The 72,089-nt window shown below is 43.7% G+C and overlaps 2 protein-coding genes across 2 annotated transcripts; both read left to right on the forward strand.

Annotated features, from left to right (window-relative positions):
• Nucleotides 1–4,952: 4,952 nt before the first annotated feature.
• Nucleotides 4,953–16,578, forward strand: LOC120942634 (oncomodulin-like). The gene is made up of 5 exons (XM_040355601.1): nucleotides 4,953–5,020; nucleotides 8,520–8,581; nucleotides 11,648–11,780; nucleotides 13,462–13,571; nucleotides 16,475–16,578. The coding sequence occupies exons 2-5, from the start codon at nucleotides 8,527–8,529 to the stop codon at nucleotides 16,510–16,512; spliced, it is 336 nt and encodes a 111-aa protein (XP_040211535.1). The 5' UTR covers nucleotides 4,953–5,020; nucleotides 8,520–8,526; the 3' UTR covers nucleotides 16,513–16,578.
• A 21,179-nt stretch (nucleotides 16,579–37,757) lies between these two features.
• On the forward strand, nucleotides 37,758–53,391 carry LOC120942635 (putative oncomodulin-2). The gene is made up of 5 exons (XM_040355602.1): nucleotides 37,758–37,843; nucleotides 39,874–39,941; nucleotides 46,366–46,498; nucleotides 48,673–48,782; nucleotides 53,127–53,391. The coding sequence occupies exons 2-5, from the start codon at nucleotides 39,881–39,883 to the stop codon at nucleotides 53,150–53,152; spliced, it is 330 nt and encodes a 109-aa protein (XP_040211536.1). The 5' UTR covers nucleotides 37,758–37,843; nucleotides 39,874–39,880; the 3' UTR covers nucleotides 53,153–53,391.
• Nucleotides 53,392–72,089: the final 18,698 nt, after the last annotated feature.

Raw genomic sequence — 72,089 nt, forward strand, 5'->3', positions numbered from 1 at the left:
GCCGAATGTACCCGAGTGTACTGCGCTCGGTATATTCGGCGGCGCAGTTCAAACTCAGCTCGGGAAGCGGGTATCGGCGTATATCGCGCACCTACGATTTTAAGGGCAAAAAAGTGTGCGGTATACGCCGATAAATACGGTAATACTTGTTAACTTGCTGCACATTTTCCCTGACGAGTTGTACACTTGCAGAGCACTTGAAACACAAGTTGTCAGGGTACTAGCTCCATCTCTGACAGATTCCCGCACATGCCCAGTAGAATGACATTTCGGCGCATGCCTGTGCGTGGTTTGCGCGCACGCATGCGCGGTACGGCAGCGCGCCGTGTGCGTGGAAGCGAGCACGTGCACGTATGCGGCAACCTTGGGGCCAATCAGAGGCCGGACATTCCTATTTAAACCAGCAGCCTTCCCTGAACAGGTTGCTGGTTTGTCTTCAGCTCCTATGTGTTTACCTGTTGCCGTACCTGCCTGTTTTGACCCGGAATTCCTGACGACTCTCCTCTCACCTGGAACCTCTGACCCTTTGGCTAACGTTACCTGGATTGCTGTTGTCTCCTGCCCCTTGACCTTGGCTTGCTCTCATGGACTCCCTCTGAACTCTCCTGCCCTTGACCCTCGGCTTGTGACTCGGATTTGCTCTCATCTCCTGTGGACCCTACCAGACTCACCTACCAGTTCCTGCCTGACCAACGCTTGTCTCCAGTCTTCTGCACCTGCCCTGCTTCTGTCAGCTGCACCAAGTCTTCCTGCCAGCTCCCGGCGCCGGTGCCTCCTTGTGCCGTCCCTCCTCTGTCCCAACTCCAGGGAGTGGTCTGCACAGGGTCGCAAAGGTGAGCCGCCCTCAGCATCTCGGTCTCGGTGAGTACAGGTTCTGACACAAGTTCTAGTCGACACTTTTCCAATTTTTAGCAAATTTATGTAACAAGTGTCTTGCAAGAGCAAAGTTGCAGCAGTGAGTCTACAGAAATAGCTCTGCAAGTCTAAAATACAAAAATTCAGCCACAGTGACTCCTGTGGTGGTATGACTATTGCAAAACGTAAGACCCCTTTCACATTGGGTCGATTTGCAGGCGCTTTAACACTAAAAATAGCGCATGCAAACCGACCTGAAACAGCCACTGCTGTCTCTAAAGTGTGAAAGCCTGAGGGCTCTCACACTGGAGCAGTGCGCTGGCAGGACGGTTAAAAAAGTCCTGCTAGCAGCATCTTTGGAGTGGTGTGTATACCACTCCTGCCCAATCAATGGGCATTTTAACCCTTTTTAACCCTTTCTCGGCCTCTAGTGGGGCGCCGCATAATTGATGGTAAATCTGACAGACGCGAGTAGAGGAGAGCCGATCGGCGGCTCTCCTGACAGGGGGGGTTCGTGCTGATTGTTTATCAGCACAGCCCCCCCTCGGTTGCCAACACTGGACCACCAGGGAGTGCCCCCCCAAAATGATGCCCAGCAATGCCATCAGTGCCACCCCTCAGTGTCCATCAGTGCCACCCAGTGTCCATCAGTGCCACCTCTTAGTGCCCATCTATGCCCAGTGCCCACCTACAGTATCAGTGCCCATCTGTGCCACCCATAAGTACCCATCAGTGCCGCCCATAAGTGCCACCCATGAGTGCCCATCAGTGCCGCCTATGAGTGCCCATCAGTGCCGCCTATGAGTGCCCATCAGTGCCACCTATGAGTGCCCATCAGTGCAGCATACTAGCGCCGCCTATCAGTGCCCATCAGTGCCGCCTATCGGTGCCCATCAGTGCCACCTCATCAGTGCCCATCAGTGCCGCCATATCAGTGCCCATAATTGAAGAAGAAAACTTACTTATTTACAAAAAAAATTACAGAAAAAAATAAAAACTTAATTTTTTTAGTTGTTGCGCAATAAATAAAAATCGCAGAGGTGATCAAATACCACCAAAAGAAAGCTCTATTTGTGGAAACAAAATGATACACATTTCATTTGGGTACAGTGTAGCATGACCGCGCAATTGTCATTCAAGTTGCGACAGTGCTAAAAGCTGAAAATTGGCTTGGGCAGGAAGGTGCGTAAGTGCCTGGTATGGAAGTGGTTAAAGGGGGTTGCCATCCGGGCCCCTGGGTACTGCCTGTACCCCCCTGATGGGGGCCCTGTTTGCACTGGAAGAGCAGTATTTTGTACATACTGTACATGCCAAATTGACAGTTTTCGATTATAGGACATAATGTAAGCAATCGGTTCTTACCTACCCTGTTCTTTCGCCACTCTGAACCAGAGCTATAAGGAAGATGCTAGATGATACAACAAGGTAATAAAAGTATGCAAAACTGAATGGAGATTGCACTCAAGGGCTATCAAATATGTTGATTTGATCTTGTAACTATAAGCGTATTGCATATAATACTTATTAGTAAGTTTTTTTCCCTTCAAATTATTAAAGTGCTTATGACCTTCAACATTCCAGTGTGCTCTGGATTCCTTTTTACTTTCCTTTTTACTTTCTGACATGTGACTGTGCCTAGGTGTGAAATCAGCTATGGGGAGCCCAGAGTAAATTTGCCCTCTGCTTGCCTTTTTGGGCACAGTATCCAGAGTTTAGGGCTTTTAAGCCCTGTACACACGGCCCAGAATCTCGTCGGGAAAAAACGTTGTTTTTCCTGACGAGATTCTTGGCAAGAATCTCTTGCCGGCTGAGTGTACACACACTTCATTCAAAAGAACCGCCGTTCTTTTGAATGGCATGAACCCGGTGACGTCATCGACTACGACGAGCGTGCGCTCGTCACATTTGATGTCGTCGCCGCCATCTTGCTACACCCTACCTATGCCTTGGAAGCTACCACGTTTGCGCCAAAGTCATTTTGAGCATGCACGGGTTTCCACGGCAACAGGTAAGTATACAGATGCTCAGGTTTCTCGGAAGGAGAATCACGACGGGAAAATAGAGAGCAGGTTCTCTATTTTTCTCGTCTAGATTCTGTGCAGTTTTCTTGACGAGAAACCTCAAAGCCTCGTACACACTCACGGTTTACCCGGCAAGAAAGCTCTGCCAGCAGGTTTCTTGCCGAGAAAACCGTGCGTGTGTACGAGGCTTAAAGCCCCACTCTAGACAGCAGAAAAAAAAATTACCCTTAACGTGGGGCAACGGTTAAATGTTTGTTAGGTCTATGGATAGAGAAATAAGCTGCAATATTTACCTTATTCCTCATTCTAACAAGCTTCCATTACTTGACCAGTCCATCGACTAGTGTCGATGGACTGGTCCATCGACACTAACCGGTTAACCGGTTCAGATGTCATCGTGGACAATGTAGGTCCTATAGTGTACATGAGGATGAGAAGCGTCTGCATACAACCCAGAGCATCAGAAAGAAGAGAAGAGCACTGGCTGTGGGGGAGCAAAGAATAAGGTAAATATTACAGTTTCTTCATCGTCCCCTAGACTTAATAAGGATTCAACCCTTGCAGAGCAAGAGTTCCCACTGCACGGGTTGGCTTTTTTCAGCTTTAACCTCCCTGGCGGTATTCCTGAGTGTGGCTCGGGGTTAAATTTCCGTACCACTAGCGGTAAGTCCGAGCCAGACTCGGGATTACATTGCAGAATCCTGATACAGGTTACTTACCTTGTCCACAGGATCCTGCAATGTCCCCCCTGCTGTGTGTGTGGGCTGTGTCCTCCGCCCGATGTCCTGTGTGTCTGGCTCCGTTCCCTGCAAACGTTTCGGCGCATGGGGGTGGAGCCCAGCAGCACATTCAAAAACTGCAAAACTCATAACACATAGAGTACACTGTAATATAATGCCGCGTACACACCATCACTTTATGTGATGAAAAAAAAAGACATTTTTTGTGAAGTAAAAAAACGACGTTTTTGAAACTTCATTTTCAAAAACGACGTTGCCTACACGCCATCATTTTTTCAAAATGCTCTAGCAAAGCGAGGTTACGTTCAGCACTCTTTTCCATTGAAGCTCGCTACATAACTTGCTTCTGAGCATGCGCGGGTTTAAAAACTTCGTTTTAAACGTCGTTTTAGCTACACACAGTGATTTTTTGTGACACAAAAAACGACGTTTTGAAAAACGACACAAAAAATTGAAGCATGCTCGAGTTTTTTTTTTTGTCGTTTTTCAGAAGACATAAAACAACGTTTTCCCCACACACGGTCATTTAAAATGACGTTTTTAAAAATGTCGTTTTTTTTCATCACATTACAGATTACATTACTATATGAAATCATTTCACATCCATTTAGTCCCTAATGTTTTGTCCAGTACCCTGCATGCATTTTTCTATTATATATACTGTTCTTTCTGCCTGGAAACTGGACATTGTCCATGGCAACCAAAAAGCGTTTCTTTACGTCAAAAGTGGTTTTAGAACACTTGCAGAATTGAGCAATAGTGAATCGTGGGGAAATTAATTTTATTATTATTATTATTATATTATTATTATTATTATTTTTTATAATTATTTATAGTTATTTATTATATTATAATTATATTATAATTTTTGATTTTGTGTTTCAAACTTTATCATACCCAGGATATATACTAGACTCTTGTTTGGACAGATTTATGTGTGTGTTATTGCTGAGAATTACAGGCCTACAATATAAAACTCCAAATTTCTATGCAAAACAATTATACCACTTTGAGATGCAAAAATCTGACGTAATCATACCGCCAGGGTGGCTACATGCATTGTAAGGATTTTACCATTGTAATTGCAGATTCTGCTGGAAAAGACAGTATGCCAGTCACATGAGCAGGAAATCATTTTTTCTATATGACACTGTAATAAACTATCTTGATTTTGCAATTACATATTGTGAAAACTGGATTATAAAATCTAGCCAAAAGATAATCATAGCTGTGGTGTATGTAACATTTTTCATAATTATACACTATTTTTTGAGATTTCATAAATATTATTACACAATGTAGGAAAATTACAAGTACCATCACATATACAGTATATAAAGGATTATATGCCTGAGGTTTTTATCACATTGACTGAGCATCTTTTTGGATACAGGTAACAGTCTGGTATGTATTATTATTTTATTCAATTGAACCCTCTAAAATAATTTGCATGTGTATGATGCTTTGGATTCTATTTATTAGGCTACTTCAACATTTTTAGACTGATATTTATTTTTTATTTTTTGGGTGGGTTATATCAGATTTAAATAAATCTTTCTACCCTAGTTAATTTAAATTGTAAGGTAAAAACAACCAAACGATTAAAAAGTCCAGCATAATTAATAGTCAAGAAGAGTCAATGATTTCCCCAGCCAATGACTGGACAGTGAATGAGCAGCAGCACACTGATGAGGTAATTCCTGCACTCTTCCCTCCTCTTACTATGTTCTGGACATCACTGTGCAGAGTATTGGTGCCTTTGTGGATTCTAAGTGCTGCCAATCCCTCCCTCAATCTGCGTCCTTCTTTACAGAGAGTTATAACAGATAATATTAAGGATTAAATTCACACTATGCGGTCCATTTAACAGCATCTGCACAGCCATTATGAACAATCACATACATGTCTGATATGTTTATTTCCTATAAGCAGCAGCTCTATCTAGTGTTGTAATGTGGTATTTTCCTGATTGAGGATTTTCATTATGACCACTAGATGGAGCTGACAATCACAGGTAATATATTGAACACATTACGGGGCCTATTCATGACAGACGCACGAATGCTGAGACATTCACACAGCTAATTTAAAATAAAATAGACCCCCTATGTGTTGTGTACCTACTAGACCATAACATGTTATTGGGTTTTTAAAGCATGCTGCATTAAGACAGCCCATTCAGCCCTATGTATTGTGTATCTACTAGAACATAACATGTTATTGGGGTTTTAAAGCATGCTGCATTTAGGCAGCCCATTCAGTTTGAATTTGCTGGCAGCACACTTCAACACACGAAAAAACAAGAATATCGCAGCATGTGCATTGTGGTGCACTGCCAGCTACAGTAATAGTCAGTCGGAGTGCCATTCAAAATGAACGTAGTTTGTGCATTAATGTGTGTCACAGGATGTTTTACAATGCTTTAGTGTAATGCATCAGAACGAATGGACCCCGAGACATTTTATGGTGCTTAACCATGTTCTACATACAAATAGATTTAAAGCGGGGGTTCACCCGCGCCGCAGAGCGCCGCGAAGAGCCGAGATCTACTCCGGCTATCTTCGGGGAGCGTGACGTGCCATAGCCAGCCGTCAATCATCCTCCCTCTGGATAGGAACGCCCATTCCCCGCGGGGAGTCGGAATCTTATCTATACGATTGCACAGTGAGTATGGGGCTAAAAAAATAAATACAGGCATACTGTAGCTCGTGCTACTATGCCTAATTTAATGCTAAAATGTTGGTAATGAGGGTGAACCACCGATTTAAAAGAGAAGTAAGGGTTTGTTTGTTTTTTAGCCTTTTATACTTACCTAGGTGGATGCAGCATGGAACTGCTACAACCGAGCCACCGAACATCGCCGATGGCTCAGTTCTCACAGATCTCCTGCTCCCCTCCCCCCTGCTTATTAGAGCGTTGAGCTGTGGAGGGGCGGGGAGTGGCCATCTCAGTCTCTCAGCGACTCGCTGAAAGGCTAAGACGGCTATCAGTCCAGGCTCCTGGCTGCTCCAGACTTTATTGTTGGGATGACGCGGTGCCTGTACTGATATTGGTGACGTCAGCAGAGAGCGGACTTCAGATCTTTGTCTGCTGAAAATGGGTCATAGGAGTGCAAAACAAATTGTATTCCTGTGACCCATAGGAGAAGCCCAGCCAAATGATCTCAGGCTGGACTGCTCCTTTAAGGATTGATTACACCAAGTGTGTCGGGACTGCATTGGGCGTTTATTCCAGCGCAGTCCTTTCTCAAGACAAGGCAAAACACCTTGGGGCAGATTCACGTACAGCCGCGCAAAATTGTGCGGGCGTAAAGTATCTGATTTACGTTACGCCTCCGCAACTTACACGGGCAAGTGCTGTATTCTCAAAGCACTTGCTCCGTAAGTTGCGGCGGCGTAGCGTAAATCACCCGGCGGAATTCAAATTTGGTGGGTAGGGGGCGTGTATCATTTAAATCAAGCGTGTCCGCTCGCCGTGTCCCCTCGCGTGTCCCCTCGCCGAACGAACGGCGCATGCGCCGTTCGTAAAATATCCGAGTGTGCATTGCTCCAAATGACGTCGCAAGGACGTCATTGGTTTCGATGTGAACGTAAATGACGTCCAGCCCCATTCACGGACGACTTGCGCAAACGACGTAACTTTTTAAAATTTAGATGCGGGAACGGCGGCCATACTTAACATTGATGCGCCGCACTTATGCCACCATATAGCAGGGGCAACATTACGCCGGGAAAAGCCTAACGGAAACGTTGTAACTTTACTGCGTTGGCCGCGCGTACGTACGGGAATTTGCGTATCTAGCTAATTTGCATACTCAACGCGGAATTCGACGGAAACGCCACCTAGCGGTGAAAAAAAAAATACAGTTTAGATCCGATGGCGTAAGAGACTTCTAATGGATATCTATGCGTAACTGATTCTAAGAATCAGTCGCATAGATACGACGAGTCAGATTAGGACTTACGACGGCGTACATGGCGCTGCGCCGTCGTATGTCCTTTGTGAATCTGGGCCCTTGTCTTCTATAAGCCCAGCACTGCAGTTATCTTGCTGCATTGCACTGCACACCAGGTGCTGCATTCTAATGCAGCAGATGGTGTAAACACACTCTGAGGCCCCATACTCACGAGCAAACATGTCTGCTGAAACTGGCCCGCAGGCCAGTTTCAGCAGACATGTTTGGTCGTGTGTGGGCGCGAGCGGGCCGAATTCCAGCAAACATTTGCCCGCCGGGCCTTTTCCCAGCAGACAAATATTCCTGGACTTGTTTTAAAACAGTCCGCTGGAATTCAGCCCGCTCGGACATGTACGGTCGTCAGTACAGACCTACCGTACATGTCCAGGCGCCCGCCGTCCCTCGCATGCGTCGAATGACTTCGACGCATGCGTGGAAGCATTTTAAAGGCGGGCCGCCCACGTCGCCGCGTCATTGTCGCGGCGACACCGCGTCATCGACGCGGCGACACCGCGGACACGCCCCGCGTATTGTTTACGCGCGGACTTCTGTACGATGGTGTGTACAACCATCGTACAGAAGCCCTCTGGCAGACATGTATGGTGGAAACGGTCCGACGGACCGCTTTCACCATACATGTTTGTCCGTGTGTACCCGGCCTTAGTAGTTTATAACCTACTCTGTATAAGTAACTGGATTCAATTGTATCGTTAATATCTGCCTAGGGTATAACTTGATTTTTTGTCATATCATTTGGTCAAATTTTCCTACAATTCAAAAAATGAAAACAATATCTACAGTACAAAAAATGAAATACAGCCATTTAGATATATAACTTATAAAAACTGTACAACAAGCCTAGAGATACAGTTTAGCTATGTATACAAATAATAAAATTGTAACATAATTACATTAATTGACAATAACAGAAGTTTTTTCTGTTAACAGATACAGGATGAACAGTATACTAAGTGAAGAAAATATTAATGCTGCTTTGGCAGAATGTAAAGGTAAGGTGAAACTGACCCAATCACCTTGAGTGCCTGCATTTATCGTATTGCATGCACACTAACAAGGGCATATCATTTGTTAACAGTGCATGTACTAGGTGTAACATTTGTTGCGTATGTACAAAGTATACCGTATATAAACTGTTCTTAGATACAGATATAAATATATAGATATACAGTACTGTGCAAAAGTCTTAGGCAGATGTGAAAAAATGTTATAAGTGTCAACCCTTTGCCTTCAAAACACCATAAATTCTTCTAGGTACACTTGCACACAGTTTTTGAAGTAACTCGGCAGGTAGGTTGTTCCATATATCTTGGAGAACTAACCACATGGATGTAGGCTGCCTCAAATCCTTCCGTCTCTTCGTGTAATCCCAGACAGACTCGACGATGTTGAGATCAAGGCTCAGTGGGGAACAAACCATCACTTCCAGGGCCCCTTGTTCTTCTTTACACTGAACTTTGGGCCAGATTCACAAATGAGATACAACGGCGTTTCTCCTGATACGCCGTCATATCTCTGTTTCTATCTATGCGACTGATTCATAGAATCAGTTACGCATAGATATCCCTAAGATCCGACAGGTGTAATAGTTTTACACTGTCGGATCTTAGGATGCAATACCGCGGCCGCCGCTGGGGGGAGTTTGCGTCGTAAACCAGCATCGGGTATGCAAATTAGGAGTTACGGCCGATCGACGACGGTTTTTCGCTTTCGCTACGTCGTCCGTAGTCAAGTTTCCCGTCGCAAAGTTAGTCGTTTTTTTTGGTGCCCTAACTTTAGTCAGCAAGTGTATTGCTGTCTAAAGTATGGCCGCCGTTCCCGCGTCGAAATTCAAAATTTAACGTCGTTTGCGTAAGCCGTCCGGGAATATGGAAGTACGCTACGCGCGTCGCCGTTCAAAAAAATGACGTCACGGCGCGCAAAGCACGGCAGGAGTTAGGAAACGGAGCATGCGCAGTAGGTCCGGCGCAGGAGCGCGCCTAATTTAAATGGCACACGCCCATTTGAATTGGCCCGCCTTGCGCCGGAGGCCGCGGGCGTAGTTTTCATCGCAAGTGCTTGGTGAATCAGGCACTTGTGATAAAAAATTGCGGCGGTGTAACTTATCTAGTATACGTTACGAAACCGCGATTCTACGTGAATCTGGCCAATAGTTTTTAATGACATTGGCTGTGTGTTTGGGGTTGTTTTCTTGCCGCAGAATAAACTTGGGGCCACTCCCACACCTTTCTGATGGATAAATATCTGCCTGTGTTTCTCAGCATTAAAGCGGGAGTTCACCCATAAGACAATTTTTTCAATTTCAATTTTTTTGCTCGTTTTGTCTAGGGGAATCGGCTAGTTGTTTTAAAATATGAGCCGTACTTACCGTTTTCGAGATGCATCTTCTCCGCCGCTTCCGGGTATGGGTCTTCGGGACTGGGCGTTCCTTCTTGATTGACAGTCTTCCAAAAAGGCTTCCGACGGTCGCATCCATCGCGTCACTAGTAGCCGAAAGAAGCCGAACGTCGGTGCGGCTCTATACTGCGCCTGCGCACCGACGTTCGGCTTCTTTCGGAAAATCGTGACGCGATGGATGCGACCGTCGGAAGCCTCTCGGGAAAGACTGTCAATCAAAATAGGAACGCCCAGTCCCGCAGCCCATACCCGGAAGTGGCGGAGAAGATGCATCTCGTAAACGGTAAGTACGGCTCATATTTTAAAACAACTAGCCGATTCCCCTAGACAAAACGAGCATCCATCTAAGGGGAAAAAGTGTTATGTACGGGTGAACCCCCGCTTTAAGGACACCATTGATCCTGACCAGATCTGCCTCTGCTGAATGAAGCCTTGTGTTTGGAGGAGTTGGGGAGCTAGGCTTGAATGGGCCCTTGCATTGAAGATTCAACACAATCTGAATTGGCTCCTGTCAGATACAAGGAATATTTTGGATTAGTTTAAATAATTATACTTTAAGCACTGCACTGCTGAAATTTCATCCAACAAACTAACTTAGGGGTCTATTTATAAAAAAAAAAAATCTGTGTGATTGCCTCAAACATTTACACAGTCGTCACAAATAGTTAAAGGGGTTGTAAAGGAATTTTTTTTTCTCCCTAAATAGCTTCCTTTACCTTAGTTCATTCTTCCTTCACTTACCTCATCCTTCGATTTTGCTTTTAAATGTCCTTATTTCTTCTGAGAAATCCTCACTTCCTGTTCTTCTGTCTGTAACTCAACACCGTAATGCAAGGCTTTCTCCCTGGTGTGGAGAAAGCCTCTTGAGGAGGGAGGGGGCGAGCAGAAGGGTCGGGACACTCTCTACTTTGCAGATAGAGAAAGGAGCTGTGTGTTTGTGGGCGTCCTGACACTCCTGCTCGCCCCCTCCCCCCTCAAGAGGCTTTCTCCACACCAGGAAGAAAGCCTTGCAATACGGTGTGTAGTTACAGACAGAAGAACAGGCAGTGAGCAACGACAAAAAATGTTTTTGAACATGCTGCATTTTTTAATGTCGTTTTTTTAAATGTCGTGTGTGGGCTAAAAGTTATGAGAAGGGAGCGCTCGTTGTGGTAAAACTACCGTTCATAATGGAGTAAGCACATTCATCACGCTGTAATAGACAAAAAGGCACGAATCGTCTTTTACTAACAAGGAATCAGCTAAAAGCAGCCCAAAGGCGAATAGAACTTCCCCTTCAGAGTGCCGTTGTACTATAGACCAGTGTTAATTTTGACATTAAATTTCAATTTCGTTTTAGTCATACTCTTTTGACTAAAATGCCATTTTAGTTTTAGTCGTATTTTAGTTGACTAAAATAGTATTCATATAGTCGACGAAAATGTTTTCGTCAACGGAATTAACACTGGCCACAACACAGCATTTTCCTGAAATCAGGAAAAATACAGCATTATGGCCACCAGATGGAGCGGACGCTCATAGAATATAAATATATTACACACATCATGGTGAATATTTGTGTAAAATATGAATGGTTTATAATTAGACCCCGAAGCAATGAGTAATAATAATGAACATAAACAATATAACAAAATAATTATTGACTTTTACTTTTGCTTCAGAACCTGGCAGCTTTGATGTGGAGAAATTCTTCAATACATCTGGGATAACTAAATTGAAATCATCTGAACTACTTCGCATCTTTGAGAAGCTTGACGAGAATAGTGATAAGGGTCTGGATAAAGACGATGTTGAGTAAGTTAAAAAACTTGATCCATAAGAGGGATTTATTACCTGTGTGAGAACAGTTGACGCCCAAACAGGAGGTGTAAAGCTTAGTACACACCACTAGTTTTTTTCTTTCAACCCAGCGGGTTGAACAATAAAAAACTAGGGGTGTCCTGATACTGATACTAGTATCGGTGATGGGACCGATACCGAGCATTTGCACGGGTACTTTTACTCACACAAATGCTCCCGATGCCTTAGACCAGGGGTCTCCAAACTTTTCAAACAAAGGGCCAGTTTATTGTCCTTCAGACTTGAGGAGGGCCAGATTGTGACCAGCAGGGGCAGAAAATGTCACAGGCATGGCATGAGTGAGAATAAATGTGGCCTTAGCGTTGGTGGTCAATAGGAGTAGGAGTAGTGTCCCTATTAGTAAGAGGAATAGTGTCCTAGCATTGGTATCGTGGAAGAAATAGTGCCCCATTGTTGGTGTCAGTGGGATGAATAGTGCCCCAAGGGCCGGATAAAGGCTAGGAAAGGGCCACATCTAGCCCTCGGGCCGCAGTTTGGAGACTCCTGCTATAGACGATACCTGCGAGCGGAGACAGCGGGCGGAGCTGAGGGCGGCGTGTCGAGCTGTCAGGGAGTGCAGCGTTTAGGGCGACCGGAGCCGTCACATATGGTCACGGAAGTGATGCTCCCTGTTGACGTCAGCGACGCCCATCTTGGTACACCCTGCACTCGGCCACAGTATGCCAGCAGCGGACATCTTGTTACACCCAGCCCATATAGTGTGGACTGGGTGTAACAAGATGGCCGCTGCTGCTTTTAATGCGGCCGAATGCAATGAGTACCAGCATTGGCTTTGCAGGCAGCCGTCAGTGCCACCTGCCAGTGTCCCCCAACTGTCAGTGCCACCTGCCAGTGCCCACCGCCAGTGCCCGCCAGCTGTCAGTGCCACCTGCCAGTGCCCGCCAGCCATCAGTGCCACCTGCCAGTGACCGCCAGCCATCAGTGCCACCTGCCAGTGCCAGCCAGCCATCAGTGCCACCTGCCAGTGCCAGTCAGCCGTCAGTGCCACCTGCCAGTGGGGCACACGATTGATAACGCTGCCACAGTGAAGAACGGGGAAGCTGTGTTTGCACACAGCTTTCCCCGTTCTTCAGCTCCGGGGACCGATCGCGGGACTCCAGCGGCGATCGGGTCCGCGGGTCCCGCGGTCCAGGAGCTTCGGACCGGGTTGCTTAAGTGGTTAAGCATTCAGATGTAAAAAAAAAAACAAGTTTACCAATGCTTCAGGCCATCTATCAAGAATTGATTTGAGGGAGCTGTCCTATGGAATAAATAAGGGGGGATGGTCTCACTTTCCTTAGGAGATTGTTGACAAGATTTACAGGTAGCTTCTCCCAGTAGAGTACCACAAATGTCAGAGAATGTGACTGGGTCTGAGAAACAGTGAGTTTTTCCACTAATGGAGGTGCCACTTCAGCCAAAGTTCCACTTTAACAAACCAGGGCAAAAAGCAATGGTAATGTACAAATTTAAATAAACTGTACTTATCAACCCAACTTCACCTCTGCTTCACAAAATGCGGAATTTTTACTGGTGATTTTTCTCCTGACTAAAATAGGTGGACTTTTATAATACTGATAAGACTTACTAAAGGTGTCCAATTAATGAATTAACTAAAATGTTATGTTTTGCTTAGAAAATTTCTGCAGAGGTTCCAACTCGATGCCAGACTGTTGACTAAGCAAGAGACGTGCAGCTTCTTGTCTAAAGGTGATCCAGATAAAGATGGTAAAATTGGGGTCCAAGGTGAGTGAAACAATGCTAATCAGTATAAAAAGCTCAGTAGTCCCAGGAAGTCCAGAACCCATACATATGAAATGATTAGTTCCCAAACTGGATTTTCTATGACCATGAGGACAACTTCCCTGACCAGCAGATGTTGGAAAAATTAGTGACTGTTCCTGCTGGAATGAACATCATTTTCACCCTGGCATTAACCACTTACGTCCTGGACCATTTTGTAGCTAAAGGACCAGGCCACTTTTTGCGATTCGGCACTGCGTCGCTTTAACTGACAATTGCGCGGTTGTGCGAACTTAAATCTGTCCAAACAAGAGTCTAGAAGACATCCCGGGTATGATAAAGTTTGAAACACAAAATCATAAATTATAATATAATAAATAACTATAAATAATTACCGTATTTGCCGGCGTATAAGATGACTGGGCGTATAAAATGACCCCCTCATTTTCCAGGAAAAATGTTGGTTTTGGGATATACTCGCCATATAAGACTACCCCCTTCCTACTAGTCTTTCTGGAAGCTGAGGGGTAGCCAGAACCGCTGACAGAAACAGGCTTTTTTCAAATCTCACTGTGCCATTACATTACATTACATGCCTCACTGTGCCATTACATTACATGCCCCCACTGTGCCATCACTTGCCCCCACTGTGCCATCACTTGCCCCCACTGTGCCATCACTTGCCCCCTACTGTGCCATCACTTTCCCCCCACTGTGCCATCACTTGCCCCCACTATGCCATCACTTGCCCCCACTGTGCCATCACTTGCCCCCCACTGTGCCATCACTTTCCCCCCACTGTGCCATCACTTTCCCCCACTGTGCCAACAGTGCCATCACTCACGTTTTGCTGATTCCTTCTTCCAGGCCGGTGACAGTCTCCATCTGCTGCGAGCGTCCATGATTTGAAAGCCGTGCCTTCTCCTCAGACTGTCCTGTGATAGGCGGAACACAAATTTTCCCAGCAGCGCCTCTGTTCAGTGTTCCGCCTATCACGGACGTCCTCTTGTCCGAGGATGAGAAGGCATCTGTGATAGGAGGAACACAGAACAGAGGCGCTACTGGGAGGATTTGTGTTCCGCCTATAACAGGACACTCTGAGGAGAAGGAGCGGCTTTTAAATCATCGACGCTCGCAGCAGATGGAGACTTTCACCGGCGTATAAAACGACCCCCGACTTTGGATGCATTTTTTTGCATCCAAAAAGTCGTCTTATACGCCGGAAAATACGGTATAACAAATAATAATATAATAATAATAAAAAATTATTCAATAATGTAATCAAATCAAAAACACTGAAATTTGCTCATTTGCAGAATTGTCGCTGTCATTACTTTTAGTGTTATATGACAAATTTTCCCACAAAACGCTATCGCTCAATTCGGCAAGTGATTCAAATTTATTATCGCTGTTTTCTAGCTGCTCTAAAACCCTTAAAGGGACACTTTTTGGTTGCTATGGACAATCTCCATTTTCCAGGCAGAAAAAATTATATTTATAATATAAAAGTGCATGTAGGACACTGGACAGACCCCTGGGGACAAAGGGGGTGTGTAATTATTTTACACAGTACTGTAATCTGTAAGATTACAGTGTACTGTAATTATACTGTGTTTTTACTTTTTTGAATTTGGCGCCGATCTCCGCCCCTGTGCGTCGCAACGTCGTAGGGAACGGAGCTCGGCTGCACTCAGGCACTGTGTGAATCGAGTGAGGAGACAGCTTGAACACACAGCAAGGAGACATCGCAGGATCCAGGGGACAAGGTACTGTAAGTAACCATACCTGGATCCTGCAATGCGATCCCGAGTCTGGCTCGGGGTTACCGCTAATAGTACTGAAATTTTACCCCGAGCCAGACTCGCTCAGGAGGTTAAACTTCTCCACAACTTTAACCCTGACCTGTCGGGTGTTTTCCTTGGCCTTCATGATGCTGTTAGTTCACTAAGGTTCCTTAACAATCCTCTGAGGGCTTCACAGAACAACTGTATTTATACTGAGATTAAAGTGGAGGTCCGGCACATAATTTTATTTTTTAAAGTCAGCAGCTACAAATACGGCAGCTACTGACTTTTAAAATAAGGACACTTGCCTGTCCAGCGCACCCGCGATGTTGGCAACCGAGGCCAATCCGTCCCTTGGTCCTCGGATGCTGCCGCCGCCATCTTTGGTAAGGGAATCAGGAAGTGAAGCCTTGCGGCTTCACTTCCTGGTTCCCTACTGCGCATGGGCGACTCGCGCGCATGACACTCTACACCAGGGAGAAAGCCTTGCATTACTGCATTACAGAAGAACAGGAAGTGAGGATTTCTCAGAAGAAATAAGGACATTTAAAAGCAAAATCGAAGGATGACGTAAGTAAAGGAGGACTGCACTAACCTAAAGGAAGCTATTCAGGAAAAAAAATTGTACCTTTACAACCCCTTTAATGCCTTGTACACGATCGGAATTTCCGATGAAAAAAGTCAGACGGAATTTGTGTGGGCCCCATCTGACTTTTTTCCGTCGAAGTTTAGAAATAGAACATGTTTTATCTTTTCGGAAATTCCGATCGTCTGTGTGGAACTCTGACGGAGCAAAAAACACGCATGCTCAGAATCAAGTCGACGCATGCTCGGAAGCATTGAATTTCATTTTTCCCGGTTAGTCGTAGTGTTTTACGTCACCGCGTTTTGGGCGGTTGGAATTTAGTCTGACAGTGTGTATGCAAGACAGCTTGAACGGAGTTCCGACGGAAAATTCCATCGAATTTTAACCCATCGGAAATTGCGATCGTGTGTACAGGGCATTATACCATATTATCTATGGAGAAATGCATGGTTCCTTCTGGCCAACTTCACAACAAACTGGATTTTTTTTTAAGATGGTCATCACTTACTAATGAATTATTTTCTACTATTTTGCAGAATTCCAGGACTTGGTTTCAAAATGTGCAAGCAAGTGAAAGATTTATCAATGAGTTGAAAATACTAACGGATGAGCAGAAGGAAAATAAAGGAACATTGTAGTAGCAGTTTGTTTGATTTTCAGAGTTCACACACTCTTTTGGATGTGTAAAAATAAACAAAATACATGGCCACAATATTAAAAACAAAGGCCCAGATTCTCAGAAGAGATACAACGGCGTATCTCCAGATACGCCGTCGTATCTCTGCGTTGCGCGGTCGTAATTATGCGCCTCTAGGTGGCACTTCCGTCGAGTTCCGCGTCGAGTATGCAAATTAGCTAGATACGCAAATTCCCGAACGTACGCCCGGCCGACGCAGTAAAGTTACGCCGTTTACGTTAGGCTTTTCCCGGCGTATAGTTGCCCCTGCTATATGGTGGCATAAGTGCGGCGTAACAATGTTAAGTATGGCCGTCGTTCCCGCGTCGAAATTTGAAAAAGTTACGTCGTTTGCGTAAGTCGTCCGTGAATGGGGCTGGACGTCATTTACGCTCACGTCGAAACCAATGACGTCCTTGCGGCGTACTTTGGAGCAATGCACACTGGGAAATTCCACGGACGGTGCATGCGCCGTACCGCAAAAACGTCAATCACGTCGGGTCACAGTAGTTTTACATAAAACACGCCCCCCTGATCCAAATTTGAATTAGGCGGGCTTACGCCGGACGATTTACGCTACGCCGCCGCAACTTACGGAGCAAGTGCTTTGAGAATACAGCACTTGCCCGTCTAAGTTGCGGCGGCGTAATGTAAATCGGATACGTTACGCCGCCGCAGAGATACGCCGCTGGACAAGAATCTGGCCCAAAATGTGTCAGTTGCTTGTCTGCATGGGGGATGACGGACAGAGTTGGGGTTTTTGTAAGAGGGAGATGTTGATTGACTTCAATACCAGCATGCTACATGCCCTTACTGTCTAGGCCATTTTTTTTACAGTTTTCAGAGCTGTGATAGTTTGACTGACCATCACTTTGTCATGCAATTCTTTACCCAAAATTATTTTATATCATTTTTTCTTTTGGTGCTATTTAAAAACCGCTATTTTTTTAATTATTATTATTATATAAAAATAAAAATTAAAAAAAGACCTACAATTTTGAAAAAGTGTCCCTTACATATTTTTTTTTTTTTTTTGTATTAAAAACATGCTGGCACTGAGGACATTGAAAAAATAAATAAAAGGAGAAGTAGGACCAAAGCTTTTTTGGAGTGCAGTTTGTTCCGTGTTAGTTGATGTCACTCAGCCAGTACAGGCTGGGGAAAGACCGTGACTTTATAGTGGGTATCCACCCAGATGCCTGGACTGGCACCTGGCTCAGCCTCTCAGCAATCCACGAGATCCTAAACCAGCCCCTTCCGCCCACTCCACAGCCCAGCACTCCAGGGAGAGCTGGAGGGGCAGAGCAGAGAGCAGTGAGTGACAGTCTTCGGCTCTCTGCTCAGAGAATACGGGAGAACTGAGCAATCTGTTCTCAGTGAAGAGCGGGTGGGACAGATGCACTTTGTTCTGTTTGCTGCATGCTTCCACTAAAGTTTTTGAAACTTTGTCCTTGCCTGGTCTTGAGTTAATAACGAGGTGTAATGCAAGTAACTGGCACACACATGTCGTTTCCAGCCTGGGTCAGAACGCACACTGGGGTATAAAAAGTACTACAGGAGTAAAGTGGTGCATAGTAAAGTAAGTAACCATGGTTTCACATGCAGCCTGGCGTAAGTGTGTAGATGTGACAGGTGGGATAGCCTCTTGCTAGAAAAGTTGTTGTCGGCACAATCTCCATGAGCAGTCTATCTCCCATAGAACAGGAGCAGACCAGCATCACAGAGATCCTCAGCCTGTGCACAGGTATGGAAGAGAAAAATTGAAATGCATGGAGCCCATGCTAGATGCACAGCGGTGCCCCATTCCATTATTGGGAGCGAGGTAGGGGAGATATGCTGGACAGGTGGAGAGGGCATTGGCTCAGCATGTTCCTCCTAAATGCAACAGTGACAGTAGTGATGTATATTAACATCAAGAGAGTTACTTAAAGTGGATGTAAACCCACTCCCATCCTTTCTAAACTACTGCCATAGTGCTGATCTATAAGGATATAGAGGCCTCCTGCATGTATCCTTACCTGTCAAATATCTCCCCTCTGTCTGTTATAAGAACTGAAAAACTGCAGATTCTGTGGGTGGATCTGTTGTCTGGAGCTCTATGGGATTCGTGATGTCAGTAGATTCCCCGCCCTCCTCTACACTCCCCTTGTCAACATGCATTTTTTCCTATGTATTCTTTACACTAAATTCTGCTATGATCACTAACATCCAGTCAAAATCCAGAAAAGTAACCACATGACTTCAGAAAAGGAGTGGGGGTGGGAATGAAAAAATAATGCCTGTCTCCAGGCTAGTGCATGAGATATGTAAACAACCTGTCACTCACAGCAAGGGGGCGGAACGGACTAAGGTTTTTCTCTGTAAGTCCGTTTTATTTCACTGAACAATAAAAGAGGATTGCTCACAGCTGGATTAACTCTGTGTTGCAAGACTGGGCACAGATGATAGGAAATCTTATACTGTATACTGTACATTGTGACAGTATTTGTAGCTGCTGGCTATTATTTATTTCTTAAGGAGCCTGGAGCTCATCTTTAACATCCGGTTTTCTTCCTGGAGTCCACTTCATACTTCTTGGGCCAGATTGAAGTAGCTCAGCGGATCTATAGAACCGCTCGATCTACGTGAATTAAGATCCGCTCCCGCAAGTTTAGGAGGCAAGTGGCTAATTCACAAACCACTTACCTCCAAACTTGCGACGGCGGATCCTAAATCCCCCGGCGGAATTCTAATTCCGCGGCTAGGGGAGTGTACTATTTAAATCAGGCGCGTTCCCGCGCCGATTTAAATGCGCAGGCGCCGTCCGGGAAATTTCCCGGCGTGCATTGCTCCCACTGACGTCGCTAGGACGTCAGTGGTTTCGACGCTTACGTAAACGACGTCCGTCCTTATTCGAGAACGACTTACGCAAACGACGTTAAAAAATTCAAATTCGACGCGGGAACGCCGGCTATACTTAACATTGGATGCGCCTGATAAAAGAAGGGGTAAGTATACGCCGGGAAAGCCGCTACGGAAACGTCGTAAGAAGACTGCGTCGGGTCCGCGTACGTTCGTGAATTTGCGTATCTCGCTGATTTACATATTATTTATCGTAAATCAGCAGGAACGCCCCCCCGGCACCATTTTTAAAAAAAGATCCGACAGTGGAACACAGTGTAACACTGTCGGATCTAGCCCTATCTATGCGTAATTGATTCTATGAATCAGGCACATAGATAGGACCAGTGTAAGTCAGAGATACGATGGTGTATCTGTAGATACACCGTCGTATCTCTTTGTGAATCTGGCCCCTTGACTTTATCTGGTTAAAGAAAAAGGCCATAATTAAAAGGGACTATAGGGTTCCCAGAGAGAGCATTTTAGAATGGTGTATCCACAGCAAAAGCAAACAATGGATTCAACTCGAACAAGACTCCTGTCCATTCTCTGTAACTGATCTTCCTTGTATCAAATCTCAACTCCTCCAGAAAATTAAAAACCTCCCAGCACAGATACTGAGCTGTCACAGACAGCTGCTAGTCTTGTACTAACGATTGCATTGACATACGTATGTCCCCAATGGCAGTGTCCAGCTCCCAGTGCCCCTTAACTATAGTTTGTCTACCATCTCGGGACTGAATGTGTCTCTCCAAGCCCTTATATGATTAAATATGCCATTTTCATACCACAACAACCTAGGTGCATCATGCTCCTTGCACACAAATCTTCAACTTCTAAACGGATCCAACAATGATGCCTCCAATCAATAGATATAAACCTAGTAGATGGCCCATATCTACTTCACAATTAATCCATCTACCAAAAAGTACTAAGATATCCTGTTGATGTATTTAATGGACATTACAATTCTTTGGAAGCAAAAATTGCCCCCAACATTGTGTTTCAGCCAGCCATACATGGATCAAAATGTGTCCAGTTCAGCAGGGACTGGCCAAAATTTGATCCATGTATGGGCAGGCTGGTTGTACATAAATCCTAAACCTTTGCCTCTCCCCCTTTGTAACCCTTCTTCTATTATTTAATCATAATTACACTTTATAGTAATCCCTCTTTGCTAACATTCCCCCCTCATGATTGCCCCAATATATTTGTCTGCCATATTTCCACATACATATATAAAAGTTAAAAGGATCTAGCCATATCACCTCTGAACCAATTGTTGCCCCATTTAGACCTATACTTTATTAGAATGTATTGATTACAAGATGGCATCGACAATGCTGTTAATCTTTCACTTTTACTATTATCTTACTGTTGTCAATACTGACAATTTCTATGGAAAAGCTGAGGCAACTTTATTCATTGTAATTTTTCTTACATGCTATGTTTGACTTCAATTAAAAATACAATAAAATAATTTTGGACATTTCTTTGAGCTTGATTCCTTTCAACTAGATTGTTAATTTTACCGTAAATTTATATGGCCATGCCCCTGATGACGTCAACTATATGACGAAATGCGTTTGGATGGTACCAGACGTGACATTCACATGCACAGCAGCTGTTAACCAGAAATATTGTATTGCCAATAGAAAAAGGGAAAAAATTGCGCCAACCAATAATAGAAACAATAAAGTCCTTTGTGTTCCCACAAGTGAAAAACGCACCATATAAGTGCATTTATAACATAAGTGAATGAAAAAATCCGGTATCAGAGTCCATAAATGATGAATCCAAACCAGACAACACCCGGTGTGAAGATGATTTTACAGTTGTGAACCGCCACCATATGGACTGAGGCTTACCGAAAGGTAATTAAATAACAGCGTTATTTAAATTACAGCAGGATACTCCAGAGTGCGGGGTCACAGCTTGGGATATACCAGGATTAAACCAGATCACGGCTCTTTAGGAGATCCACGGCGGGATACAGCAGGATATAATATGCAGTACTCGTCCTCATAACATCTCAACAGCCCAGTCGGTTGTAAACATATAAGGAAGGAGACCGCACATAGAGTAGTATGCACTAACAAATTTATTAAAAAAGGTAAAAGGCTACTTACAAACGAAGGTAAATAAGGAGCGAGTAAAACAATTGCCGGCCGGCATCTAACAGGAGCCCTTCCTGTACGCGGTGACGTCACTACACGCCGTCCCAAACGCGTTTCGTCACAAAATGACGTTCTCAATGGGAATGGGCTCTGCAGTGAACCACCGCTTTATATACCCAGGCCTCGCTTTGACTGCCAGGAACCGGAAGTAGTTAAAACGCCATTTTGAAAATGGGAAAACTAATTATTTACTACATACGGGACCTAAAGTACCCAGAACTAAAAGCTAAAAACCATGATCTCCCATGTTCTCTTTTTGGCTCGTCGAGTTTCTCGACAGTTTCCTCGACGAAAATGTACACACGACCGGTTTTCTCTGCAAAAAAATATCTCCCAGCAAGTTTCTTGCTGATTTTTGCCGAGAAACTCGGTCGTGTGTACGAGGCCTAAGCACTTGTCCTTCCACCTCTCTCAGAGAAGTTTTTGGGAATATGTTTTTCTTCACTTTCATGGACTTTGTTTATTTAAGTAAGTCACTTACTATATACAAGAAATACCCAAAGAGCAAAAAAATTTGTTTTAAGCTGCGAGAAAATAAATTGAGATCATTAGCTGGATTCAGAAAGATTTATGCCGGCGTATGAGTAGATACGCCGACGTAACTCTGAATCTGCGCCATCGTAAGTTTAAGTGTATTCTCAAACTGAGATACACTTAAACCTAGCTAAGATACGACAGCCTGCGCCGTCGTATCTTAGGGTGCAATATTTAGGCTGGCCACTAGGTGGCGCTTCCGTTGAGTTCGGCGTAGAATATGTAAATCCCTAGATACGCCGATTCACGAACGTACGTGCGCCTGTCGCAGTAAAGATACGCCGTTTACGTAAGGCATTTTCCGGCGTAAAGTTATGCCATCAAATAGCTGGCCTAGTCAATGTTAAGTATGGCCATCGTTCCCGCGTCAAAATTTGAAAATTTTACGTCGTTTGCGTAAGTCGTCCGTGAATAGGGCTGGACGTAATTTACGTTCACGTCGAAACCAATACGTCATTGCAGCGTACTTTGGAGCAATGCACACTGGGATATGTACACGGACGGCGCATGCGCCGTTCGTAAAAAATATTAATCACGTCGGGTCACGAGTAATTTACATAAAACACGCCCCCCCATCCTCATTTGAATTAGGCGCGCTTACGCCGGCCACATTTACGCTACGCCGCCATAAGTTAGGAGGCAAGTACTTTGTGAATACAGTACTTGCCTCTCTGACTTAAGGCGGCATAGCGTAAATACGATACGCTACGCCGCCTTAAAGATGCGGCTCCCTACTTGAATCTGGCTACAAATTTACAAAAAATATAATTATTTTTTTATTACATAAACATTATAAAAATATAAATAATTATAAAATTAGGGCAGAAACAGCCCTGTGGTCACAATACAAAAGAATGGTTGCCTCTACATATTTCACCACAAACGTGGCTTCTTCTGGAGCTTTTGTAGGATCTTTTTTTAGTACATTACCACCTTTCAAATGTCAATGGTTCCAAAGAATTCCCAAGACCCATCAAGAGGTCCAATGGGATATGTCTGTGCCACAAACAAGTGAGGGGAGAACAATTGCCCTGCAATCACATCTGTTATCTTAAAAAGTTTAACAAATTGATCGACCAATACTCATATCCTTTCCCAAACGCAAACTTCATATACTGATGGCAAATTTCAAGATGATTGTGCCATCTGAGCACTTCCTTCTTTTAATCTACCCGTGTTCCTTAGCTTGGTATCAATATGACAACTATAAACCAGAGAAGATCAAACAGTAATTGATCTATCCCAAGGGAATAACCCTTTTGGGGTTGGGAACCTCACAGGTAACAGGGTGAGTGATACCGAGCTAAGGAACACGGGTAAATTAAAAGAAGGAAGTGCTCAGATGGCACAATCATCTTGACATTTGCCGTCAGTATACAAAGTTTGCGTTTGGGAAAGTAACTATTTATTTTAAAAAAAATTTAGATGGGCATCTTAGCGAACACAATATTTAGGGATATGGTAAGTGGTAAAGAAATAAATACACACACACACACCACCACAGGTTAAACTGGATGGACTGGTATCTTTATTCAGCCTTACCAACTATGTAACAGCTACGAAGGAGATAGCTGATTCATAGATGCAAGCCAAGCAACGAAAAGAGGAATGCAGAGGGAGGGGCAACGTGTCAGCCTCTGAACTCCTCTCGCCATTGTCTGTCATGGAAAAGTGCTCATACCTAAGACAAGCTACAACTTTGATTCAGCCGTCTCCTTCATAGCTATTGTGGGATCAACCGCAGCAGAGAGGAAAGAAAGCATTTGGAAACATAGGACAAATGATTACAGTAATTTGTACCATAGGGGGCAGAACTGTAAAAAACATAATGATAGATCTTGTTTAACTTCTTGCCGACTGCCCCACGTACATTTACTGCAGGGCAGCGGTTCCTCTTGCGCAGGACAAATACCTAATTCTGCACTTCCAGGTCTGTGGCGAGCACGCACGCCACCGGCAACCGGCTCCTGCTGTGAACAGACATTGGGTCCAACGGTACCCGCCAATTGTTTCCGACAGAGGCAGAATGGCGGTCTGCCTATGTAAACAAGGCTGTTCTATTAGCAGCAAAGACAGAGATCCTGTGTTTTTGCTAAGCAGTCTTCCCACAGTTAAAGCACACCCCCCACAGTTAGCAAGCACTCTCTAGGGACACATTTAACCATTTGATCGCCCCTGATGTTAACTGCCAGTGTCATTAGTACAGTGACAGTGCATATTGTTTAGCATTAATCACTGTATTGGTGTCACTGGTCCCTAAAAAAGTATCAAAAGTGGCACTTAGTGTCCGATTTTTCCACCGCAATATAGCAGTCCAGTCCTGCTGATTGCCGCCATTACTAGTAAAAAAAATATAATAATAAATAAAAATATCCCATAGTTTATAGATGCTATAAGTTTTGTGCAAACCAATCAATATACTCTTATTGGGATTTTTCCCCAAAAAATATACAGCACAATAAATATTGGCCTAAATTGAAGAAATTCAATTTTTTTATATTTTTTTTTATTGGATGTGTTTTAGAGCAGAAAGTAAAAAATATTATTATTTTTTTCTTTATTTTTTAATTGTCAGTATTGTTTTTGTTTATAGCGCAAAAATTAAAAACCGCAAAGGTGATTAATACCACCAAAATAAAAATCCATTTGGGAGAAGAAAAAAGGGACATAAATTTTGTTTGGGTACAGCGTCTCACAAGCGTGCAATTGTCAGTTAAAGTAACGCAGTGTCGTATCACAAAAAATGGCCTGGACACACCGGGGGTAAACCTTCCTGAGCTGACATGGTTAAATCCTAACCATGATATAAATTACAACAGGGATGACAAAGATCCTGTCATACCTGGGAGGATGAGTAAACCTAATACAGTGGAACCTTGGATTACGAGCATAATCCTTCCTGGAGAATGCTTGTAATCCAAAGTACTTGCATATCAAAGTGAGTTTCCCCATAGAAGTCAATAGAAACTAAAATAATTTGTTCCACATTGACTTCTATGGCATGCAGTACCGCATGTGGCCAGAGGTGGGGGGGGCGGAGAGACTCAGAAATACTCGGAGACCGTTCGGCTGCATTCGACTCCGGGGCCCCTGCACCTCTGGCCAAATATGGTACTGCACACAGGCTTGAATTCTGCTCGTTTTGCGAGACAACACTCACAAACCGAGTCAGGATTAAAAAAAAAAATCTTGTTTTGCGAAACGTTTGTCAACCACGTTACTCGAAAACCGAGGTTCCACTGTATTCTCAGATGGGGCTCTGTCATTTTATTTTTTACATATTTTATCATGGCACAGATACAGTGCTAATATTTTGAGGGATCTTTGGACTATAGAAGTTACAAATGTTGCAAAAATTATTGGAATAGTTCCTTCAAAATGCCCTCAATATACTCTGCATATCAAATGTAAATGCACATAGTGCTTCATCCTAGGTCATCTATAATGATATAAACTCCATGGACTGTATGGTGTGTACATCTTTGTTTAGAAACCTAGATCCTTTAATAGTGTTTTACAATACTGTACACCAGGGCTCAAAATTTCAAGTCCTGAGCTACTAGCCAGGCCTCAAGAGTTACTCGCCACCAGTTGCCCCACCTAATTCATACACTGCCCTGCGCCTAATTGCACCCGTAAACACGCCCTCGTAGATTATCTCATGGAATGACAATGTTTTATGCAGAATCAAGTTACAAAATTAAATACTACCAACAACAACTTTAACAAAATGGGACAGGGCACTGGGGGCAGTCCAGAGGGACAGGGCACTGGGGGCAGACCAGAGGGAAAGGGCACTAGAACTGTGTCTCTTCCCCATTCTCTTGCTGTCTCCTCTGCAACTCCCATCCATCCTCTCTCTTTCTCCCATTCATCTCATCATCAGGAGCCTGTGTGTGCGGCTCCATGCTTGCATGTCCCCACTTCCCCCTTTTATTCAGGCTGGCAGAGAGGAGAGGAGCTGCAGCACAGCGGGATGGAGTACAATCCAGCGCTGAGATCCACACAACTGCACAGCCATTGACACCATAGCACAGCGCACACTGACAGCGCACAGCACACATTGAGACCAGTCTGCTCACAGTGCTCAGGCTAAATTGTTGGACACTTACATAGAGCACAAGGAGAAGAAAACTGCACAAACTAGAAGGCTGCCGCTCTCATGTCAGGGCAACTTTCAGTGAGCGCTGCACCGGAGTGGTAATTTTTGCAATCCTCCACCTCACTCATTACTTTCTGCCCTCCAGCTACATTGTTCGGGGCCCGGGGGAGGGGGGCAGGCTCAGAGAGGTCATACTGTTGGGTCCCATGGCTTAATGAGAATTGTAAGGAGAGCACCTGTGTACTGCTCTGCCTGTGCGCGGCTCACCAGACTACTTTTCCCGAGCAAGCACCTTTCCTCTTCGGCCGCCAATCTCATCTGGACTCTAAGTGTAGGCACAGATTGGAGGGAGATTGGTCATGTAGCCCTGTCATCACTCGCCCCCAGCTTAAATCCACTCGCCAAATGCTAGTAGGCGAGTGGAAATTTTGAGGGCTGCTGTACACAGTGCCCTTCCTCCTGCTGCATATATTATTTATATTACATTTTAATAATTCTTATTTGTCAGTTCCTACATTTTTGAAGAAACTTTACAAATAGTTGTACCTTTGAAAGAAAGTCTTTCACATTCAAAAAATGAATCTACTTCAGCCTTTGATTTTGGTAGAAAATCAAGAAGGCTAAATGTACCTTATTTATCGGGGTAAAGATTTTTGGGCCAGATTCACGTAGCCCGGGCGCAACTTAACTTTTCCAATTTAAGTTACACCGCCGCAATTTTTCCAAGTTAGTGCCCGATCCACAAAGCACTTACCTGGAAATTTGCGGCGGTGTATCCTAAATCCGGCCGGCGCAAGGCGGGCCAATTCAAATGGGGCGAGTCCCATTTAAATTAGGCGCTCTCCCGCACCGGACGTACTGCGCATGCTCCCGACGCAAATTTCCCGACATGCTTTGCGCAAAGTTACGATGCGCCAAGGTTTTGTGAATCGCGACGGGTAAAAAAAAGTTGCGTCGGGAAAAAAAGAGTTGCGCCGGGAAAAAAAATGTTTTTTTTAAAAATTTGACAGCGACGCGGGAAAGACGGGTACACTTTTACATGGTGTACTAACTTTACACTTTGTAAAAGGTACCCTATCTTTGCGATGGCAAACTAACACTTACGGCAACTTAACAAAGGGAAAAAGCTTTGTGGATCTCCGTAAGTGCTAATTTGCATACCCGACGCTGGTTTACGACGGGAACTCCCCCCAGCGGCGGTACTGCATCCTAAGATCCGACAGTGTAAGTCCATTACACCTGTCGGATCTTAGGGCTAGCTATGCGTAACTGATTCTATGAATCAGCCGCATAGTTAGAAACAGAGATACAACGGCGTATCAGTAGATACGCCATCGTATCTCTTTTGTGAATCTGCCCCTAAGTACTTACAGTTTTGGTGTCTTGCGCCGCGTCCATTGGGGGCCTCGTAGGGTCCGCCGTCCGTCTGCGGCTTCGGGTGTCCTCTTCGTCAGGTCCGGCGTCCTTCTGCGGCGTCCTCCCCGCTCGATTCTTTTCAAAGTCACCAACACCTAAAGGAAGCCACCAAAGCCTGGGGTCCAATGTAACAATACTTTCCTTATTTCTTCTTTTTTTTTTCTAGGTATTTTATTTAGTGGGTGGGAAACAAGTGGACCTTTTGGCCCGGATTCACAAAGCACTTACGCCGACGTATCTCGAGATACGCCGCGTAAGTGCAAATATGCGCCGTCGTATCTATGCGCCATGCCCACAAACTGAGATACGCCTAAAAATAGGCTTCATCCGACCGACGTAACTTGCCTACGCCGGCATATCGTGGGCGCATATTTACGCTGGACGCATGTGGCGCTCCCATTGATTTCCTATTCAAATATGGAAATGAGGGAGATACGTCGATTCACGAACGTACTTGCGCCTGACGCATAATATACGCCGTTTGCGTAAGTTGTGCGTCCGGCTAAAAAGTTATTCCCCATATATGAGGCGCAACCCATGCAAAGGTATGGACCAGGGAACACAAACCGTTGTATCTTTTGTCGTTTACGTTGTACGTGAATATGACTAGGCGTAGGTTACGTTCACGTCGTAGGCAGTGATCCGGCGTATCTTAGGGAGTAGTTCCGTGATTGTGAGCATGCGCACTGGGATGCGTCCACGGGACGACGCATGCGCAATAGGCGATTCGTATCTATCTGGCGCTCGGCCCATCATTTGCATGGGGTCACGCCTTATTAGCATGGCTCACGCCCACTTCCACTTACGACGACTTACGACTTGGAAACCCAGCGCAGATTTGGCAGCACTGGCTTTGTGAATCCAGTGCTTGCCTCTCTGCTCTGCGTCGGCGTAGCGTAAAGAAGATACGCTACGGCGGCATAAATATGCGCCGATGTATGTGAATCCGGGCCTTTGTGTTTTCATTCAAGGTCCGCTTGAAAATAAGCAATCTGTGGGTTACAATACTTTATACATCACTGCCGCTCTTTGCAAAATATTTTTTAACAAGCTACTCGCATTTTAGAAGTATACTCTTTTGAAGAGTTTTATTCCAAGATTTACCTGCAGTCTTGGCTCAGACATAAGTAAGAAACACATTAAACCAGCATGTCATGCATGCATAAAATATACATGGTTTCCTGAATGCATGCCCTTTACCCTTCTTGCGGTCTAAATTTCATGATACAATCACTTTCTGATAACCGCCTAATGACTATACCTGGAAATAAACATGTTTTCAAGGAAAGAGGCATATTTAACACCTTCATGATGAAGGTAAAACAAATCTTAATGCATGAACACAGTTTTGTAATGTGTTAGTAAAACTGTACTGATACTGATAGTAAAAAGTCACTGATACTAAATAAAAATGCTTGTTTTTAATCCTCCTAACTAAAACACACTGGGGCAGATTCATCAAGGGGATACGAGGGCGGATCTCCTGATCCGCCGTCGTATCTCTGAGATCCCACGGTCGGATCTATGCGACTGATTCATAAGAATCAGTTCCGCATAGATCTCCCTTGGATCCGACTGGTGTAAGTGACTTACACCAGTCGGATCTTAGGCTGCAATCTACCGCCGGCCACTAGGTGTCGTCGCAGTTTTTTACGCGTCGGATATGCAAATGAGGAGAACCGCCGATTCAAGACCGAACGCCCGCCGCTTTTTTTTTATGTCGTTTGCGTTCGGCTATTTCCGGCGAATAGTTACCCCTGCTATATGAGGGGTAGCTAATGTTAAGTATGGCCCTCGTTCCCGCGCCGAGATTCAAATTTTTACGTTGTTTGCGTAAGTCGATCGGGAATACGGATGGCCGCAATTGACGTAGCCGCCGAAAACATTGACGTCCTAGCGACGTCATTTGGAGCATGCGCACTGGCAAATTTCGCCGGCGACGCATGCGCAGTTAAATCGGCGCGGGAACGCGCCTGATTTAAATTGTACACTCCCCCTAGCCGCGGAATTTGAATTCCGCCAGGGGGAGTTACGATCCGACGGTGCAATTTTCTAGGTAACCGGCGAGTAGGGGGCGTGTTTCATTTAAATGAAGCGCGTCCCCGCGCCGAACGAACTGCGCATGCACCGTCTCTAAATTTCCCGCCGTGCATTGCGCTAAATGACATCGCAAGGACGTCATTGTTTTGACGTGGACGTAAATTACGTCCAGCCCCATTCACGAACGACTTGCGCTGAAAAAAAAATATTTTCGAATTTGATGCGGGAACGACGGCCATACTTAACATTGCGTACGCCACCAAATAGCAGCTTTAACTATACGCCGAAAAAAGCCGAATGGAAACGACGTAAAAGAATGCGACGGCCGCTCGTACGTTCGTGGATCGTCGGAAATAGCTAATTTGCATACTCGACGCGGATTACGACGGGAACACCACCCAGAGGACGCCGAAGAATTGCATCTAAGATCTGAAGGCGTACGCCTGTCGGATCTAACCCAGATGCCGTCGTATCTTGTTTTGAGGATTCAAAACAAAGATACGACGCGGGAAATTTGAAAGTACGCCGGCGTATCACTAGATATGCCAGCGTACTCTCTTTGTGGATCTGCCCCTTAATTATTATTATTTTTTTTTTTTTTTTACACACATTTTTTCATTTACAATCTTCTAGAAATAGATCGATAGATAGATAGAAAACTAAAGAGATGGGCTATATAGTGACTGATCAATGTGATAGCCAATCACAGGTTGTCACAAGGATCGTGTGATGGAGAGACGGTCCTCCCTTGTTAGCATGTGACCTGGAATGTTGGTGACAGCTCAGTCTTTGTGCTGGAAGCCCTCTTAGCACAAGCACAGGTATACATACTGGGCCAGATTCACAAAGAGTTACGTTGGCGTATCAGTAGATACGCCGTCGTAAGTCAGAATCTGCGCCGTTGTATATTTAAGCATATTCTGGAAACCAGATACGATTAAATTAGGCTAAGATACGAGCGGCGTAAGTCTCCTACGCCGTCGTATCTTAGGATGCATATTTACGCTGGCCGATAGGTGGCGCTTCCGTTGTTTTCCACGTCGAATATGCAAATGAGCAAGATACGCTGATTCACGAACGTGCGTACGCCCGTCACAATTAGTTACGCCGTTTACGTAAGACATACGCCGGCGTAAAGTTAAAGCATGTCTCTAGGTGGCGCAGCCCATGCAAAGTATGGACGTCGGAAAGCGTATCTTTTTACGTCGTTTGCGTAAGTCGTACGTTCAAAACGTCAATTACATGTGGTCATGCTTTATTAGCATAAAACACGCCCACCTATTCCCAATTTGAATTAGGTGCGCTTACGCCGGCACATTGCCTCTCTAACTTACGGCGGCGTATCGTAAATACGATACGCTAGGCTGGCTCAAACATACGCCGCCCTACGTGGATCTAGGCCACTGTATTTGCAGCTCTATGGAAGAAGACCTACTTCAGTGAAGCCATGTATGTGTGTACGCTCAGTGGGAAGGGATTAACCACTTGCCGACCAGGTAACGGCGATATACATCGGCGAATGGCACTGCTGGGCAAAGCAACGTACCTGCATGTTGCTTTGAATTTGCTGCCGTGCGGGCACGAGCTCTGTGACCATGCTTGCAGGACCCGTGGACTCGATGTCCGCCGGTGTCTTGCAATCGTGTCACGGAGCTGCAGAACGCAAGGATACCTATGTAAACATGGCATTTCCCTGTTCTGCCTAGTGACAGGAGCATGTCATTGGGAGCAGTAATCACTGTTGTGTCACTTGTAGCCCAGCCCCCCCACAGTTCAATTAACTCCCTAGGACACTTAACCCCTTCATCGCCCCTAGTGTTTAACCCCTTTCCTGCCAGTGTCATTTACACAGTAATCAGTGCATTTTTATAGCACTGATCGCTGTTTAACCACTTCCCGCCCGGTCAATGGACAATTGCCATCCGGGAAGTGGCTGTGAAATCCTGACTGGATGTCTATTGACGTCCTGCAGGACGATCTCGGTAAAGAGCCTCCCGCGGAGGCTCTTTACCACGTGATCAGCCGTGTCCAATCACGGCTGATCATGATCTAAACAGAAAAAGCTGTTGATGGCTCTTCCTCACTCGCGTCTGACAGACGCGAGTAGAGGAGAGCCGATCGGCGGCTCTCCTGACAGGAGGGGTTCGCGCTGATTGTTTATCAGCGCAGCCCCCCCTCGGATGCCCACACTGGACAACCAGGGAAGCCCACACTACACCACCAGGGAAGGGCAGTAAAAAAAAAGGGCAGCAAAAAAAAGAGAATAGATGCCAATCAGTGCCCACAAATGGGCACTGACTGGCAACATGGGCACAAGTGATGCCCAGCAATGCCATCAGTGCCACCCCTCAGTGTCCATCAGTGCCCATCCATGCCCAGTGCCCATCCATGCCCAGTGCCCGCCCATGAGTGCCTATGAGTGCCCATCAGTGCCGCCTATGAGTGCCCATCAGTGCCGCCTATGAGTGCCCATCAGTGCCGCCTATGAGTGCCCATCAGTGCCGCATACCAGCGCCGCCTATCAGTGCTGCCTATCGGTGTCCATCAGTGCCGCCTCATCGGTGCGCATCAGTGCCACCTCATCAGTGCCCATACTCAAAGTAGAAAACTTACTTATTTACAAAAAAAAATTAACAGAAATAAATAAACTTTATTTTTTTCAAAATTGTCAGTCTTTTTTTAGTTGTTGCGCAAAAAAAAATCCCAGAGGTGATCAAATACCACCAAAAGAAAGCTCTATTTGTGGGAACAAAATGATAAAAAAATTGTTTGGGTACAGTGTAGCATGACCGCGCAATTGTCTTTCAAAGTGCGACAGTGCTGAAAGCTGAAAATTGGCTTGGGCAGGAAGGTGCGTAAGTGCCTGGTATGGAAGTGGTTAAATGACAATGGTCGAAAAATAGTGTAAGTGTCCGATGTGTCCGCCATAATTTTGCAGTCACGATAAAAAACGCTGATCGCCGCCATTACTAATAAAAAAATAATAATAAAAATGCCATAGAACTATCCCCTATTTTGTAGACGTTATAACTTTGCGCTAACAAACCAATATACGCTTATTGCGATTTTTTACCAAAAATATGTAGAAGAATACATATCGGCCTAAACTGAAAAAGAAATTATTATTTTTTATATATTTTTGGAGGATATTTATTATAGCAAAAAGTCAAAAAATATTTCTTTGTTTTCAAAATTGACGCTCTTTTTTTGTTTATAGCCCAAAGTTAAAATACCACCAAATGAAAGCTCCATTTGTGGGAAAATAAATTTTGTTTGAGTGCAACTTCGCAATTGTCAGTTAAAGCGACGCAGTGCCGAATCTCAAAAAGTGCTTTGGTCAGAAAGGGGGTAAATTCTTCCGGAGCTGAAGTGGTTAAAGAAACTGTAAAAAACTGTAAAAAAACAAAAAGTAGTAATCAGTTGAATTTTAATTTTGAACTAGATAGAATAACTGAAATTACATTTTGATTGACTCTATGGATAATTGCATTTTGCACAGTGCCATTGTCATAGTAAAGTAAACCTGTGTGTTCCACGTGATGACCAAAGTAACAATGCTGTCTATTAGATAACAGGTGCCATGGGGGGAAAAAAAGAACCTGAAGTGGAGGAAACGTGTATGGACATAAATAGCTGCCACTGCTCATCTTCATTTAAAATGTTGGTTGTTGGCTGCTTCTGACATATACTTTACTTTCTAAGTCAATGGATTAGAACCAGCATTCACTTAATGAGGTCAGAGAAAAGTCAGATCCACTGATCTGCATATCTGCTCCAGGTCAGTATTTGCCTTTGGATCAACAGAAGAGCAAAGCAACTAGCAAGTTTCAAAATCCAGCCAAAACTTTTTTTTAGAGATGCGTTAGAACTTCTGTTGTCTTTTTTTTTGCTGTGTCCACATTTAGGAGATTCACGCTCTCTTCTTTTGTCTATTTCCTGGGTGTTAGACAGAAACCCCCGTTTTTAACGCATACTGTTAGACAGGTTATTTTGGTTGGTCGCAGGCTGGTGGGTAAGTTGGAGGTTTGTAACCCGGGGACTGCCTGTAATACACTCTTCAAATGTGCTTTAACTACTTGCCGACAAGCCACCGCAGTTATACGGCGGCAGGTCGGCTTCCCTGCACGAGAGCCCGTAGCTATACGTCGGGCTCTCGAAGCGGCCTCTAGGGGCACGTGCGAGCCCCCCGCTCGTCCCTGACTCCCGTGCGCGTGCCCGGCAGGCGCGATCGCCGCCGGGCACCCGCGATTGCTCGTTACAGAGCGGGGAACGGGAGCTGTGTGTGTAAACACACAGCTCTCAGTCCTGTCAGTGGGGGAAATTCTGATCTTCTGTTCATACAATGTATGAACAGCGATCAGTCATTTCCCCTAGTGAGGTCATCCCCCCCTACAGTTAGAACACACCCAGGGAACATACTTAACCCCTTCAACGGCCCCTAGTGTTAACCCTTTCCCTGCCAGTGGCATTTTTATAGTAATCCAATGCATTTTTATAGCACCGATCGTTATAAAAATGCCAATGGTCCCAAAAATGTGTCAAAAGTGTCCGAAGTGTCCGCCATAATGTCGCAGTACCAAAAAAAAACGCTGATCGCCGCCATTACTAGTTAAAAAAAAAATATTAATAAAAATGCCATAAAACTACCCCCTATTTTGTAAACGCTATAACTTTTGCGCAAACCTATCAATAAACGTTTATTGCTATATTTTTTTTACGAAAAATATGTAGAAGAATACGTATCGGCCTAAACTGAGGAAAAAAAAGTTTTTTATATATTTTTGGGGAATATTTATTATAGCAAAAGGTAAAAAATATTCATTTTTTTCAAAATTGTCGCTCTATTTTTGTTTATAGCGCAAAAACTAAAAACCGCAGAGGTGATCAAATATCACCAAAAGAAAGCTCTATTTGTGGGAAAAAAAAGGACGCCAATTTTGTTTGGGAGCCACGTCGCACGACCACATAATTGTCAGTTAAAGCGACGCAGTCCCGAATCGCAAAAAGTGCTCTGGTCTTTGACCAGCAATATGGTCCGGGGGTTAAGTGGGTAAAATCCATGGTTTTCCAAGTTTGAACAAAAAAATAATGACGTTGTGCTATGGGGCTGGTATGAAAATATTTCCAGGGCTGGTTTTTATTCCCAGTCCGGTACTGTACACAAGGAGCTCTAGAGTTACACAGAGGGTTTACCCCTTGGTGGGACCCTGAAACGGGACTAAAAGGGAACCATGTTACCATAAGTTTGGAACTGTTATGCTGCGTGCACACAATCGGAAATTCCAACAAGAAAACCGTGGATTTTTTTCCAACGGGATGTTGGCTCAACCTTGTGTTGCATACACACGGTCACACAAAATTACGACCGTCAAGAATGTGGTGACGTACAACACTACAACGAGCCGAGAAAAATTAAGTTCAATGATTCCGAGCATGCATAGGATTTTTGTGCGTCGGAATCGCATACAGGACGATCGGAATTTTTTGCTGTCGGAAATTCGGACAGAAAAAGTCAGATGGAGCCTACACACGGTCGGAATTTCCGACCAAAAGCTCACATCGAAGTTTTCTTGTCGGAATTTCCGATCATGTGTACGCGGCATTACAGGCCACAGGTATGAGACACCACAGCATAGACCAAGTCCAGTCTAATATTTGAAAAATAACTCTGTTCTGTTGTAACTTGTTACAATGCCCGTGAGATTGATGGATGAACTGTAATGTGAAGAGAGGAATTGTACATTCTGCCATTTCATTCTGTAAAATAATTTGCTGGTTACGAGAGTAAAATTGAGCTGCTAAAGTGAATGGAAGGTGTTAATGAAGTGTAAGCCTTCTTATTACCTACTGGGAGTAAAAGTAAAAAAAGTAAGGAGGAGCAGCCAGTACGGGGAAAGAGGCAGTGATGGCCAGTGACAGAAGATCTGTAGGAGGGATAGATTGGTGGCTGTATGGTCTACCCATTTCTACTCTTCTAAGCATCAGGAATCCTAAGCTAGGGCCCAGTGTGTAGCAGAATCCTGGACCTGGATTATGGGTGTGCAGGCCCTGTGAAGTATACAGCAACTTCCTTCCATGCATTCAGACTGAAAAGTAAAGTGTAACGTGCAGGGCTGGTGCAAGGATTTTTGACAACCTGGGCGAAACCTCATTTTGCAGCCCCCCTGGCTCCACCCCGAATCCACCTCCTTTGTCCAAGCATCGGTGTGACAGAAGGGGGCGCTAGAGGAAGCATGCGGTTGCAGTAGAGAGCACTGATCATAAAGGCACGCAGGGGATGTTTGTTTATGTTCCTTTATTTATGTCGCCTCTATAATGACACTACAGAGCGCTGCCTGAGTAACATGCAGCAAAGGCATCCTCTGCATCCCCCTGTGCACAATTTATCCAAGCAGTGTCCACTAGAGGTTATAACATTTATTAGAGAGGTATTTATAAAACAGCATTGAAAACTTACATAGCGCAGAGAGTAAGGAAACCAGAGGCCAGGCGCACTAGGCAGCAGTCTACCATGCAGAGCACACTTTTGCCTTGTGCTAAATAAAACACACACTTCATCTTAATGTAATAATGCTTCTTAAGCTAAAATTCACTCACCTTCCATTCGATTCCCATTCATTCAAATCAAGAAACATCACCACACATCTCAGTTCTCATCTCAGCATCACAGCATCACAGCAATCACTGACTGCCGACGCCCTCACAGGGTCCTTTTATTAGAAATCCCCCCAGGAAGTGATGTCACAGCATGTGATCTCCTCTATAGGAAGTGAGCTCACAGGTTGTGAGCTCCACCCAGCAGATGCCCATATATGGATTTGACAACACAGGATGTGATAATACATGATAACCCTTCCAACAGGGATATTTAAAAACATACAATACAATACAAATACAAAACAGCAGCATGATACAACAACAACATGAACACAGTTCCTGATCAGGGAAGATTATATGCAAGTTTACGCTCATGCCACCATATTTATGTTGATCAGACACAAAGGCGATAAGAGCATACATACGCTAAACCAATAATGCTTTGCAGAGCGGACACATCCCCCCCGGCGAACGTCTGTGCATCACACAGGGGCCCTTTCGCCGGCCGACATTCCCACTCCGCAAACACCCTTCTCCAAATCAGGAAGTTTATCTAAACCAGCGTCAGTCTGCCCCAGTCAGCTCTTTAGAGCGGGTTACATAGTTACATAGTTAGTCAGGTTGAAAAAAGACACAAGTCCATCCAGTTCAACCACAAAAAAAATAAACAAACAAAATAAAAAACATAGTACAATCCCATACACCCAACTCCATACCCACAGGTGATCCAGAGGAAGGCAAAATTAGGGTTGCGGGAGAATTAACACTGGGTGAAACTATGACAACACATATTAAATACATCTTGAAATTTCCACAACAATTTTTCCAACATATGTTGACTGGTTAAACATACTGAAACACACCACATCTTGATTAGTGACATCCTTTAAATTCTTCATTATGTTTTGTTAACATAAATTGGCACACCCTGCCCCAGATAAACAGTAAATGAGCAATTACTGGTTTCTAAGTGTCCAGTGTATTAATGGGCTATAACATGAATTTGTAGGACAATGATTCAATTATACTGCATTGTGCTTTAGGATTTTCATTGCATTTATAGAAAAAAAGTTCAAGCCCTTTTACTAATTGGAACATTTTGGGGGAGCATGAAGGGAATGGGAATACGGTGGGACTATAGTGCTAAAGTACATTTTCTTTAGACACATTCAAAGTGTTGTTACGCTGCTGCCATCATACGGGTAGAAAATACAAAAAAAAAAATAATAATCAAGAAAAGGCATTAATAGTATTGTGATGTAAATTTCACATACTGTAGTTATAAATAGAGAGGTTGATTAGTTAGGCGAGAAACTTGAGCTTGTCACCAAATCGTGCATTTGATCCCTGAATTGGTAATCCAAGTCAAGCCTATTGTCACCTGTGGTATCCTATATATACCACACTGTTTCTTCCATTTCAGCTCTGTCACCTTACGCATCCTCTGTATTTCTACGAGTACCATCTCCTCCCACTACACAAGGTGAGTCCATTTAAACTATGTTCTGCCTGATGAATATATACTTCTTAAGACTGATATTGCATCAAATATCAATATAAATGTATTTCTTTTCATTTTCTTTCTTTTAATTACAAAAATAATTGTATTAACTCAAATGTAATTTATGTTTGACTTACCGTACTTACTTTTTTTTTTTATTACAACCCTAAGGTACCCTGCTTCCAAATAAAATCACCAAAAACTGCTAGATTTTATGCTATCATGTATAGTTGTGCAATCTATTATCTGGAATTTGTATTTATTTTGCTTTTTTCATGAAGTTCAGAAACCAAATTGACAATATAGTAAATGAATGTTGTTAGTTATTAAAACTTAGGTGACATATGTAGACTGAAGCTGTGTTCTCCAGACTGCCTAGGGATAGCAAAGCATTTTTGTTCTTTGCTCCCAGCTTCTTGAATCCAAACAAAGAGTAAAAAGGCCAAGCTGGGTGAAATGGAGCCAGACGTTATTCTCTATAGCCAGACCCAGAGAATGAGCATTATACCAGAAGTACTCTGAGTACATAAACACTGAACCAGCCCTGGAGAGGTAGTGCAATGCAAACTTGCCTGAATTTCAAGAGTTTATCTATAATTAACTTATAATTTTAAGAGACATAAACAATTTATATGGTAGTGTAACAGGCAGAGTGGCAAATAATTGCTATTTTAATGACATTTAGGATAATGCAGAGGGTATCCTATCCTGAAAAAAAATATTCCAATTTCATAGATATTTTACTTGCATTAAAGAGTCTTTTATCTTTTTTTTTTTATCTTCTGTCCTTTATCTTTTGTTGTGCAAAAATCATAGCATTTTGTCTGCAGTTAAAAAAATGAAAAAGATAAGTTAATGATGCAACTGTAAGAAAAATAAAAAAATAAAATGGGGTTGGGACTTTGTATGAGGCATGTGGTATGCACCACCACAGGCCTCCATCCCTGTAAGGGTGTAAAAAATGGAGGGTTGGGACTTTAAATGAGATGCGATTATAGCAGTATGCGATTAAGTATATATATGGAAAATAAAAAAAAATTGTTTCCATAATGACCAAGCTCAAAAATATCAACCCAAGAAGCAATGATGCAACTGTAAATATTATATATATATATATATATATATATATATATATATATATATATATATATATATATATATATATATATATATATATATATATATATATATCCTGTAAATTATACTTTTCTTAACGTAACTCTGTTGCTGATAATGATAGTTGCTTGGCTGCTTTGCTAACCTTTATTACTATTATTATTTTATTATTATATAACTATTATTATTTATTAGCCTTTATTACTTGCTATGCCACTGATCTGCAACAAGTATACAAATCAGGAAAACTAGAGCAAGGGCAGATCTCCTAATCTACATACTGTGCTATCTCCAGGTTAGTCTTGAAGTCAGAGGGTCACCATGGTAGTCAGGACGTTTTTTTTTAGGAGAGGTCAGCAACTGCAGCCTTCCTGTTTTTGCTAACATGGTTAAGTATAATTGAGTTTTTTCAATAACAGACTGGTGAATGAATAGATCATCGTCTGGAATATAGAAAGAAGATAAAACAATTCTATTAATTTTCTATTAAATTCAACCTGGCAAACTTATTTAGCAAAGCCATTTAAAACGTATAAAATCACAAGAATCCAAAATACTAAATAACAAAAAAGAAAACAAAATGTCAAATACCAAACATTTCGTTTCAAGGTGTGTTTAGGGGTTATTTGCTTTTTTTATTGGAAATATATGGGCATATTTGTAAAGCAGTGAATGTGAAATTTACCAAACATTTACTGCAGGTGAATGTTCCTGGTACTGAATGCCACACTCACTGCTTTTACATATGCCCAATAGTGTTGCATTTCTGCATCATTATCATCCTTATTACAAATGATTGTCTACAGCACCACTGTCTTTTGGTGGAACAATTCGTTGTGAAAAGTATTTATAAATTAAATTGCACTTAATATTCACCCTATGTTTTCTGCTTACAGATTCAAAATGAGTCTCAACGACATGCTTAGTGCTTCTGACATTTCTGCTGCTCTAAGGGAGTGCCAAGGTAAAGCTTAATTGTGTAAATATTCAATTTCATTATCCAATCACATGCAGATTAAATAAGTAAACAGTGGGCTAGATTCAGATACCTTTATGCGGGCGTAGCGTATCTCCAATACGCTACGCCGCCGTAACTTTGAGAGGCGAGTATGGTATTCAGAAAGATTTTGCGGCCGAAGTTACGGCAGCGTAGCGTATTAGGGCCGGCGTAAGCCCGCCTAATTCAAATGTTGAAGCTGTGGGCGTGTTTCATGTAAATTAAGTGTGACCCCATGTAAATGACGTTTCTAACAAATGGCGCATGCGCCGTCCATGAACGTATCCCAGTGCGCATGCTCCAAATCACGTCGCAAATAGTCAATGCTTTCGACGTGAACGTAACCTACGCCCAGCCCCATTCACGGACGACTTACGCAAACAACGTAAAACGTGAAAAATTTTACGCGGTTCCGACCATGTTTTTGGTGGTTTATCTTTACGCCTGAAAACGCCTTACGTAAACAGCGTATCTTTACTGCGACGGGCAAGCGTACGTTCGTGAATAGGCGTATCTTGCTGATTTACATATTCTAGGCGCCCCTAGCGGCCAGCGTAAATAGGCAGTTAAGATACAACGGCGTAGGAGACTTACGCCGGCCGTATCTTAGCAACATTTAAGCGTATCTCAGTTTGAGCATACGCTTAAAGTTGCGTTGCCGCGGATTCGGACTTACAACGCCGTATCTACTGATACGCCCGTCGTAAGTCTATATGAATCTGGCCCATAGTCTTTTTTCCCCCAATATTGGAAAACTAAAGTGAATCCTAACACATTTTATTGTGTGAACATTCTCAAATCATTTGGTAAATCTGAATTTCTACATATATTTGAAAATAAATAAGCAGGAATAACCTTATATAATTATTTATTCATTTATTTGGCAGTTGTCAATTGTTAAAAGAAAACTTATATACATATGAGTATGAGTATCATACAATTGTACATTAAAATATAAAAACAACAGAAATAAAAATAAACAAATTGATATCTACAATAGTTTCAGATTGAAGTGAGTCTCTGTATCTGTTTAACCACTTAAGCCCCGGACCAATATGCAGCCTAAAGACCCAAGGTGTTTTTACAGTTCGGGACTGCGTCACTTTAACAGACAATTGCGCGGTCGTGCGACGTGGCTCCCAAACAAAATTGGCGTCCTTTTTTCCCCACAAATAGAGCTTTCTTTTGGTGGTATTTGATCACATCTGCGGTTTTTATTTTTTGCGCTATAAACAAAAATAGAGCGACAATTTTGAAAAAAATGCAATATTTTTTACTTTTTGCTGTAATAAATATCCCCCAAAAACATATATAAAAACATTTTTTTTCCTCAGTTTAGGCCGATACGTATTCTTCTACCTATTTTTAGTAAAAAAAATTGCAATAAGCGTTTATCGATTGGTTTGCGCAAAATTTATAGCGTTTACAAAATAGGGGATAGTTTTATTGCATTTTTTAATTTTTTTTTTTTTACTACTAATGGCGGCGATCAGCAATTTTTTTCGTGACTGCGACATTATGGCGGACACTTCGGACAATTTTGACACATTTTTGGGACCATTGTCATTTTCACAGCAAAAAATGCATTTAAATTGCATTCTTTATTGTGAAAATGACAGTTGCAGTTTGGGAGTTAACCACAGGTGGCGCTGTAGGAGTTAGGGTGCACCTAGTGTGTGTTTACAACTGTAGGGGGGTGTGGCTGTAGGAATGACGTCATCGATTGTGTCTCCCTATAAAGGGGATGACACGATCGATGCGCCGCCATAGTGAAGCACGGGGAAGCCGTGTTTACATACGGCTCTCCCCGTTCTTCAGCTCCGGGGAGCGATCGCGACGGAGCGGCTATAAACAAATAGCCGCGCCGTGGTCCCGGATCGCTCCCCGAGCGGACCCGACCTCCGCATGTAGCGGGGGGGGTCCCGGTCGGACCCCCCACCCGCTAATAGGCAAGGACGTACGTGTACGCCCATGTGCCTGTACGTGCCATATTGTGGACGTATATGTACATGCCGGGGTCGGGAACTGGTTAATTAAAACATTTTCTAATTTGTTTGCATTTCAATTATAATAATACATGCTAAAAATTATATTCATTTATATAATACATTAAATCCTTTTCGAACTTCCACTATATATTTTTTAAATTACATTGGCCTACACTACATAGTTTACTTTTTAAATATTTGAAATTATTTCAAAATAATTTAACAAGAATTTTGAAAAGTTAAGCTGTTTTTTTTGTATTTTTGACACTTGAAAATTTGATTTCAAGATAGTAGTTTGGCTGCAAAACCCCACAGTTGAATATAAAAGGCCTCCATGAATAGTCAGAAGAGCATTACATGGCCATTTAAATCCCAGTATCACACTGGGGTTGATTTACTAAAAGCAAATAGACTTTGCAATTTGCAAAGTGCAATTGCCCTCTGCAAGTGCAGCTGCTCCAGGAGCTTAATAAATTAGCAGAAGGTCTGCTGACTTCCATCATCCAATCTTGTGCAAGCAAAAATTATTAGGGATGCACCGATTATCGGCGGCCGATACATATCGGCCGAAAATAGCCTTTTTGGGTCCCTGCCGAAACACAGCAAAATTGCCGATAATAAAGCTGTGGGTGAAACCATTTTTTACCAGAGGGGGGCAATGTTCCTATGCACACGCAGATCCACACTTTGGCCGCCAGACCTGTACATAGCGCGAGCAGCGGCAGTGGCACTGTACAAATTGTGTGCCGACTGCCGATCGCGCTCCACCGTGTCCTCCTAGCTCCTATTTCTTACATTTTGGACTCCCCCTATGGGGGAGTCTCTTGGTGTAGTCCAGCGGCGTGAGCGGCGTGACGTCACGGCCTGGAGGCGAGGGAGGCTTTGGAGCGCGCAGGGAGCTGTGTCGGACGGAGCCTGTGAGTGTGAACCTACGAGGAACCTTGCAGTGTACTCAGTTAAAAAAGTAAGCAAACAGCACACAACCTATAAGAAATTAAGTTTTACAAACTGTGTTCATGTTAAATGGCTAGTTCCGGGGGGGGGGGGCGGATCTTGTGGGGTAAGTGGTTAACTGACCAGATAAAAAAAAAAAATGATCTACCATTTTTTCACAGTGGCACAGTGAGGCTGCAATTGATATTTTTTTTGGTAGTCAGATAAGGCAAGCATGGCTCAATAACACAAACGTTTTTTTTTAAAAAACGTTTGTGTGTTATTGAGCCATGCTTGCCTTATCTGACTACCAAAAAAAACATTAATTGCCGCCTCACTGTGCCATCACATACAGCCAATGTGCCCATCAAACGCAGCCACTGTGCTATCACATGCAGCCACTGTGCCATCAAACGCAGCCACTGTGCCATCAAACGCAGCCACTGTGCCATCAAACGCAGCCACTGTGCCATCAAACGCAGCCACTATAACCATTAATTATTGCCACTGCCAGTTTGCCCCATCAATTGCCGCCAGTGTGCCCATCAATTGCTGCCAGTGTGCCCATCAATTGCCACCACTGTGCCCATCAAATGCAGCCACTGTGCTATCACATGCAGCCACTGTGCCAACACACGTCGCCACTGTGCCCATCAAACGCAGCCACTGTGCCATCAAACGCAGCCACTATAACCATTATTATTGCCACTGCCAGTTTGCCCCATCAATTGCCGCCAGTGTGCCCATCAATTGCCGCCACTGTGCCCATCACACGCAGCCACTGTGCCCATCACACGCAGCCACTGTGCCATCCCACGCAGCCACTGTGCCATCCCACGCAGCCACTGTGCCATCCCACGCAGCCACTATGCCACTGCCAACACACGCAGCCACTGTGCCCATCAAACGCAGCCACTGTGCCATCACATGCAGCCACTGTGCCAACACACATCGCCACTGTGCCAAAAAAAATGAAATAGGGGGAAAACAAAGAAAAGTCATTTTCGGTTTCGGTTTCGGTTTCGGACTGAATTTTTTTTTTATTTCGGTTTCGTTTCGGTTCTGAAATTTCCATTTCGGTGCATCCCTAAAAATTATTATTTTTTATTTTCCTTCCACGTGATTGGGTACCCTTTGCAAAGTGAAGCCTTACCTCATTTTCTAAGCTCTGGAGCAACTGCACTTGCAGAGTGCAACTACACTTTGCAAAGTGCAAAATCCATTTGCCTTTAATAAATCAACCCCACTGTTTACAAGTCATCTTTTATGTAATCTTTAAGAGAAACTATAATGGTTGTGTGTGAGTTTTCTTTTGAAGTAGTTTATACATTTGAAGTGTTTTTATGTTGTTTCAACGTGTAATTAAGCTTGTATGAGACAAATGTAGGATGATTTGATGATGATTAAAATGATTATTATTATTATGATTTGCAGCCTATAGGCAAAATAGTACTATGCCCATTGGTATCTTTCATCACTAATTTCAGTACAGGCTTTCAGACCTTGGTGGCCCTAGTACTGGTTTCCACTTCAGCTACCAAAACTCTGTATATTAAAAAATATACAGCAACCAAAATTAGTTATTTAGCAAAATAAAAGCACAAACTTTCCTTGTAAGCACAAAAAAACCAGCAAATTCGATCTTTTTTATACTGTTTGTGAGATACTAATAAAAATCAGGGTCCAAATGAATCAAAAGAGTCGAGCATCCAAATATTCTTACATTTCAAACAATGACCTACAACCAGTATCATTTGAGCCTTCGTATGGTTCTCAGCTTGTTCTGTTGTTGCTTTCACAATTCTCTTTGCAGAAATTCACCAAACATTGCTGCGTTAATTCTATTGACAGCATTGTCTGTCAATAATATTCTGTGCCAAAGCTATTGACGATGCTCTGTTAATGCTGTTGACAGATTGTATCATATATGTAATGTTTTATTTGCCCATAGTTGCATTTTTATGTTTCTTTTTAGCATAGAGTATGAAAAAGTCTTCTAAATCTCTACACAATATTCCCATAACTGTATTGGTGAAGTTCCATTACCAGTGGTATGCATTGTCAGTGGGTCATGCTAGCTGGGTGGTCACAATAACCAAGTATTTATAATACCCCAGAGTAGACCAGGAGTCACAGTACCTGAGGAATATAAGAAATTGCATAGCGGGCATCATGATCCTAGTCAAGCGCCGGGCTCGAAACACAATAATAACTTCTACTTTTGTTTGTTAACATTAATATATGAAAATCTAACCCCTTTATAAACCCATCCCTTTCAGCAATGAGTTGGTTCAACGGTTTTATTCTTATATAAAAAATTAGATATCTGGTACAGCACTCCCCACTAGTACTGCATAGTAAAATACACTGATAATCTATAATACAACACACTAAGAGCCCACTACATGTGAGATTTAATTTTTATTTAATGTGTGTTTTTTTTATAATATATTGATATTTTTAAGGTGCATTGTTTTTTTTCTCTAAGGCCTCGAACACACGGACGGACTGTCCGCTGAAATCGGTCCGCCGGACCGTTTTCAGCGGACATGTCCGCCCGGAGATTTCTGTCTGATGGTTGTACACACCATCAGACAGAAATCCGCGCGTACACAATACGCGGTGACGTGGCCGCGCCATCGCCGCGACGATTAGGCGGCAACGTGCGTGGCCCTGGAAGGTCAATGCTTCCACGCATGCGTCGAATCACTTTGACGCATGCGAGGGATGGCGGCCGAGCGGACATGTACGGTGAGTCTGTACAGACGACCGAACATGTCCGACAGACAGGCTGCCAGCGGACATGTTTCTTAGCATGCTAAGAAATTTTTGTCCGCTGGAAAACGGTCGGCTGGACAAATGTCCGCTGGAAACCTGTCCGGTCGGCCGTACACACGACCGAACATGTCTGCTGAAACTGGTCCGCGGACCAGTTTCAGCAGACATGTTCGGTCGTGTGTACGAGGCCTCACAGTAATTACCTCTTATTGCTCACCAGTCTTTAATCTAGTACAGTGATTCTCAACCAGGGTTCAGTGGAACCCTAGGGTTCCTCCAGAGGTTGCTAGGGGTTCCTTCAGCATTGGGCAATTTCTACCGCTCCATTGAACGTTTTAGCTATTTGTAAGGAGGTAATTCTTCCCTATGACTACAAGTGTAAGGACCATTCTTCCCACTGACCATCACACCAAGGTATCATGAATTGTAGATTTCTCATTTTTAGCAGGGGTTCCCACGAGACCAGAGAACTATTTCAAGGGTTCCTCTGTGTTGAAAAGGTTGAGAAAGGCTGATCTAGTATGTAAGAGATGAAGTCTTTAAAAATAGATTGTGATATGTTGTTTGGTTCGCTATTATTAAGGCCCTGTATGGTTGAAACACCCTGTCTTCAATAAAATGTATTTTGCACTGGAAATTACTGGGTGGCAACTACTACAATATAGCTAACATAATTCTGCACTTTTTTTTAGCTCCTGACACCTTCAATTACAAGAAATTTTTCCAAACTTGTGGGCTGACTAAAAAAACTGCCAGCCAAGTGAAAGATGCCTTCCGGATTTTAGATGATGATCAGAGTGGATATATCGAAGAGGAAGAGCTCAAGTAAGATAATATTATAGTAATATCATGTTATTAATTTGTTTCACAAAAGTTTTTATTGAGATTTAAAGGTATAAAGTACAAATAGTATATACAGTTTTTGAGTATTTACAACATTTTAAATATGATTCATCATACATACACTATATTACCAAAAGTATTGGGACGCCTGCCTTTCACACGTCTTAGTCCATAGGGTTCAATATTGAGTTGGCCCTCCCTTTGCAGCCATAACAGCTTCAACTCTTCTGGGAAGGCGACATGCCCACAAGGTTAAGGAGTGTCTATGGGAATGTTTGACCATTTTTCCCGAAGCGCATTTGTGAGGTCAGGCACTGATGTGGACAAGAAGGCCTGGCTCGCAGTCTCCACCAAATCATTTGGTGGAAGGGGTTTTATGGTGTGGGTCTTTCTTTCAGGGGTTGGGCTTGGCCCCTTAGTTCCAGTGAAGGGAACTCTTAAGTCATCAGCATACCAAAACATTTTGGACACTTTCATGCTCCCAATTTTGTGGGAACAGTTTGGGGATGGTACCTTCCTGTTCAATCTCCTTCAACCTCCGGAAGAATCGCGTTCAGGATAAGAAAGGTTTTCACTGCCAGTAACAAAACCACAGCAAAATCGTGGTGCCGAAGTTTGCGTTTTTTCCCTCTGCCACAGTGAATGTGGGCAGTGTGTACATGAAACCTTACATGAAGTGGGAACGGTTTTCTGGGGTTACATCTTGGCTAGCCCACAGTGATTGGAAGCCGTGAGATTTGTGGGATAATCTAACATATACAAAATGATAAAAAGAATAAAACACAGTACTACAACGTGAGTCAGCATATGCCTTTCAGGATGTTTGCAAATTTTGTGACAAAGTTGGATAAAATTGTAGAGCTACATGTTACAGCTTAGGCCTGTGTGAAGGGCCGTCTTCCCTTAGGCTGATTGCACAGACCTCCCTGCTCATCCCTGTCTGATCAGACCAGTACCCCATCTGCATGGATGTGCACTCCAGGATGTGTGTGGAGGTTGATGCAGCTGGGCACATGTCATTGATTTCAACAGACTGTCTGCATTCCCCTGCATGGAACATCTGTGCATCCCAGACTCCATAGGTATGCGCAGCCTATAGCATTAGGGTGTGCACCCCAAAGCTCAAACACATATGCATGTGTGTATATACTGACATTGCCAGTAGAGCATTGCATGGTGTCATTAGAGCAATGGATGGTGTCAGTAAGGCAGAGACTGGTGTCAGTAGGGCAGAGATTGCTGCCAGTAGGGCAGTGGACAGTGTCAGATGTTTTTCTATTTAAAAAAAAAATTATAATAAAAAAAAAAAAATTGGGGGTGAAAAAATCAGGGGGAATATGTGCCCCATGGGGTAATTAGGTTGTGACCAGGCACACCTGGCACACCCTGTGCGCACGCCTATGCCAGATGCCTGAAGATAACCCGTCACACAGGCATACCTATACACCTTGCTTATACCTTGAACATGTACTTGTGTTTTGCGAAAAGTGTCACTTGGAACCCTCTTGTAAAATAAAGGCTACTGCCTGGAGTTCAGACATTTCATTATACAATGGTACTCCCTCATACAGTGGTAACACTGCATGAAGTATTAATAACCTATAGTATATCATTTCTCAGTATACCAATATACATTCTCAATAAACTGTATTAGCTGATATTTCTGCAGCTGCCAAAACAGTGGCCCCAAATATAAACTGGCTTCCAGAGAACTCAATTCTGAGCACAATAACACTATTATCAGGTTCATCATTTAACAGGCTATAGATGGTGTGATTTTCATTCCTGCAACCACAGGTCACTCGATTCTCCCATCAACACAATTAGTGTTTATGGGGGGATCCCTCCCATGTTCTTCCAGCAGGGGTAGGGGTGCAGGGAGCCATCCCTTCTCGGAGAACACAGGGGTTATTTCTAGCGGCTGTAGCCCCAGGCAAAAAAATCCCATGCAGATAATCCAATATGCTGGTTGTACCCAAGTTGATCGATCAACCGACTTGGGTACATTCAGCCTGCCCATAGATGGTTTGAATCTGGGCCGACCCCTGATGAACAGGTCAGCATAACACAATGCGAATTGGCCATAAATCCTATTGATGTGAAATAAGCTAAATGTGACCTAGCCAATTTATAATATGGGTCTTCTTCTTCCATAGGTTTTTCCTTCAGCGTTTTGATCCAAGCTGCCGAGAACTAACAGTCTCTGAAACCAGAGATTTTATGGCTGCCGCGGACCATGACAAAGATGGGAAAATTGGAGCCGAGGGTGAGTGGTATAATGCAGTGTTACCTTGTGCCAAGCGCGTTATGATGTTGACATAATTAATTGTAGTTGCAACGCAACTATCTAGTGTATGGTCAGCATTACACTTGCTTTAAAATGTTTTTCCACTTTTGCAACCAATTTGGAATCAGATCTACATTATATTTGTCATATGTTCTCATTTACAATACATAATTAAAAAAATCTAACAAAATTCTGATAACACCAGCACTGCAAATCCTCCTTCTCTTATTTTACAAAGGGAGTGGGGAGTTGTGTTTGCCATAATTAACCCTGTTTGTGCTGTAACTTTGGGCGCAAGTTCTGTATTCAGAAAGAACTTGCGCTCTTAGTTACGGCGGCGTAACGTATGTGTGGCAGTGTAAGCCCGCCTAATTTAAATGGGGATGTTGGGGGCATGTCTTATAAAAATTTTACTTGACCCTGCGTTTTTTACATTTTTTTTGAACGGCGCATGCGCCGTCCGTAAAATATCCCAGTATGCATTGCTCTAAATTACACCGCAAGGACGTATTGGATTCGACGTGAACGTAAATGACGTACAGCCCTATTCGCAAACGACTTACGCAAACGACGTAAAATTTCAAAACTCGGCGCGGGAACGACGGCCATACTTAACATTAGCTACGCCTCACATAGCAGGGGTAACTATACGCCGAAAAAAGCCTAACGTAAACGACGTAAAAAATTGCGCCGGCCGAACTTACGCTTCTGAATCGCCGTATCTACCTAATTAGCATATTCCTTGCGTAAACATACGGAAGCGCCACCTAGCGGCCAGCCTGAAAATGCAGCCTAAGATACGACGGTGTAAGACACTTACACCTGTCGGATCTTAGGGATATCTATGCGTAACTGATTCTCTGAATCAGGCGCATAGATACGACCTCCCGCACTCAGAGATACGACGGCGTATCAGGAGATACGCCGTCGTATCTTGTATCTGAATCTGGCCCTGTCTGTCTTAAAGTGGTTGTAAACCCATCCAAAAAAAGACAAAGACATAATGAACCGGAAGGCATTGCATACTAGCTCAATATATAATACTTACCTTAGATCGAAGCTGGTGCAGCAGACCCCCTACACCGCTGTCACCGGCAACATGTCTCCAGAATGTTACTTCTGGGTTCGCGGGTTCCGGCGCTGTGATTGGCTGGAGCCGCGATGACCTCACTCCCACGCATTGCACTCGGGAGCCACCGAGCACGGCACATCAGCTGAAGCAAAGGCACGAACGAGCCGTTTCTTCAGTGCGCACGTGCCGATGACGTTAGCACATGCTGATACAGTGGATATTTCCTAAACTATGCAGGTTCAAGAGATATCCACGGTACATACAGGCGTAGCTCCCAACTGTCCCAACTTATTTTGAGGGACTGCCCCTGATTTGTCCCTCTGTCCCTCATTTCTCCTCATTTGTCCCTCATTTTGGTCAGATCTATATAGTCGTATATAAAATGCACTTTTTATCTTTCAAAAAGTGTTTCCCAGTGCTAAACCTTTCATCCAATGTCTAAATTTCTGCATTTGTACATTTTAAAAGCCAATATAATGGAATAGTAGTGGTAAAAAAAAGTTTTTTTTTTGGTTAATTCTCCTTTAAGGGGGTGTAGCAGGGGGCGTGTTATGCCTACATACGTTTGAAAGAGGAAGATTTGAAATAATGCAGGAAACAGCAGTAGAAGGGACACATCATTTTGATCATTTTTGAAGTTATGTCCCTTGTGCTGATTTTTTATTTATTTTTTGGCTAAACTTAGGTTTTAACTACTTGCCGACCGCCCACCGCCGTTATACGTCATCACTTTAGAGATGAATATCTCGGTAACGGTAGCAGCTGCTGCCACAATCGAGATATTCATCTCTTCTGTGGGCGGCCGTGTTAACGATAATGGCGGTCTCCGCGGCGAATTCGCCGCGAGATCGCTGTTATCGGTGGCGGGAGAGGGGCCCCCCCCCTCCCGCCGCTGTTCCGCGCCCTCCGCCGCTTACCGGAGCCGTCGGTAGCGGCGGAGGAGATCGCGACCATCCGGCAGCTGAGCGGGGACGAGACTAAAGGAAAAATCTCCTTCGCCCGTCCCCATAGCTCCGCTGGGCGGAAGTGACGTCAAAACGTCAGTCCCGCCCAGCGTCTTAAAGAAACATTTTTTTTTTTGTCATTTGAAAAAATGACATTTCCAATTTTTTTTTTTTTTTTTGCATTTAAGCCTAAATATGAGATCTGAGGTCTTTTTGACCCCAGATCCCATATTTAAGAGGACCTGTCATGCTTTTTTCTATTACAAGGGATGTTTACATTCCTTGTAATAGGAATAAAAGTGATAATTTTTTTTTTTTTTTTTTCAGTGTTAAAAATTGTAAAATAAATAAAAATAAATGCGAAAAGCAAAAAAAAATTTTTTTAAAGCGCCCCGTCCCGACGAGCTCGCGCGTAGAAGCGAACGTATACGCGAGTAGCGCCGACATATGAAAACGGTATTCAAACCACACAAGTGAGGTATCGCCGCGATCGTTAGAGCGAGAGCATTAATTTTAGCCCTAGGCCTACTCTGTAACTCAAAAAATGCAACCTGTAGAATTTTTTAAACGTCGCCTATCAAGATTTTAAAGGGTAAAAGTTTGACGCCATGCCACGAGCGGGCGAAATTTTTAAGCGTGACATGTTGGGTATCATTTTACTCGGCGTAACATTATCTTTCACAATATATAAAAAAATTGGGCCAAATTTATTGTTGTCTTATTTTTTCATTTAAAAAAAGTGAATTTTTTCCAAAAAAAGTGCGCTTGTAAGACCGCTGCGCAAATACGGTGTGACAAAAAGTATTGCAATGACTTCCATTTTATTCTCTAGGGTGTTAGAAAAAAAATATATATAATGTTTGGGGGTTTTAAGTAATTTTCTAGCAAAAAAAAATGGTTTTGTCTCGTAAACACCGACTCTGAAAAACAGGCCCGGGGCTAAAGTGGTTAAAAGTCTGTAAACTTTAAAGCTGAATTCTTCAATTCTTATGAACAAATTACTATTGATTTTGTAAGAAATCTTGTAGGACCGCTCTCTGTGCTCTTTGCCTGTGTTTCTCGCTTATCAGTTACATTGCTCCCATTTACAGTATCTTTGAGGACTACAGAACCTGTCCCGCTATGACTGTTATGTGTCCTGTAGTCCTGTCCTGGGTTGACAACACTTCTCCTTCATAGAAACAGTGCAGTGAACCAGAAACAGTCACCCTAGGACATGTGTTACTGGCGGGATCTAACGGGGAAAATGAAGGAAAAAAACCTGAGGGCACATTAACACTAGCTTTTCTCTCGGAAGAGCAATCAGAATTTGGATTCCTCTCTAGAGAGCATTGGACAGGCAAAGCGCAAAGCAACCATGTGCATTGTATGCAGTTGTGGGGCTCTTGCAGTGTGGCCCATTCACTTCAATGGGTTGCGTATGACAGGTGTTATTCCCACCGACAGCAACAGAGGGTATAATTCCTGCCGCAGCTGCAAAGCATCAAGACCATGGCATGTGTACCCTGCCTGCTGCCTCTGCAGCTTAAAGTGGAGTTCCACCAAAAAATGGAACTTCCACTTTTTGGAATCCTTCCCCCTCCAGTGTCACATTTGGCACCTTTCAGGGGGAGGGGGGAGCAGATACCTGTGCAATACAGGTATTTGCTCCCACTTCCTGGCATAGATCACCGCGGTGATCGCAGTGACCTACGTCATGTCCAGCGCCTACACTGTCCTCCCCCGCTGTCTTCTGGGAAACACACAGGTCTCAGAAGACAGCAGGAACCAGTGAGGATGCGCAGCGCGACTCGCGAATGCGCAGTAGGGAACCAGGAAATGAAGCCGCAAGGCTTTATTTCCTGATTTCCTCACAGAGGATGGTGGCGGGGGCAGCCGAGAGCCGAGCGATTGATCGGCTTCAGCTGCCGACATCGCGGGCACCCTGGACAGGTAAGTGTCCATTTATTAAAAGTCAGCAGCTGCAGTATTTGTAGCTGCTGGCTTTTAAAAAAAAATAGGCGGATCTTGCTTTAAAGAGGAGTGGTAAAAACCACAGCTTAACCCCAGTGTTTCACCACCCCCTAACTGCTACTGTGAGCAAGCCATAAAATAGAGAATCTAATGCACCCACCACATCTAAGGACTAGAAAGCAGAAATATATGTGTGTATGAAGTGTTTGTTCTTGGGTTCAGTTACCCTTTCTAGGAATATGAATAGGAAATTGAAATAGCTACACATTTATGTAGTACAAGTTCAATATATTTTTTTAAATAATAATGTGATTTTGACACTTAACTAAACAATTCTGTCTGTTGGATTTGTAGAGTTTCAGGAAATGGTTCATTCATAGAAGCCTACAAATTCTGGTGGTATACACAACAAAGTGATCGTATAATGGAAACAAGACAATTAAATCCAGGACGTTGTGCTTCACCTTGGCTGTCTCTATCACAAGCCCGGACATATGAGCGAGGCTGGAAAAAAGATTTACCACTTTGGTGGAACAGATTATGGGTGTTTCTTCATGTGACATGCACTAACCGTTACTAAATGTCCTAACAATCCAATAAAACCCTACATACAATGAAATGACTGTGCTTTGCTGTGTATTTCTTTTTAACCGACAGTCATACAAATTACTCCTGAAGTACCGTATATTCTTATACAAACTAGCAACTCAAAATAAAGATTAGCACCAGTAGAACAGATGAATGTGTGGTTGAGACCAGGGGCGGACTGACCATTCAGGCACTCGGCACTGCCCGAGGGCCCCATGCCACTAGGGGGCCCCATCAGGGTTGCCAGCCTCAGTAAAACCAGGGACAGTATTAAAAAATCTGTGTTTTAAAAAAAAATCCCAAGATTATAGCTGCCCCGCCTCTCCAGTACCTTTTCAGTGTGTGTATGTGTATTCTGTGTGTGTATGTGTATTCTGTGTGTGTATGTATACTGTGTATGTATACTGTATGTGTATACTGTGTATGTATATTGTATGCGTGTGTGTATACTGTGCGGCCCCATAATCTATTGCCTGGGAGCCCCATAATCTCCTATTGCCCGGGGGTCCCATGAGTTGTCAGTCCGCCCCTGGTTGAGACAAATTTACATGAAATTCTAAGGATTTGAAGAATATTGAATATTGTAAAAGAAAACGTTATCTTCAGTGGAATCCTTAAGTCAGAAGAATCAGTAGGTCCAGAGAAATAGGCAAATCAGTAGATAGAAGGTCTTCTCTATGATTAAGCCCCATGGATGCGACGAAACATGTCAGAGGAGTGTAGTCAGGATAAATCTAGGCTGAAGCCATGTCTTCACCCTTCTGTATAGTGGCTGGGCTCCAGTGCGTGGTATTTCCACCTTCTGTCTTCTGATTTGCCTCGACTGGATGAGCTTTTTGAACGCACCCATTTTCTGCTTTGCACTGCAAGGGGAAGCTTTGTAGTGCTTTGGGCGACTCTCTAAGTTCTTTGCATATGGGTCACAGAAATATAGGCAGTTGAAGTTTTGTAGACGTTTAGCTGGATTCAGGTAGGCGGGCGCATCCTTGCGGCGGCGTAGCGTATCGTATTTACACTACGCCGCCGTAAGTTAGCAAGGCAAGTACTGTATTCACAAAGTACTTGCCTGCTAAGTTACGGCGGCGTAGCGTAAATGGGGCCGGAGTAAGCGCGCCTAATTCAAACGAGGATGCGGGGGGCGTGTTGTATGTAAAATAACTGTGACCTGACGTGATTGACTTTTTTTTACGAACGACGCATGCGCCGTCCGTGTACATATCCCAGTGTGCATTGCGGCAAAGTACACAGCACGGACGTATTGGTTTCGACGTGGACGTAAATTACGTTCAGCCCTATTCACGGAAGACTTACGCAAACGACGTAAAATTTTCAAATTTCGACGCGGGAACGACGGCCATACTTAACATTACTAGTCAAGCTATTTGATGGAATAACTTTACGCCTGAAAATGCCTTACGTAATCGGCGTATCTGTACTGCGTCGGCCGGGCGTACGTTCGTGAATAGGCGTATCTAGTGATTTACATATTCTACGCCGAACGCAATGGAAGTGCCACCTAGCGGCCAGCCTAAAAATTACACTTTAAGATACGACGTTGTAAGACACTTACGCCGCTCGTATCTTAGCCTAATTTAAGCGTATCTGGTTACCAAAATACGCTTAAATTTGCGTCGGCGCAGATTCAGACTTAGGCTGGCGTATCTACTGATACGCCAGCCTAAGTCTTTCTGAATCTGCCTAGTTGTCTACAAGGCTAGGTTTTAAATGGCTTGGAGTGCCACTGCCTATACATCAGTCCTAACATCCAGCCCATTTCTGGACATGACTTCAGATAAGGGCTTAGTCTTCTCACAGCTCATAGCAATCTTTGATCTGATTTGGATGCTAATGAAACAAGATTTGAACAATCCCTGCCATGAGTGGAAAGACCCTCTTAAATGAGAACTCCAGTAAAGATAAAAATCACAAAAAAAAAAATCAAAAACTTTATTTAACAATGCAAAAAAAGGAAAAGTTTTAGGCTGGGTTCACATTATTGCAAATTGGATGCGTGTTCCCTGTATCCAATTCGCCATAGCAGGAGATTTTGACTGGCTCTCTATGGAGCCGGTTCACATATCTCTGCCGTAGCTCCAGTGCGAATTTGCGCAGGAGCCCTGTGTGTCTTTTGATCCGTATTAGGTCCAAATTCAGCCAAAAAGTCAGGCTGAAATAAGACCTGAAACAGTGAACGGGGGATGCCCTGGACCCCTGCTGTGAGCTGCATGCGAAGATAGTGTAAACCCAGCCTGAACGGAAGTTCTTGGTAAAGAAAAAAATTTTTTGTTGAAAACAAATATTTTACCCCTGCACTCTGATCTGGATAGATGGGAAAGTCCCATACACTTTCTATTGGGGAAGCGAAAAGGTGGAGAGGGTGTTGGGGGGGGCAGGGGGGGGGGGGGTGGTTGGTGATCAACTACAGTAGGAAATAAGCTGGTTCACAGAATAACAGGATGGGATGTATGTGAAATACCAAAGAATGCGGTTGCAGAGTTTTAGAGGAACATCTTTTTTTTGGCTGGCTGTATCTTCACTCCTGTCTGAAGCCCAATTAATGGGCATTCCGGTATAGGGGGACTTTCTTATACTATTAAAGGGGTTGTAAACCCTTGAAAAAAAACCCATCAAGACAAAGCCATAATGCATTAGTATGACTAGCATACTAGCTCATTATGCATTACTTACCTTAGAATCGAAGCCCCCAAAGCCGTCCTCGTCTCCCCCTCCGACCACAGATATCTCTTCACAGATACCCGGAAGGTTACTTCCGGGTATCGCCGCTCCGGCGCTGCGATTGGCCGGAGCGGCGATAACGTCAGGCAAATACAGCATGGGCCGTAGACAACGTGTAGGTTTAGGAGATAATGCAAACACCAACAGGTAAGCCTTAATCTAGGCTTACCTGTAGGTGTTACTTTCGGGTGGGGGTTTACAACCACTTTAAGGCCTTGTACAGACGACCGAACATGTCCGATGAAAACGGTCCGTGGACCGTTTTCATCGGACATGTCTGCTGGGAGGTTTTGGTCTGATGTGTGTACACACCATCAGACCAAAATCCCCGCGGACAGAGAACGCGGTGACGTAGAAGACACCGACGTTCTCTGACACGGAAGTTCAATGCTTCCACGCATTCAGCAGGTGGTTGCTAGTAAACATATTGGGCACTGTCAGCTTTATCACACAACAAGGGCTCTGCATGTTCATTCTTAATAGTCAAAGATCACTTAGTGTTGTTGGGCTGCGATTTTTATGTGGCTAATTTTAAACATACACAGCCCTCACAGATAGATCACACAGCCCCACAGAGCTAAGTGATCTTTTATTATGAATAAACAATCAGCGGTGTGGGGGGACAGTGTCATGTATGATACCGATACTGCCCTGTGTAGTAAAAGATTACCTCATGCTCTGGGGCTGTGTGATCTATCTGCTAGGGTTGTGTATGCGTACAAACAGCTACAGATAGACATACTAATTTTCTAGCACTATGGTTAGAAAGCTGTGAGCAAACTGTGTGACCATGTGCTACATGCATTTAGTCCCCTGGGGGTTTAAATAAAACTTTGAACATTTTGTTGAGGCTTCTTCTTAAAGCTTCTTGTGTGACATGAGTTTTCATACACTTCTGTGTTGCAGTCTCCTGTGTTAAACTCAGCACAGGCTATAATAGGCAAGAGGAGGGTTGAAGGTGGACGTGCACATTATTTGTCCAATAAATGGCAGCTTCCCTCAAAATTGTAGTTTTCATTTGTTGTGGTTTCTGGCAAGTTGGATCACATGCTGGCTTCTTACACCATATATCTAACTCTATTGACTCCAGTGGAGCAGCATCCCCACCAAAATTCCTAGTCCCCTTTACAGAGACAATTGAGTACTGTTTCTGATGTTTTTTTATTTGCACTAACATATAATTTTTCAGGACAAGCTCTCGGGGTATGTCCCCTTCTTCTAGGTCCTAGCAGTACTAATTCACAAACATTTTAGCAGAATGTTAAAAAGACAATCACTGAGGGAAGGACAAAATCAAACGATAGTGTTGTGCTCCAAAATGGTTTGCCTGTAGAATAGAACAGAAAGTGGGGAAATACAGCTGCAAATAAAATTGCCTTTAGCCCCTTTACAGCCTAGTAACCCATATGCGCAGGGATCACAAAGACTGAGTTGCCAAAAACAGCTCTTGACCCTAGCACCAAAGTCAAAAGTCTCGGGGTCTTCTTTGACACCAACATGACAATGGATGCACAAATAGGGTCAGTAGTCAGCGGATCACACCATCTGCTAAGCTTATTACGCAGACTAATCCCATTCATTCCTAAAGAAGACATAGCAGTCGTGGTGGGAACAATTGTTAACACCAGGCTGGACTATGCAAATGCCCTCTATCTCGGACTCCCAAAGTACCAAATCACGCGCCTGCAGGTCGTTCAGAACACGGCCGCGCATCTGGTAACTGGAAAAAAAACATGGGAATCAATCTCCCCATCACTGAGAAGCCTTCATTGGCTACCAGTGAAAGACAGAATCGCTTTCAAAGCACTATGTCTAACGCATAAGTGTATTTGGGGAAATGCCCCCCAATACCTATGCGACAAAATAAAAGCCTACAACCCCAATCGCGCTCTGCGATCTTTCAACCAAAATTGACTCCAAATCTCCAAAACCAGATACAAGTCCAAAGGAGAAAAAAGATTTGCTGTCCAAGGCCCTTGACTTTGGAACACTTTGTCAACCTCCATTCGGTTGGAGGAGAATCACCTAGCCTTTAGGAGAAAGATCAAAACCCACCTCTTCTGAGCTCAAGGGAGAAGTGCTCAAACAAGCGCCCAGAGGCGATTCAGTTCGCATGTGTAGCGCTATATAAGTTTTTCACTCACTCACTCACTCACTCACTCAAGAAAACATCAGTAGCCGGCGGAAGCAGCTTTCTGATCATGTGTTCACTGTGACAGCCAATCACAATAATCAAAAATGAAAAAAATAGAAAGAACCTAGCCGCGCACCCTGGACAATAATCAATGTAAAAAAATGTGTTAAATAACTATTTTGGGAGCAGATGGTAGTGGGACCAAAAGTCTAATAATGTGTTAAAGGAATCAAATACATTTCATACCACACTCTAAGGCCCGGATTCACATACATTGGCGCATATTTATGCCGGCGTAGCATATCGAATATACGCTACGCCGACGCAAGCACAGTATTCACAAAGCACTCGCCCCCAGTCGCTGTTAAAGATACGCTGGGTTTCCTCAGCATAAGCCAGCGTAGGTGGAAGTGGGCGTGAGCCATGCTAATGAGGCGTGACCCCATGTAAATGAGGGACTGAGCGTCATAAAGTTACGAATAACGTACGGCGCATGCGCCGTCCCGTGGACGCATCCCAGTGCGCATGCTCAGAATCACGTCGAAACAACTGCCTAAGATACGTCGAATTACTGCCTACGACGTGAACGTAACCTACGCCCAGCCCTATTCATGTACTACGTAAACAACGTAAAATACGACGGCTGTGTTCCCTGGGCCATACCTTTGCATGACTTGCGCCTCCTATATGGGGAATAACTTTATGCCGGACGTACGACTTACACAAACTGCGTATATTATGCGCCGGGCCCAAGTACGTTCGTGAATCGGCGTATATCCCTCATTTACATAAGTGAATAGGAAATCAATGGGAGTACCACTTGCGGCCAGCGTAAATATGCGCCAACGATACGCCGGCGTAGGAAAGTTACGTCGGTCGGGTGAAGCCTATTTTTTAGGCGTATCTAGTTTTGTGGGCACGGCGCATCTCGAGATACGTCGGCGTAAGTGTTTTGTGAATTCGGGCCTTTATGTTCCCATATACATACAAAAAAATTGCAAAAAAATCATAAGTGAAATTTATAAGAAACATATATGCTGAAAAATAAATGTCCATATTATTTCCAAAGAAAGTTAAATCAATCTCAAGCCCCATACACACTATCAGTTTTCCTGCAGGTTTTTCTCTTCAGGTTTACCAAAACCATCTAATATGAGGTCAAACCTTAAGAGTTTCAATTTGTATGCAATCAGGCAGGCTCTTGCACTACATGGTTTTGGTAAACCTGAAGAGAAAAACCTGCAGGAAAACTGATAGTGTGTATGGGGCTTAAATGTCCGTGAACCACCACCATGGATCTTCTATCAATGTGAGTGATGAAAATCCCTGTGATCTGGGGTAACCAGGCAAACAATCTACTCACCAGAGGGAGTTGACATCCATTACAAGTAGTCAAACCAAGTGTAGATACCAATGAAAGTGTGCCTTCTGAAGGAAGACTGGTCCACAGCCCGATACTCTCCAATGATCGGTCAAACAAGATTGGCACCCATTACAGGTGATCAGATCATGAGCAGATACCAATTGAAATATGCCTTCTAAAGGCAGACTGATCCACGGCCCAATATACTCAGATTGGTCATATGTTTAAAAGATAACAAGAAGAAGGGGCCCCTCATTGTGTAGTATAAAAAATCCCTTTATTCCATAAGAAGCATCGGCATAAAACTTTGCCCGAATCAAAAAGCATGCAGGTATGCCGTTTGCATTCCACCTGTGATTCCAACGAGCGGAAATGACGTAAAACATGTGCCCTACGGACTGAGCATTTCGGCAGTAATGTCTGACATTATCAGGACTCCTTAATTAACAAAATACTGCAGGAGAGTTTTTCCAAGAAATATTGATGAGTAAATGTGATTCAAAACACCAGGTTATGCCTCAAACTTAAATAAAATAGTTATATGTGGAGTTGTTTTATACATTACTCACTTAGGTACAATTTTTTTTTATTCAGTATTTGATGAGATTCTGATTGGTAAGAAAAATATAGTAAAAAAGGAGCAATGCTGTGTAAGTAAAGTATTGAGAGGAAAGAATAGCAGGGTCTGCATTTGACAGCACTGGTATTATAAGCAGTAATAAGGGGTGTAGATATATTTTTTTCTTGAGAGGGAAGAGAATTTTGCTCTATCAAATATATGATTTTGGAGGTACCCTTGTGCACATAAAGATGAAGGTGCAGGGATCAAGGGCCAGATCCTCAAAAGAGATACGACGGCGTATCTACTGATACGCCGTCGTATCCCTGTTTCTATCTTTGGAACTGATCCACAGAATCAGTTTCCAAGAGATAGACAGAAGATCCGGCATGTGTAAGGGACTTACACTGCCGGATCTTAGGATGCAGTACCGCATCCGCCTCTGGGGGCATTTCGCGTCGAAATGCCTCCTTGGGTATGCAAATTAGCACTTGCGGAGATCCACAAAGCTTTTCAGCTTCGTTTTTTCTCCGTAAGTATTAAGTTGCATGTGTAAAATTAGGGCTGCTTTTACAAAGTGTAAACTGTTTACACCTTGTAAAAGCAGACCCTTCTGTCCAGCGACACGTTTTTTTTTTTTGTTTTGAATTTTTTTTTTTTCGCCGTATCTTTTTTTTTCCCGACGCAACTTTATTGACCCGTCGTGATCCACAAAGCACGGCGTAACGTAATTTCGCGCTATGCACGTCGGGAAAATGACGTCACGAGCATGCGCAGTACGGCCGGCGCGGGAGCGCGCCTAATTTAAATGGGAATCGCCCCCAGTTGAAGAGGAACGCCTTGCGCCGGCCGGATTTAAGTTACACCGCTCAAAATTTCTAGGTAAGTGCTTTGTGGATCGGGCACTTAGTTAGAGATTTTGCGGCGGTGTAACTTAAATAGCAAAAGTTACGCTGCGCCGGGTTTTTGAGGATTAGGCCCCAAGAGTATGTAATGTACATAATGCAGGGGTCAGGTGTATGTAATGTACATTGTGCAGGGGTCAAGATTATGCAATGTACAGAGTTCAGAAGTCAGGTGTATGTAAGGTACATAGAGTAGGCATCAGCAGGGGGGTAACACACAGTGCAGGGAACAGGTGTATGTAAAGTATACAGTGCAAGGGTCAGAAGTATATACAACCCAGTGCACAGCACCCCCTATGATCCTTCTATCAGCTGTTCTGGCTGGGGGTCAGTCAGCGTGCTCGCCCCCTCCCTTGGGACTGCCTCCCTGCTGGGAGATGCAGCTTCTGACTAACCCCCAGCCAGAACAGCTTGGATAATTGTGGCAAGCTTACTGAGGAGGAACAGGAAGTGAGAAATTCAGACAAAGAAAAAAAACATTTAGAAGGGAAATCGAAGGAAAAGGTAAGTGAACCAACAATGCACTAGCTTGAAGGAACCTATTTAGAAAATAAAAAACAAACCTTTACAACCCCTTTAGGCGTAAATATCCTAAAAGCTTCTTTAGCTTCTTCTGTGTGTTGTAGAGGATCCCTCCAGTACCTGAGCCCCAGATCCGAGGTCGTCTCCCCAGACTAGGGGGACCCTCAAGGGCCTTTGACTGCCTCCTCAGCACTCCATCTCCAATCTTCCACCTGACACCACACTGCCCCTGCTGGACTGAATCAGAGTTTTTAAGAGGTGCCCTCCCCCTGCCAGCCTTTTTGGCAGGGGCCCTCATCAATATTCATCAATACTACAGGCAGCTCCTCCTAACCTCCCTCCTAGTCTTATGAAAGTTTCTTCAAAGTTCCAGCAAGTAGGGGGAGGTACCAGAGGTGCTGTCTGATGAGTCATCCAACTTCCCTGAGTCACTCACCCTGACCCAGATTCAAACACAGGCTTTGCTACCAGCCAATCCAAACAATTTACCCAATGTTTGAACATTCTTCCAAAAGCGCATTTGTGAGGTAAGGCACTGATGTCGGACGAGAAGCCCTGGCTGAGCTCTGACCTTGGAGACTGCAAGCCAGGCCTTCTCTTCCGACCTCACAAATGCATTTCTGGAAGAATAGTCAAACATTACCATAGTCACACTACTAAACTTTGTGTGGACAGCCTTCCCAGAACAGTTAAAGCTGCTAGATCTGAGACCAAAGCTAATTCTGGCATTGTCCGGGTCTCTTGCCAGTTGGCAGATGTTCCAGCTGGTCTCTTGAACCTCCCGGTGGGACAGGAGAGCCCGGGGCGAGCCATGAAAGGCGGCACGATGGGGGGACGTCCCCTCCTACTGCTTGTAATATCAGCCAAGCAAAATCGTAAAAAAAGTTGCACTCATTCAAAGTCGAATCAAAGTCACAGGATATTGAAATGTAAAGCCGCAAAAGTGTGAATAGGGCCTCAAGGTCCCTTTAGCTCTGGGACATTCATGTCACCCTTTAGGATTGAGTTGATCTAAAAACCAGGCAACGTCATATTTTATCATTTAAAAGAAGAAAACCCCTGACATTCTTCATAGCACTATTTCCATATTCTCGGCAAGGCCTTCATTTACTTTACTGTCCATCTGCAACCTGTCGTGCTAGACAATTACTTTATGTGCTTTGTTTTATCCCTTAGCTAGACTTTACAGGAGAAGTTACTCAACCAGCTTAGAACCAGAGATGTAAAATTTACAGAAATGTTGAAGCCATAGGAAAAAATAGAATTTTGGAAAATTGTTAAAGAAAATTTAGTGTGGAGAAGTTTTAAAAATTGAAAGTCATTTTGCAACACTGGGAAGTGGAGTTCCACCCAAAAATGGAACTTCAACTTTTTGGATACCTCCCCCCCTCCGGTGTCACATTTGGCACCTTTCAGGGGGAGGGGGGAGCAGATACTTGTGTAATACAGGTATTTGCTCCCACTTCTTGACATAGATCACTGCGGCATGTCCGGCGCCTACACTGTCCTACCCCGCTGTCTACTGGGGAAACACACAGGTTCCAGAAGATAGCGGGGACCAGTGAGGAGGCGCAGCGTGACTCGTGCATGCACAGTAGGGAACCGGGAAGTGAAGCCGCAAGGCTTAATTTCCTGATTCCCTCACCGAGGATGGCGGCGGGGGCAGCCGAGAGCCGAGCTATTGATCGGCCTCGGCTGCCGACATCGCAAGCACCCTGGACAGGTAAGTGTCTATTTATTAAAAGTCAGCAGCTGCAGTATTTGTAGCTGCTGGCTTTTAATAAAAAAAAATTAGGGTAACCTTTCCCTCATTGAAAGAAAAAAGTATCTTGCGCCAAAAAATAATACTAGTAAATAAATATAAGCTGCTCCCCAAATAATCAATTTGATTATAAATAGTGATATATGGGGGGTGGGGGCGCTAGTAGTGAGTGAGTGCTAAATATATATAAATAATTACTAAATAAATATACACTGTGCTAGGTATACTGTACATATTTTTCAAAATCACCAGCTCCTGAGCAAAGTAAACATAAAATAAATGAAAATGAATAAATGTTTAGGTGAACATTCCACAGCTTAACAGTGTATATATTCACTCATAAACCATAAGTGTGTGTCCCACTAGGTATGGGAAACTAAGCAAAATTCTATGTATATAGATAATAAGTGAAATAAAGTGCTGCATGCAAAGTTCAGTCCATCAGAAAAAAGTCCATATATTCTCATGTGCAATCAAATTTAAATGAACAATGTGGCGTTCCACCTTCACCAGCGCCCCCACCCCCCCATATATAACCTTTCCCTCATAATAATATAAAAGCTTATTGAAAAATATTTATTTTCAGTTATAGACAATGCTTATCCAGAAGCATATATTGTTCTATTAAGAGCTTGATGAATGTTCTCCAAATTTCAGGAGTCATTTTCTCTATAAATGAAGCGATTGTGTATTTTTGTGAGGCTGTGGTTAGCATCACTTCCTTTCTTGAAGATGTTGTTGGTGAAGAAACACTTTGTGATCATCCAGAAGCAGCAAAATCACTGGGCCAGATCCACAGCCAGCCGCCGTAACTTAAAAATTCCCATTTAAGTTACACTGCCGGAAAATTTCTACCTAAGTGCCCGACCCACAAAGCACTTACCTAGAAATTTTCGGCTGTTTAACTTAAATCCGGCCGGCGCAAGGCGTTCCTATTCAAATGGGGCGAGTCCCATTTAAATTAGGCGCGCTCCTGCGCCGGCCGTACTGCGCATGCTCACAACGTCATTTTCCCGACGTGCATTGCGCGGTTTTACGTTACGCCGAGTTTTGTGAATCGCGCCGGGTAAAAAAAGTTGCGTCGGGAAAAAAAAAGATACGGCGGGAAAAAAAATAAAAATAACAGCGTCGCGGGAAAGAAGGGTCTACTTTTACAAGGTGTATTAACTTTACACTTTGTAAAAGCAGCCCTAATTTTGCGTTTGCAAACTAATACTTACGGAGAAAAAACGAAGCTGAAAAGCTTCGTGGATCTCCGTAAGTGCTAATTTGCATACCCGACGCGGCATTTCGACTCGAAATGCCCCCAGCGGCGCATGCGGTACTGTATCCTAAGATCCGGCAGTGTAAGTCCCTTACACATGTCGGATCTTCTGACTATCTATTGGAAACTGATTCTGTGGATCAGTTCCAAAGATAGAAACAGGGATACGCAGGCGGAACAGCAGATCCGCCTGCGTATCTCTTTTGAGGATCTGGCCCATTGTTTCTAGAATAGGAACCCTGGAGGGAAAAAATACTTGCACTTTCATTATGGTCCTCATCATTTCATTCCATAAAGTATTTTCAATGTCTTTAGGGCACCTAGGGCATGCCAGGATGTTTTTTGTCACCCTTGTAGCATTTAGAAAATAATATTTCTTATCACAACAGTTGCAAATTGTAGTTTTGCGCTCAGCAGAAATTGCACTGTGGTAATGTTTCCAAACTCTAGATGTTGGTCTCACCATTTTACTGAGAAAAAGAAAAGAGGAAAAGAAAAAACACTTTTATGACCAGACTATATGTAAACACTGTGCTGTGATGATGGAGAACATTAAAAGTTTAGAAAGATAAACTTATTTGTCAGACAAATTTACCCTCTTACCTGTCAATTGAGGTCTGAGAGGACAGAAACTATCATCTACTGTATCCCAACCAGGGCCGTTTGAAGGAATTTGGGGGCCCCAAGCAGAAAAGCGGGAGGGGGGGTGCTACTGATTTTTATTTATTTAAGAAGTGTGGGGGGGGGGTTTGTACAGAATTTCAGAATTTTTTGCAGGGGGGGCTGCCGAAAACTACATTACTGCATTGATTTGTATTACTGTCTAAAAAAGTTTGTGTGGTCGGTGTCTCCTCTGTATGTCATGATGGGGGGCGGTCATGGCAAATGTTAGCGTCCGAGCTGTACAGGAGATTCAGTTTGCTGTTCCCGGCTGGACTGAAAGGAAGTGAGCACTCAGTGTGTGCACTTCATGTCAGTCTGGTCGGGACCACAGGAAACTAAATCTCCTGTACCGCGCGGTTATGGTCGGACTACAGGAGGAAGCAAGAGGAGCTCCGCCACGCTACAGGCTGCAACATTTATAGGAAGCTGCGACGGCGGCAGCTGGGGCCCCAGGCCAGCTCGGGGCCCCAAGCAGTTGCTTGCTTTGCCTGTCTTGTTCCGACGGGCCTGATCCCAACAATAACCCAACTGTAGGAGAGTTTTTCTATGGCGTCTTCAGTTGTGAACAACATTATTAAATTATATATCCAGTTAATTTGTAGGTAAGAGTGTTTGGGAATACTTTATCCCTTCTCTGCCCTGCTTTCCCTTTGTGTCAAACATCTGTTGCTTTTGCATTTTTTTCCTATTATAGATTTACCCTTATGTACCTGCTCCTGACGAGTGTACATCTCCACAAAACGCGTAGAGATCCAGCCTTATGCTACATAAACACAATCATGTGATTCTGAGATTCAATAAAATGAATACAATGAATTTTATCATCAATCATTACCATCATTAACATAATTATGCCCATTATGAATTGGAACAATATTCCTACTATATACTTATGTATCTATTACCATTAGATCATTTGTAAATTATGTCGTTATTATGTATAATAAATTGTTAAAGTGGAGTTACACTCAAAGATGCAATGGCTTCTTAGAATCTCCCCCCCCCTCCGGTGTCACATTTGGCACCTTTCAGGGGGAGGAGGAAGTGGATACCTGTGTAATACAGGTATTTGCTCCCACTTCCGGGCATAGATCACTGCAGTGATTGAGGTGACCTACGCCACGTCTGGCACCTATTCCGTCCCCCCTCGCTGTCTTCTGGGAGAGACACAGGTCCCAGAAGACAGCAGCCTGGACCTGTGGGATAGCGCAGCGCGACTCACGCATGCGCAGTAGGGAACCAGGAAGTGAAGCCGCAAGGCTTCACTTCCTGATTCCCTTACAGAAGATGGCAGGGGCAGCACCAGAGAGCCGAGCGACAGATCGGCTTTGGGTGCCGACAATGCGGGCGCCATGGACAGGTAAGTGTCCTAATATTAAAAGTCAGCAGCTGCAGTATTTGTAGCTGCTGACTTTTATTTTATTCTTTTTCGGCGGACCTCCCCTTTAAGGTGCTACTTATTTTTATCATGTTATCTTTTTTATCCAACGTATATCTCTTTCGAATCCACTAGCATTTGATTGTACATTTTTAATTTTCTTGGCCGTGCTTCATATAAAGTCCCAACCAATCCCCTTGTTCAAAATTATATGTAGGAGATACAAGATGGGGTCCACAAGCAAACTAAACTGGAGCCTTTCCCCTGCAGTGCCCCCTAGTGGCAGAAATGCATATTTATTTTATTTGAGAATTGCTTTTAGAAGTACAGTGTTACTTGAACTATATTCCAGGATTTGCTTGTCTCCAGCTGAGAGAACTTGCAGTATTTTAAGATTTTACATAAAGTAACAGAAATGTTTCATTAAGATATTCATGTTTTATAGTTTGAATACCATGTCATAGATATATTATTTATCATTGTAAAAGAACATATTCCACACTTTTTCTTTTAAATTTTTCCGGAAAAAAAAAAACATGCTTTGAAAAAAAAACATGGAAAAAAATATTTTTTCCCAATTTTCCCTTTTATTTTTCGGGCCTTCCCATCTCTACCTAGAGCTGAACCAAACATGGAAATTGCTTTATTTCTAATGTCCTTTGTATCTCATTTTTTTTCCTCTGAAAACATAAATAGAATACAAATATTGTCTTGTAACTGACAATTTCCTTCAGGTATATGTATACTGTATATCATATCTCTATAAGTTGAGTGTTCCCAGTTCTCTATCTATCTCAGTGTGCACAACGGCAGGTGGAAAATGTCTTTCTGGTTCCAGTTTCAACTCATTTTCTTGATTGTGCACACAGTAACAACACACCTATTACATAACATCTTTCTCCATTTGAAACTTAAGTCTCACCTCTTTTGTCATATGAACTGACACCACCGCACAAAACCCCTATTCATTATATATGATGCTGGGGAATCCCTTGCAACACTTGACCACATGTGGTAGAGTTCTGAAAGATAATCCCACATTTCACTGTGCAATAAGAGAAGGTTTTCACCTCGAAGCTAGTTGCTAACAACTTAACTTTCCAATGATAACTGCTGAAATACTCATGAAGGTCTTCTTTACTATGACTTCCCCCTCCACAAAAAAAAAAAAAAAAAAAAAAACCTGCATTGTTTAAAGTGACTATTTAGCTTGAACCAAAAGTATGAGGAAAACTCTGAAAAAAACATTTAATAATCACCTTAGATCAGTGTTGCCAACCTACCAGATTGAAATTTACTGGCACAACACCCAAAATTTACTGGCACCGCCAAGTTTTTACTGGCATTTCACAAAAGTTACAAAATTACATTTTTAGGTGCAGATTTTAATATTTCGGCTACAAACAAGTAAGCTAGGCAAATAGAAATGTGATTTAAGGTAGATATTAAAGTAAAAAAAACATATTTTTGTTATTTTTCGACATAATAAGGGTAAATTATTTAGTCCAATCACCTCCTGCCTCCATCACCTGTCATCATCGCCCCTCTGCCAGACTGCCACCATCACCCTCTGCCTCCATTCCCCTCTGCCACCAGCACCACCTGCTCCACCCCCTCTGCCAGACTGCCACCCTCCCCCTCTGCCTCCACCCCCCTCTGCCACCAACACCACCTGCTCCACCCCCTCTGCCACCATCACCTGCTGTCACCGTCGGCTGGGATGTCACTTCGTCCCTGACTCTCCTTGGTCCCCACAGACTCTGGAATCAAGATTGCCTGGCCCTGGATGCAGGGCTCCTCTATTCCGCCGCGGCCGTGTGCTGCTCAGCCTCCGTCCTGCTGCTCCAGTGCCCCTGGTTAGTGTTACAAATTTAAATGCTGGTGCGCCTGGCAGGATGTGCTAATACATCACTTGCCTCACCAGTAAAGCATGCCAGCACCGCACAGTCTCTGAGATCCGCCCCCCCCCCCCCCCCGCTGGCCGAATACAGGATCTGCTCAGCAAGCTCAGGCAAGCCGGACTGGTCCCGGCTATTTTTTACTGGCAGATTCCCGGGTGGGGAAAAAAGTGCCAGTTATTACGGGCAACTAAGGCAGGAAGATTGGGACTGCTCGTAAAAATACCGGCGGTTGGCAACACTGATTAGGTAATCATTTTCACTAACCTCTGATGTGAAGGGGCTTCTTACCACTCACCACCAATGTAAGGGGGCACCAGGGCTGTCTTAATGAGAGGGCACACCTGGGCACTGCCCAGGGCCCCCAGCTGCATGGGGGGCCCCTGCCCTTTCCCCAAAGCAGCTTGTCCTTGAGCCTGGGATGCCCCTCTACATCCCAGATGTCCCCCCAGCACTCTGACTCTTCTTCACCCTAGATATCTCCTACCTCCTACCTACTTGATTTCAGTTTACCTGCACTGTCTTAATTGTAGGGGCCCCAGAGCATTACTTTGCCCAGGGGCCCATGATGCTATTAACACGGCCCTGGGGGGCACTGCACTGTCCACCAATGTTAGGGGCACTACACTGTCCACTAATGTAAGGGGGCATTCTGCAGTCACTACAAATGCAAAAAAAAATTTTTATATTAACAATATAATTGTCTTATAGAGCAGGAAGTGTTGAATAAATGATCTTCTCTGGGTGTCAAATGCTCCAGGTATGTCTGTATTCTTTTATTCAACATTCTACAACTTACTGATTATGCTAATGGATCGTGAGCTATACATATACTGTAAACATCCAGATGTAGTGGATGGAAGTTAGGAAGAGCTGCTTGGCATATTTATGAGGGCCTCAGCCAATCCACTGCAAATGGACTGGCAGGGGGCAAACCACCTCATAAATGGGCATGAGTCATGCCATCAGGGACAGTCGGTGGAAAGATGGAGATGGAGTGCTGAGATGGCTGTTGTAGCCCTTGAGTGTGCCCCTATTCTGGGGGAGTTACCTTTGGGCCTGGGGCTCGGGTGCTAGAAGGATCCTCCCCCCTGTTGAGTGTCCTCTAGGAAGCCACTTACTCTGGGGGTACCCAGGCAGGCTCAATCCGTAGCCACACTGTGTGTGTCCATAGACACAGGTACCTTTACAACCACTTTAAAGCAGATCTAAACCCAACGATTTAGGCTCAGTTCACACGAAGCAGACCCAAAGTCGCATGATTTTTAGTGCAAATTTGGAGTCAGACTTTAAAACGACACTATGTGACACTGAAGTTGTGTAAAATTGGATCAAAGTAGTGCAGGAAACTTTTCATAAAGCAGAGCTCCAGCCCCCCCCCCCCTCCATAAATGAAAAGTCAGCAGTTACAAATAATATAGCTGCTGCTTTTTAATATTAGGACACTTACCTGTCCAGGGGTCCCACGACGTTGGCACCCCACTTGGTTTTTCAATCGGCTTGCAAGTGATGCTGCCGCAATTCCTTGTAAGGGAAACTGGCAGTGAAGCCTCTTGGCTTCAGAGCTGGTTCCCTACTGCACATGTGCCAATTGCACTGCACTTTCTGAAGGGCCCAGCAGAGGTGAAAGAAAAAGGGGTGAGGTCCGCGGCGAGGTCTTCCGGAAGTGGGGACGTGTACCTGTCAAAATCAGGTACTCACTCCCCCTCCCCCTCGAAAGCACTTTTGATGTGAAACTCTGCTTTTAGTCTGAGCGACTTCAGTAGTGCTAATTAAGACAGCTCTCATTGGCTAACATGGACTTTCACGGCATGCGACTTGGGGTCTCACAAGTCAGATCCCAAGTCGCGGCAATGTGAATTTGCGCCTTAACAGTTTCCCAAAACTGTCACAATTGTCATTATTTTCTTTATTTGCTTAGCAAAAAATAAAAACCCCAGAGGTGATCAGAATACCACCAAAAGAAAGCTCTATTTGTGGGAACAAAATATTAATATTTTTATTTGGTTACAGTGTAGCATGACCGCGCAATTGTCATTTAAAGTGCAACAGTGCTGAAAGCTGAATATTTGCTTGGGCAGGAAGGGGGGAAGCATCTGGTATTGAAGTGGTTAAAGCATAACATGTTAGGTATCTATTTACTTGGCGTAAAAATCATCTTTCACATTATACAAAAAATTGGGCTAACTTTATTTTTAGTTGTTTTTTATTACATGAAAGTGTATTTCTTCCAAAAAAATTGCATTTGAAAGACCGCTGCACAAATACAATGTGGTATAAAATATTGCAACACAAATTTTATTAGGGTCTCTGCTAATATATATATATATATAAAACATTTGGGGGTTCTAATTAATTTTCTAGCAAAAAATACAGGGCCGGATTCAGATAGCCTTTACGCCGGCGTATCTATTGAGTGCTACGAAGCGCCGGCGTATCTTCTTTCTGTATTCAGAAAGCTAGATACGCCAGAATTTCCCTGAGATCCGACCAGCGTAAATGTCTTACACCGTCGTATCTTAGGCTGCATATTTACGCTGGCCGCTAGGTGGCGCTTCCATATATTTCCGCGAGGAATATGCAAATTAGGTAGTTACGCCGATTCAGAAACGTACGTCCGCCCGGCGCATTTTGTTACATCGTTTACGTTAGGCTTTTTCCGGCGTAAAGTTACCCCTGCTATATGAGGGGTATCCTATGTTAAAGTGGAGGTTCACCCTATAAAAAATTTCTAACACTACATTCAGCACCGTGCTGCATATAAAATGACACTGACCTTTATTTTTTTTCCCCCGTAGATATCGTTTAACCGTGGAATTCACCGCGGCTTCCGGGTAGGGAATCCCGCGGGAGTGGGCGTTCCTATTGACATGCCAATCAAGCCGCGGGGAATTCCACGGCTAAACGATATCTACGGGGAAAAAAAAAATAAAGGTCAGTGTCATTTTATATGCAGCAGGGTGCTGGATGTAGTGTTAGAAATTTTTTATAGGGTGAACCTCCACTTTAAGTATGGACGTCGTTCCCGCGTCGAATTTTGAAAATGTTACGTTGTTTGCGTAAGTCGTTCGCGAATAGGGCTGTGCGTAAGTTACGTTCATGTCTAAAGCATTGACGATTTGCGGCGTAATTTCGAGCATGCGCACTGGGATTTTTTCACAACCGGCGCATGCGCCGTTCGTAAAATACGTCAAATACGTGGGGTCACAGTGAATTTAAATAAAACACGCCCACATCATCCACATTTGAATTAGGCGGGCTTACGCCGGACAACAGACGTTACGCCGTCGTAACTAAGGGAGCAAATTCTTTCTGAATACGGAACTTGCGCCCTAATTTACGGCGGCGTAACGTAACGTATCTATAAACCAATGTATCTGAATCCGGCCCACAGATTTTTAGGTAGATTCAGTAAGAGTTAGGCCGACTTATCAGTAGATAAGCCGGCCTAACTCAGAATCTACGCCGACCTATGTTTAAGCGTATGCTCAAACAGAGATACGCTTAAACATATCTAAGATAGGACGGCTTGCGCCGTCCTATCT

This window comes from Rana temporaria, chromosome 6 (assembly GCF_905171775.1).
Source record: "Rana temporaria chromosome 6, aRanTem1.1, whole genome shotgun sequence".
NCBI classification, from domain to species: Eukaryota; Metazoa; Chordata; class Amphibia; order Anura; family Ranidae; genus Rana; species Rana temporaria.

What these genes read in the sequence shown, in the direction of transcription:
- LOC120942634 (XM_040355601.1), top strand. Translation starts at nt 8,527, where the DNA reads ATGAACAGTATACTAAGTGAAGAAAATATTAATGCTGCTTTGGCAGAA. An exon ending in CTGGATAAAGACGATGTTGA is followed by an intron (nt 11,781 to 13,461) that starts GTAAGTTAAAAA and finishes TGTTTTGCTTAG; the next exon opens with AAAATTTCTGCAGAGGTTCC. An exon ending in TGGTAAAATTGGGGTCCAAG is followed by an intron (nt 13,572 to 16,474) that starts GTGAGTGAAACA and finishes ACTATTTTGCAG; the next exon opens with AATTCCAGGACTTGGTTTCA.
- LOC120942635 (XM_040355602.1), top strand. Translation starts at nt 39,881, where the DNA reads ATGAGTCTCAACGACATGCTTAGTGCTTCTGACATTTCTGCTGCTCTA. An exon ending in TGCTCTAAGGGAGTGCCAAG is followed by an intron (nt 39,942 to 46,365) that starts GTAAAGCTTAAT and finishes ACTTTTTTTTAG; the next exon opens with CTCCTGACACCTTCAATTAC. An exon ending in ATCGAAGAGGAAGAGCTCAA is followed by an intron (nt 46,499 to 48,672) that starts GTAAGATAATAT and finishes CTTCTTCCATAG; the next exon opens with GTTTTTCCTTCAGCGTTTTG.